This window comes from Alosa pseudoharengus, unplaced genomic scaffold (genome assembly GCF_046254945.1).
Source record: "Alosa pseudoharengus isolate Yale_2024_CS ecotype anadromous, Long Island Sound unplaced genomic scaffold, YU_APseudo_1.1 YU_APseudo_1.1_scf_4, whole genome shotgun sequence".
Taxonomy (NCBI): Eukaryota; Metazoa; Chordata; class Actinopteri; order Clupeiformes; family Clupeidae; genus Alosa; species Alosa pseudoharengus.
The window spans coordinates 34460249-34532337 of NW_027468774.1; the positions used below are offsets into that span (position 1 = coordinate 34460249).

The window sequence follows — 72089 nt, forward strand, 5'->3', positions numbered from 1 at the left end:
ACCTGTAAGTGCTCTCTGGAATCTGTTCAGCAGACCACCCAGCCAGCCAAGGGACGTCCTCATAACCAGCCTCCCCTGTAGAACATCTCAAGAGAGCATCCCTACCAGTGGGTCAGGGCACCACTCATAAATGTCAGGAAGGCAGAGGGCACACCCATGATGTAAGGTTCAGAGTTTTGCAGTCCAGTAGCGCAGTGTATCTTTTCACAAGTGCAAAGTTATGACTTTTTTACAGCTTTGTCAATACTGTCATTGGAAATGCACTTTTAATCCGCCACTAAGCTTGCATGTTAAATAAAAGGCTAGTGTTATAGTTTGTACATCTGCAAGGGTCCACTGGCACACATTTGCACAGAGTGGCACACATTTTGTCATCATTAGGTGAATGCCAGACTGCCTACGTCCATCTATCCAACAGTGGTGGACACCAAAAATAGTGTCGATGGTGTCAACAAATGTTCATTGGCACATCCACAAGCAAGTATAATCAAGGCCTAAGGACATCTGAAAACATATGCTTTCTTTTAACCTGTGCTGTGCTCCTTGGGAGTCCTGGGAATATCGTTTTCTGGGAAAAAAGAAATTAAAAGATTGGCTCAAAGATTTGACCGAAAATGACTCAAGTGGTCTAGTAGTGGATGAAAGGTTGCCTCTTTCAGTCCAGGTCTCTCAGCAAAGCTTTATTCAGACCGAACGCCATTGGTCAGGAAACTCTGGGCAAGTTTATTTGCTCTTGGCCTCATTTGACTGTGTGTTTGCCAAAGGGTCAAGAAGTGACTGGAAATGAATCAGCTGACCCTTCCCAGTGGAGACCGTAGGAAGTGACTAATCCAAGCGATGGATTTTTATGGTGATATAAACATCAGCCGAGCGCCCCCCCCACCCCACACCTCATTAGTTAGCACTGATACGTGTTTGTGTCGGTGAAGAGGATTTACTGGAAAAGGAGACCAATTATCTCCCTCCATCACTTTCATTCTGCGCAGCCCCAGTTTTAATCGTGTGTCATGTTATCCTATTAACTCCGTGAACCTTCGTGTCTGTGTCCCGCTCGTTCCTGGGAGGAGCCCCGACCTCAACCGAGGGGGTTCCTCCAAGAGTGTTTGCTGACTGCTGAGGGTCTGAGCTACTGAGGGGAGAAAAGCTTTGTCTCGTCGCCGTTGTTGGTGTCGTCGTCGTTATGGCTGATGGAGGAAACACTCGTGCTGTCTGAGCAGTCACACAGCTGTACACTGGCTACACTCTGGGCCCCACAGCTGACCGCTTGTCCACTTTCTCTTTCAGCCGCTCGTCTTCATGATTTCAGCAGCAGCACGACTCGGAGCAGGTGTTGGCTTCATGCAAGGCATACACCAGCTAAAGAGATCTATACAAGCACACTGACCTGAATACCTTAAGTCAGCTGAGACACGCTGGACATAGCAGAACCTTGCCTTCAACCTCTCTTCTTTTCTTCAGATTTCTCAAGCGTGCGTATTTCCCCCCAGTTCATTTCTACCAAACCCATAGCCCAGGCCCGGGGTGGGTAATCGGGAGAATCGGGAGAATTCCCGGTGGGCCGCTTCACTTTTAGGCCGGTCAAGGAAAAACATATACGTAGGCATTTGTCACGTTAGTCCATCATCTCTTAAAGTAGGCTACTCACGTTCAGCAATCTATGCCTGACACCACAGCCTCTGCATGGGTTGTAGCCTACCATGTGAGGGAGTTCTCCCCTCCCAAAAAGAGTTGGTTGGGTCCATTTGGCCCATCTTTTCCAAAAACTTTTCTCAGATAGGCCCACCGATAGCCGGGCTGGCCCTACCGTAGCGATAAGCGTCAGGGAGGATAGATGATATAAAGAGGCCAGAAGGGACTGAAAAGGCCAGGTAAAAAAAAGAAAGGAATGCATTGGGGGAGGATGTTGCCAAATGTTCCAAGCTTCCAGATTTTTTTAAGACAGACACTGGCAACTGGTAAGAGAGATAGCAATGATTAGCAACGTAGTTATTGGGTAATATTGGACATTAGCGTTGTCAACCTATTCGCAAGCAACTTATTAAATGAATTAACATATTAGTCTTTTTGTATCATCCAACATTGCGATGCATAGACTTTGCGAATATTATGCAAATATTTATAACAAAAACCAAGCTTGATCTGTGGCTATGCAGTAAAAATTGTAGCTTCTAAGCAGATCAGCCAGTCCCTAGTGATGATGAGCCCGAAATGAGCTATGAAGAGGGCAATTAGGATAGAGAGGATAAAATATGAATTAAAATGATTTAATGTAAGAAATATCTGTATATGACAGCAGTAATACATGATCAACATATATGCCTTGTTTGCTCAGAAGTGAGTAGGCTAAAGGAGTAGCCTACATCACCAAACACTGATAGCCTACCCACGCTGAAAAACATGTACATTAGTTCAAACATTAGTTCAATATGCCTCTGTGGAAGAGTGGAATAGGCTACATTTCAAATGCTTTATTTCTTTCTGTTTTTGTTAACTTATCAATCTATCCTTGTGGAATAGTGGAATATTTGTGGTTAACTTCTCAGTTTAAGTCAGTTATTATATAACCTTTACACATTTGTTGAACCATGGTAGCTAATAAAAACTACAGGATAGTAAGAACTGAACTTAATTTATCCAATTTTCACCACCATGGAAAAAGTGGGCTGGTCTTGGGCCTGAAACACCTGGGCTGAAAAGTGGCCCCACTTTGGCCCTGCCCATAGATAATGTCTACTCATGCTTACTGAGGATTCTATGTCTTTGCTTCAGATGGGCCAGCAGTTTACCTGGACGTCACAGCTGGTTTGCACTTCGCAGAGCTACAGGCCTCTGTAACAGAATAATGGGAGAGGGGCGGCCGTCTGGCCGGAGGGAGCAGAAGAGACGAAGAACGCCTTGGGAGTGTCGTGCACGAAGGCCCAAGCAATTATCACTGTTGATTCCATCGCTAAGTAACGCCGCACACACCTTGGCGGCGGATTCAAAGGCTTCCAACAAGGCCTGGAGTATCTCTCCATTTAAAGGCAATTTGACACAACACATGGTGGTGTCAGTTGTTTGTCGTGAAATAAATTACGCGGGTAATTCATGCAAAGTGTCCTGAGATTTCCCGTCGTCCCCCAGGAAGGATGAGGAGTGGGAGTAAGGAAGGCGTTCCAGGAGAGAGAGACAAGAAATCATCCTAATGATCCTCACTACTGAGTGTTGGACAAACCATGCTGTTATTATTTTGTCTCATTTTGAATGAGAGCCATCAGACACAGCTGTCTGGAAAGGCAGTCAATCACCCTTGTGTTAGACACGCCAGAGAGAAGACACAACTCATATGAGATCTTAAGTGAAGCAGTCAGTTAGTGTACAGTCTTGAATTGTGCACAATTAGAAAACTGGTTAGACAACAAGTTGGCCTCCTCAAACTTCCACAGAACACCATGGAATATAATCAAATGATTCCCATTTAACAAACCCAACACATTCATCTGGAAGTCTTGTGCTGATTTTAGCCAGAGACAATGATGAGGTGGTGGGACTTGCAAGAGAATAAGCACAAACAATTCCTATATTTGACCATGCAAGTGCATGTGTCGTTTATTTAGTTGCAGCAACTATTTCTCCTCTCAAGGATCCTGTTGTCTTGTGAATCCATGTTGCCGTCTGCTGTGTGTGTGTGTGTGTGTGTGTGTGTGTGTGTGTATGTGTAAGATCCCACTCACTCACTATGCGCTTTGATATGACACTGACCATGAACTAACGCGCTGACAGCGCTGCGTGAATGGGGACTGAAATGTACGGAGCCCAAGTTGAAACTGCAAAGCAACGGGAAAAAATTATCCTGAGGAACACAAAAAGGTATTGCGAGGGAACGCAAAACTATTGAGTGGGAACGCAAAACTATTGCGAGGGAACGCAATTTACTGTAAGGCTATCCCCTTGGAGAATATTGTGTTGTCTTTCCTCATGTGCTTCGGTAAGTCAAATGTGTAAACATGTTTCACAATTCCACACGTTAACTTTTGTGCAATTGGGAGCAGTAAAAGCGATGTGCCAAATTAGAGAGAAATTTGTTAACATCGGGACAAACACAGGTAGCATTTGGATAGGCTACTGAGTTACTTGACTGGAAGACCAGGTGGCTCTCAGACCATAAAGAAGAGCTGGAATGCTTCTCTATTAAAGGCATTTAAGGCTATCCCCTTGGAGAATATTGCGTTGTCTTGCGAAGTCAAATGTGTAAACATGTTTACACATTTCCTCCCTCCACCCTCCCATAAACTGTCTCACAAGGGTTTGAGTACCCGTTTGTTTTGTAAAACCACAATTTTAAAGGAAACCATACAAAGGCAATCACAGCCTGATTTTATATGATAATAGCAAAACATCCGACCCCACTGTTGTCTGTGTGTTTTCAGACAGCATCAGAGAGGCACATGTCCGCCATATCCATTCATTTATTTTACTAACGTAAAACAGATGCAACACCGGATGTACGTCATTCGACAGTCCGAAAGCCGGCTGTCGTAAAACTGTCAGATATAACACACACACCCCCCCCCCCCCTTTCCCCAGGGAAAGACCCAAACCACATCCCTGAGAAGTAGTTACAAACATTTAAAACTGTCCCACTGGAACAAGCAGGAATATAAACGCTGTAACGAAAACACCAGACTAAAGCGGCTGGAACGGTGCAACCTGTAAACATTGTAAAGCATGTGAAAACATATCTTACACTCTTATTACTGTCAAACATGAAACCATCACTCTTATTACTCCACATAGTCCCCGAGATAGCCCGGTCTGACCCGGGCGCGAGTCGGTCACCTGGCAGGGTCGTCAGGACTGGTGGGCCCTGCATTAGAGTTCTGTCTGTCCACCAGGTCCGCTGCGATAGGTGACGGCACCCTCCGGAGGCGGCGGGCATGCCAACTCGTACCGTCAGACAGGCGGAAAGTAGCAGGGCCCAGCTGCTCAGTCACTTGCATGGGTTCGGACCAGAATGACATGAGCTTATGGCCCCGGGTGGGTCTCCGGACCTGACCCAGTCCAGGGTGGTGAACGCCGGGGTTTTGACCCTGTGGGAACGGTCAAAGCGCTGCTTCATTCTGTGCTGCTGTGCTGTGACTCTGTCGCGCAGTTGGCCGGATGACTGCCGCTGCACGCCCTGTTGTGCGCTTGATGGAGGGCAAGCAGGGGCTCGAAGGCGATCCAACGGCAATGACAGCTCCCGTCCCAGCATGAAGCGCGCTGGAGAATTCTCTGTAGTGGAATGTTGAGTAGCTCGATAGTGCAGGAGGGTTCGCCGGAGTGCTGCTGAGAATTGGAAGCCTTCTGCCAGGTGAGCTCTGATACCATTTTTCAGTGTCTGGTTCAGGCGTTCCACCCCCCCCCCCCATTCGCCTGTGGGTTGTAGAAGGCAGTGCGTATGTGTCTGATACCCCGCTCACTGAGAAAAAGAGGTGAACTCAGTGGAAGTGAATTGAGGGCCGTTGTCTGTGGTCACTGCTGATGGCATGCCCCAGCGGGTGAACAGTGTCTCTAAAAAGTCAATAACCGTGTGTGTGGTGACTGGACCTACCTCGGGCCATAGTCGGAGTAGAGGTCGTAGGCCACGATGAGAAAGCGTTGGTGATGCGGGACACCATGGAGCTCACCACAAATGTCCATCTGTATATGCTCCCAGGGCCCAGCTGGCCACTGCAGTGGCTGGAGGGGCGGGGGCGGTGGAGGGCCCGTCTTGCCACTCACCAGGGGCCTCATTTATAAAGCATTCTTACGCACAGATTTGATCTTAGACCGTGCGTACGCTCAAATTCATGCCAACGCTCAGATTTATAAAAACCGTCTTTGACGTGGAAAAGTGCTTATCTCCACGTCAGGTTCAAACTTGACGTACGACCATTTCCTTGTGGTAATGCCGGGTCTAAGTGCGATGCATTTTCAAAATTCCAAAACCAACGATCTCATGTGTTTCTTTGCCATATGCATGATCAATATCAGAAGATTTTTAAAGACGTTTTTGGACGCATGCTTAATGTTTCATGGTTTGGCATAAAACTGCTAATGAGAACTATAGCCCACTTAAGAAAGTGAAAAATCGTATAGCTTACTTATTTCATAATATCTAAAAAAAAAACACACCAAGACCTACGATAGAATGATTGAAACATTCTTACAGGTGATTAAGTGTTCTCACCAATCTAATATTGATCATAAAATGTCCAATTGCCCTCGTTTAGGAGAGAAAAGTACATTTGTAAAAAGCAGTGGCGGACCGTGCGTTCAGTGGTTAGGCCTTCAATGATGACTATTTTTGGACAAAAATAATAATAGGGGGGCGTTACGGCAGAATTTTTTTTTTTACATTTCAGCGTTAAAATGTGTGCAAATTTCCAGCATTTCATGGTGGGGGAATAGTTTTCTCTCTCTTACGCGAGTCTGTAGCACTAGAACCTTCGTTACACAAACAATTAATGCTCCGATTGCTTATTGGTTAACAGACCACCCTCAGCAGCAAAGTAGGCTAGGCTATTTATTTACCACCCATATTCACAAGTACATTATAAACTGCTGCCTGCTGCTGCCAGTAAAGACGTCCATGTCATATTGAAAGTGGACACCAAGCCTACTCAAGTATGGGTTTGTGCAGACTACTTTGAAATATTTAGGCTATCGGTTGCATAAAGGACAATGTTTAAGCAATTGGACATTATTGAAAGAAAACGATCGCAAAGATGCAGAATGAATGAATGACCGGCGAACTAGGCTACTTTTTCAGCAAAAACATAGCCTATATATCCTAAAAGAAACGTTAAGCCTACATGACATATCATGCTTATAATTTAGTCCTTAGTTTTGTAGGCTAAATCAGCATATTAGCATATACGCTGGGTCATATTGGAAACGCAGTAGCCTGCTGTACCATAACGTACAGGATTATATAGGCCTAGAGGTCTTTCCTTCATAAGCTAGACCTACCCATTTTTGTTTCTACAAAGTAGGCCTAGCTTACTTACAAACATACGAAATGTTGATTATTCACATTACTGCAAGCAAAAGGAATGAAAGCGAACAGAGGACAATTGACATGGATGCATACGATCTCTTTCCAGAAAGCTTTGCTGGAAAAAACATAATTAGGTAAGCTATTCGAACTGACGCATATAGGCTAGTTAACATCAGATGGCATAGGCTAGGCCTATACAATGTTTTCAATATATAATTTTACATAAGTTACAGCTTTTAGGCCATTGATTTCATTAAAACATATGCTAATGATATTGATGAGGGGGTGTTTACAGGCGGAGACCTAAAACCATCCGGCTGCGCACAAGTTGACGTTCATTTGTGATTTATAATGGGCACATCTGGAAGGGTGGCGTATGCACGTTTTTTTGTGCGTACGTTCGTTTTCTCTGAATCACACGTACGATCATTTCAGAAATGATCTAAGATCAGATGAAGGATGGTTTCTACGCAACCCTTTTATAAATGAGGCCCCAGGCACGCCGTACAGTCCTTGACCTCGGCTTCGATGTCCCCGTCTATTCCTGGCCACCAGACCACCTCTCGGCACCACTGCTTCACCCTGACGACGACCAGGTGTCCTTCATGAGCCATGGCGAGCCCCGGGGCCTGTAAGGCAAGGGGTACAACTGTGCGGTGGCCCCGGGCCACACAGTGATCGTTCCAGCAGAAACGCTCATCCTTAAAGCGGTGAAAAGGAGTCAGGCTGGCAGGGAGGCTGGCATTGAAGTCTGTGGCTAAGGGAGAAGTGACTGGAGTGGGTGTAGAGCGTGACAGTAGGTCTGCCACAACGTTCTCTCGGCCTGGCGTATACTGCAGTGTAAAGTTATACTGGTGAAGTCTCTCATACCAGCGATGGATGCGCAGGGGCCTGTGTCCTGATCCGGATGTAGCAAGCAGAGCTGTGAGCGCTTTGTGGTCTGTACGGAGAGTGAATGAACGGCCATACAAGTATATGTGCCAGCGCACTAATGCGCACGCAGGCCAGGGCCTCTCTCTCCCCCACTGAGTACTTCTGCTCTGTTGAATTGAGGGCCCGTGAGGCAAACACCACAGGCCGCTCTATGCCGTCATGGAGCTGAGACAGCACAGCCCCAACTGCAAAGTTTGAGGCATCGCAGGTGAGAAGAGTTGGGCTGGACAGGTCAAAGTGAGCGAGCACAGGTGGTGAGATAAGTTGAGACTTCAGCTGTGTGATGGCGTCCGCACAGGCCGGGGTCCATGTCCATGGGGCGTCCTTCTAGAGTAGTAGACGGAGCGAGGCAGTAGTGGCAGAATACTGGAGTAGGAAGCAGGCAGTCGTAAAACTGTCAGACATAACAGCCACCCCATCACTCTGTCCAACTTGCTTCTCTACCTAATTCATCTATACTTTTTCACGCATCTGTCAATCAATCTGTGCATTCATCAGACAGACAGACAGACAGACAGAATCTTTGCTGTACTATATCTGTCCTGAGACTTCTATCTACAGCATCTGTATCTTCATTCAGTGCACTGCTACACTTCAACTGAATATAACTGAAAGTTACCTAAATCCCACAGTCTTCTGTTCTGGTAATCCACATCAGCGCTTTCTTATGCCTGCAGTGAGTGTATAGTGAGTGAAGTAACCTAAAGCACTGGTGGTGCTGCCTGTGTTGCGTCATATCCATAACTACTCTCCTGTGGGTGTGATGTTACTTAAGGTTAGGCCTACATAGTTTGGCACCTCCTGCCATGGATTAAGTGTCAAGGCTGGGCTGTTAACATGTCAAATCTTCATCAGAGGAATAATGAGCTGAGAGATAGCATCAATCTCGGGATCAGAAATCCTTCTCTCTGGCTTTTGGAACATGCTCCATTTCTGGAGCTGGGATTTTGTTTTCTCTGGAAGGCCCTGCCAGTTACAGTTTCTGTTTTGCTACAACAATTTAAGACATAACAAAATGCTATAGAGAGGCTCAGAGTCAGAAGCCAGCGGAGTGTCAACACAGCTAGGCGCAGGGTTGAAGCTGCTTTCTCTATTTGTTGATGTGTCGCAAGACAGAAGGTTAGAGTTTCACAGAAATACTGTATAATGTAATGGGATCACTGTGGTGCTGCTCACTTGGATATCACAGACGATAATAGAAGTCAATGACCACCAAGTACTAAATTAAAAAGGTTTTCGTAGAGAAGAGGACAGCAGAGGAATTCCGGGAAGAAAAAAAATGCAATCCTTTCATAATATTTTCTTTCCTGATAGATTTCCCACAGAGAGACTATTGCTGACTGATATCAGTTTCAACAGAGACCATAAATAATCACTACAGCTAGTTAGTTATGCTGGTTGAAGGACACACATAGCCTTACAGTACAAGGCCAACCGAAGATTACTGACTAATTAGATTACTACATGGTCAGCGTAATGAACTGCCACAGTCAAGGTGCTCTAGATTGTCTCAGATTCAGATTCAGATTTTATTTGTCACATACATACAATGCAGTGAAATGTTACAGTCGGTGCCATGCCAAGTAAAAAAAAACACAAAGTGACACAGAAACAACCCACCAAAAACAGTAACAGACAAGAAACAATACATTCAAAATGTCAGGGGGTTATTGTAGATCGGGGAAAAGTGGTGTACTCAAAAATAAAAGTGCTTAAACAGTGCTATTAAAATACCGGACGGCTTGGGGGAAGAAACTCTTATGAGTCTTTCAGTCCTTGCCGCCAATGTACAGTATCTGTTCCCAGAACGAAGTAGAGAGAACAGACCATGGTCTGGGTGGCTGGGGTCTTTAAGTATTTTTGTGGTCTTGTCCTTGCACCACTTGGTATAGATGTCCCCTAGGTTAGGGAGTTGCCCCCTTATGGTACATGAACGCACCACTCTCTGCAGAGCCTTACGGTCCTGCATGGTGGTGTTTCCATACCAAGCGGTGATGCACCCAGTCAGGATGCTCTCAATGGTGCTGAAGTAAAAGCTCTGCAGGACTGTTTTGGATGCTTTGAATTTCTTCAGCCTCCTTAGATGGTACAGTCTCTGCCTGGCCTTCCTTACCACTGTGTCCAGGTGGGTAGACCATGTCAGATCTTCGGTGATCTGGACACCCTCTCCACAGGGGTCCCGTTGATGGATAAGGGAGTGTAGTCCCGCGCCTGCTTCCTCCCAAAGTCCACCAGCATCCCTTTAGTCTTGCTGACGTTGAGGTGGAGATTGTTTCTCTGACACCACTGGGTCAGGTACCTCACTTCCTCCAGATAGGCCGTCTCATCGTTGTTGTGGATGAGGCCTACCACTACGGTGTCGTCAGCAAACTTAATGATGGTATTGGAGTCTGCGGTGGCTGCACAATCCTGCGTGTACCGGGAGTACAGCAGAGGGGGCAGAACACAACCCTGGGGGGCCCTGTGCTGTATGCTTAATTATGCCACATATGGAATGAACTGCATAGCCAAATATCACAGGAAAGCAGATAACGGCAGATAACAGCGTGGTGTACCATTTAATCGTTTCCCCCACCTTGTTTCCTGGCAGTACTGCAGGAGCATTGGAAGTGACACAGAAGCTGTATAAAGGTCATATAATTGGATTAGACTGCACCAAAAAAGAAAAAAAAAACAAAGTTAAAAGAAAACAGTATAAAGGCACTGGGGCTGAAAGTGAATAGAAGCAAGTGAGAAGAACTACTGCCAAGCAGAGAGTACACACACTTTCCAACTCATTGTCCTGATTCTGAGAAGTGTCCACTGCCGCGTTTCGAAATCGTTCTCACATGGATGCTGGCAAAGTCTTCACAACTCTCCCATGAAATAATACATCAAGCCATGACTCATGAAGACGGAGGAAACCTCACGGGCTTTACCCCACTCAGAGCAAAGTCAACAGACACATGACTGAGGGGTTTATATTAAACTAGCATTAGGTTTCACTGTGCTCAGGCAAAAGTTTCCCTTGTTATATGCATGCATTTCTATGTGTAAGACAATAGGTATTGTTAAGCCCATTGTTTCCTCTTAGAATTGTTGGAAGATGATACAGGTATTATTGAAATGCTGACTGTGGCCAATCATAACATACATGGATTGCCATCTTTCATGTGTTCATTTTCTATGATCAACAACACATTACACATTACATTTATATAGCTTTTCTGAACACTGGGGGGGAACACCTGTGTTGTCTGATGAGTAACATTGGAATTGGATCAATTACTATTCATTTCATATTGTGAAATCAGTAATATATCAGAACCACAGAGTTATTAGCCACCTCTTGACTTCCAACAGGCGATAGCTCACTGGCTGGTCCTCAGCAGCTCCTCCAGAGCAGCACTTCAGTCTAACAACTATCCACTTTGACAGTCTAACCCTATGCCAGACCAGACCACCTGGAAATGGCCGACATTCTAGCCCTTTCATGTCGCTTGCTGCTAGTAGCAGATGAGCACAAGCCACAAGGCACCCCACTCTTTTGGGTTTGTCTCTGATCAGTACAGCTCTGTGTGGCCTCAGTACATGGGGACTGAAATGTGTGCTGACTTGCGGTAGTAGATAAACTATGTGGACTGACACACAACATTAAGTCCAAACAAAATCAAATGGCACCTTAATTCCAGGCTTAAATGCTTTTGCCAGACTCCACAATCTCCCAGAAATGTTTGTTTAATTTTCTCTGTATTGTCTTTACTGTAAGCCTCGCTGTGGGTTTCATGCTGTAGTTTTGCACAATGTCTGCTTGTGTCTAGTGTGTGATTATTGGAGCAGCTGGCTGGCTAGTGGGACTGTAGTCATGACGACTTCATCATTCTGCTGCCAGCAGCTTGCGTCTCTGTGTTGGCCTTGAATGATGGCTCCAGAGATCGGTTCTGACAGTGTCTTGCTACAAACTCTTGCTGTATGTTGCGTGTAGGTTCAGTGCTGTGTGTGTGTGTGTGTGTTTGTCTGCATGCAAGACATGTAGAGCGGTGTTCAGAACTGAGAGACAAGGATACAAGGAAGTTTATTGTCACATGCATATAGTTACTAGAAGTAAGAAATGCAGTGAAATTATGTCTGGTGTCAGCCTATTTGTGCATTTATGGGGGGGGGGGGGGGTAAAAAGTGCAGTAGAAGAGGGGTTTAGTAGATTAAGTGGCAAGGGCTGCATAAGAAAGGTGGGGGAGGATTGGGATTGGGGGGGGGGCACCAACAAGGAGCACCCAAGAGCAACAGGGGCAAGGAAAAACTCCCTTAAGGAAGAAACCTTGGGCAGATCCACGGCTCAAGGGGCTAACCCAACTGCCAGGGGTCTTGGTGTGTGTGTTGGGGGGATGACAGGGGAGATGGGATAGTGTGCTGTGTATGTGGGGAGAGGGCAGTGTGCAATGTGTGTGTTGGAGAAGCTTCCTCATAAGACAATGTGCTGTGTATTGGGGGGGGCAGTGTGCTGTAAGTATGTTGGGGATGTGTGTTGGAGAAGCTTCCTGATGAAATAATGTGCTGTGTATGTAGGGGAGAGGGGGGGCAGTGTACTGCAAGTATGGTGAAGGGACTTACTATTGCAAGCAGAGTACTGTGTATTATGTATGTGAGTGATGACAGTGAAGATGTGTGTGTGGGCAAGAGGGGAGTGGAGCAGTGACTGTGTGTGTGTGTGTGTAGTGTGTGTGTGGGTAGGTGGGGGCAGTGTGCTGTAAGTATGTAGAGGATGTGTGTTGGAGAAGATCCTGAAGACAATGTGCTGTGTATGTAGGGGGGGGGGGGGGGCAGTGTGCAGCAAGTATGTAGAGGAGGCTTACTGTAGCAAGCTGTGTGCTGTATGTATGTGAGGTGATGACAGTGATGATGTAAGTGTGTGTGTGTTGGGGATGGGGGTGGGGGGGGGTCGAAGGCTAGGCAATCAAGGACATGGGTAGATAGATGGAGGAGAAATCAAAAATAATAAATAAAAAGTTCTATGGAGATGTGTGTGTGTGTGTGTGTGTGTGTTTTGATGTGTGATGAAAGAAGAAAATAAATAAAAGGTCTGTAGCATAGGGAGAGGGGTGTAAAAGTGCTAAAAGTCATGTAGGTGTGTGTGTGTAGGGGGGGGGGGGGGGCGTCATGAGTGCTGAGGAGTGAATGAGTGAAAAGTCAGTATAGTGTGAATTCAGAGTTGGGAAATGTTTGAGGAGTGAATGTGTGCAGTATAGTGTGAGTTCAGAGTTCGGATGGCCTGGGGATAAAAACTCTCTCAGTTCTGGCTTTGTGACTACATAGGCGTCTTCTTGATTTCAGCGGTAGAAATAATCCATTGTTAGGATGAGAAGAGTCCTTCAGAATCTTTTCTGCTCTTAGGAGTACTCTTCTGGAATAGATATCTTGTAGAGCAGGGAGTTGAGTTCTTATAGTACGTTCAGCTGAGCGCACTACTCTCTGCAGAGTACTACAATCTCTAACTGTGGAGTTCCCATACCAGGTGATGATGCTACCAGTTAGAACACTCTCAACCGCTGAAGTGTAGAAGGCCTTCATGATGGATACATTTTTAAGATTTAAGTTTGGATTCATTTTGACAACAAGACTGGTAAATATTTAAAGAGGAATTATTGCAGTTATTTTGGCCAAGTCTAGTTTGCTTTGGACAGGTAATTGAAACAGCATCATTCATTTTTATGCTTCATGACTGTTTTTCCTCCATTGTACAATTTCAACAACCCTATCTTCAAGACTCAAAAGTCTCACCTTACCTTAATTAGGCAGATGTGATATAATAACAATCATTATTTTTCACACCAGGTGCTGAAGACTTCTAAGGCCTGAAGTAAATGTTTGGGAATGATAGCATTGCCATTAATCTTGACTATTAGCTTTAGTGTATCCAAGGGCCACACACATTTTCCAAATTAGCTCTCGGATATCAGTCAGTCATATCAGAAGGTCTTTCGCAGTTTGACCACTCCTTGAGAGTGGAGGTATGAGGAACACTGATACATCAGAGTAGTACCAGGAAGTAGGAGACTGGCAGAAATGATTCAGTGATTTATGATCATGTTGAAGGTGGCTTAGGGGTTAACAGGTGACACTCAATCGATGAATCGAAGCATTACACATTTAATCAAGCTCTTAAAAGAGTAAATTAAGAGTCAGATGTTCTATGCCATTAGAGGAAATGCTATCAGATGGACTGGCCTAAAGCTTAGGAGGACCCTTCTCGTGCATATCCCAACATGAATGAGGCCCTATAACAGCTTCCTGTAGCCTGGCGAACTCAGGCCTGGCATAGCGTTGCCTAGACAGCTGTGGTGTGGAGCACGTTTCTTCCCTTAACGCCTCGCGTCTCGCTCCCTGCCCGCTCTCTCCCCGTCATGCTCAAGTGTTACTTTTACGAACCGCATAACAGGGTTTTATGGACTGCATACAGGGCGTGTCTCGCAGAACAAAGCGGCGTTTTATGCTTACCTTACGCTCTTTACTGGAACAGGGCAGTAGCAAAAGCCCTATCCCGGCAGTAACAGTTCATGTTTGTGATGTGGTGCTGTTTGTAAACAAAGTGGGAGGCATATTTGGCAGGCGTTTTTCACTAGAGGCAGCTAGTAATGAATGCAAGAGCTTTACAAAAAGTCAATAAGAAGTCTGTCCATTACATCTTAATTTATGCTCATTCCTATTCATGGAGAAAGCATTACACATTCATAATACAACCCCAGGAAATTAAAGTTTGGATGCTGTGTAAAATGTAAATAAAAACAGAATGTGATAATCTGCAAATCTTGTAAACCCATATTTAGTTGCAAATAGGACACAGACAACATGTTGTAAGATTATTGAACTAGCCCTATAAAATCGGTCAGAGTAATACAAATTATTAAATGGTGTTCTGATGTTAGCGCCAGGCTCTCACGTGGAGACAGGCAGAGTGATGCAAATTTGCCAAATGGTGTTAAATAAGGTTCCTACATTGGCGCCAGGCTCTTACCTGGAGATGGGAGAGCCAAATGGCAACTAGTCAATTATAGAACGGGCCACGGAGGAAAATCAGTGTGAAACCTCATGTCCGCCATGATTTAATTGACAGTCCACATTGTAATTCCCTTCCCGGTCTGAATGCAAAAGCCGGCCGCCATGATTCAATTAACAATCCACATTGTAACCTTCCCTTGTAATTCCAAAAGCCGGCTAGCTAATTTACACAAAGGGAGTTAAAGAAATTAGAACCAACCCTTTCTTTAGCAAAAGAGTGCGGCGCGGGACAACTTTTAAAAGCTCTTTGCGGGAGCGGGCGGGATGAGAGAGGTGCATTCGCGGGTGCGGGACAAACCGATGATTCACTGCACTCCCGCAAATTAAATATGTGCGTAAAATTAAATATGGAAATGATTAAAGTAGTGTTCATAACTATAGTTCAGCTGGATGTTCTGTTAGGCAGCATTAAAAAACGGGATTTAAGCATAACTGACGGATAGCAGGCCTATAGCCTAGCCTATATATTGTCGTTTATGTGGGTTCAATTTGTTCCTGCTGCTCATTGTCAAAACTCGAAATCGAAAGCATGACAGAAGAAGAGGGCACAAGACTAGGCCTACTTCAGCATTCAGAAGCAAGAAACTGACATCTGGAGTCTTTCTCAGGTGTGTGTGCTCCTTTCGTGACAGAAAGAAAAACTGAATAGGCTATCCCTCCTGCATGCGGGCTTTAGCGGGCGGGAGCGGGACATCATGTTACAGATGCGGGCAGGAGCGGGACTAAAAATGACACATTAATGCGGGAACGGGCGGGAGCGGGACAGAATATTGCAGAAGCGGGCTGATTTTTCAGTCCCGCGCAGACCTCTATCCCACAGTTTGAAATAGCATAATGCACAATTTCTCCAGCAGAGGGGGAAATCCTGCCAAGTTTCCCTTTAAAGGACTTATTTTACAACATTTTGGAGGCCATCCTCCGTTTTCTTACGATGTCAAATGCTGAAACTGACAAATTTGACAATTTCATGAAAAATATGCGCTCATTTTGAATTTGATTCCAGCAACACTTCACAACTAATTGGTAATTAGTAACAATATAAAAATGTTTTTTTTTAACACAGTATTGCAAAGACTTTTTGGATTTCATCATTTACAGTATAGCAGGGACTGAAAATAGAATGATTTTAATTTCGGTTCGTTCTGAGCAAAAACATTATTTTTTCATTCCTCTTCCAGTGTTCCAAGGCCTCTTCTCTAAATGGTAACCGATTAGAACATTATAGAAGAACGGTAACGTTCCTTTAAAAATTACATTATTATAAATTGATTTATGGCCGGTGGCACAATGCTATAAGCTTTTCAAAGAACATTAGATATCAAGACTAACTGTTAAAAATACTGTGCTTGAATTCAGGCAAGATCTGAAGATAGGCAAGTAGGCATATAATATTAGATCTTTAAAAATGTCTGATAGCCTAACTTCAGGCGCAGGAAATGTTCTTGCTTTACGCCCTGTAATAGCCTAACCTATGTGTGGTGACAGGCCTACAGATAGTGGTAACTGCATGACAGGCCTTTAGATATTTTCCAAGTTATTTCACACGTTTCAGTAATTTAGGGGCCGTCTACACGACGGCGTTTTTTTTTTTAAACCGGTGAGTTTTTGTTATCGGTTACGCCTTGCGTGTACACGACGCCGGCAGTTTAGGAGACTGTAACCGGTAGTTTTTGTAACCGGTTTCCGAAGTGGGAATTTTTGAAACAGCCAGCTTTCGCCGTGTAGCATGTAGACGCAAATTTTATGACGACATAGCCCCACCTCTCAACTCTGCCACAGCACTCGACCTGACACGCTGCTTGTCAAAACAAATCAAACCATTTGTTTATTGTTTTTTCTTTCCCCGTCATGATTTATGTGCACAATGTAGCAGCCTTTTGTGGCTAAGTTAGAAGCACACCGTTAGCTTAACTTAGTTAAACAGTGGTGCTCAGACCTAATGCAATGCGTAAGCATTTGAAATTTCACATAGCGGTCACATTCCTTGAAAAAGAACTTTATTAGTTTAACAGTTGAATTGAAAACCGAATTGTCTGTAGTAATAATAGGAGTAATTGTCTCCTTATTTCATGAGACTGCTTAACAAACTGGTTTCAACAATGTGTCCTTCTACGCGATTCACGCGAATTAAACGTGAAGCAAGCCCGGTGCCATCGATTGCTCTTGCATATCACTACAGCACTTTTAGCCACTTTCACCTTTGTGTGCATGCAAGTTTTTTTTTACCAGTACCGTTAAAGGTGTGAAAGCGGTAAGAGAAAATTCACCCGGTCTTAGGCTACACATTTGGAAAAGGCAGTTAGATAGTGTTGGATATTAAAATCTGTTTTTGGTATCCGGTTTTCATTTTCGGTCTTGTGAAATGTTTCTAAACCCTGATTTACAAATGTGCAGAAAACCTAGAGAAATCTTTGTAAACAAGGGACAGGACTGAATATCAAATTTCTTCAAAAGAATGATTATTCGATCTCCCAAAAAGCCAGATGTGTTTAACGTGGATGACATTCCTCTTTTGATCGAGTAGGGATTATGAAAACACTCAAGCAGGAGTGATAGCCCACAACTCTGGCAAGAACAGCAATGAGACATGCAAAAGGTAGCAGGCAGCAGTTATTCAAGAGCAAGACCGGCATATTTTATTGCCCAAGTGCGCGTCTGGAGAGACGAGTCATATCGGTCTGAAAGCTTCACACGGAGTAAACCTCAGACAAGAGTGAATGGATGGAATTGTGGAAGGGCCGGGGGGGGTTGGGGGTCAAAGTGCTCAGACTGACCGGGGGTGGGACTGTGATACCAGTAATACACCTCAGCAATGAGCCCCACCTTTTCTGGTCTCCCGGGAGAACCGTGGGCCAGGACCAGGGCCGTCTCTCTGATGCGTCTGCCAAAGCAGGGGGCCATTCTGCCCCGTGTCCACTAAAGAAGAGAGAGTTGGAGGGATGGAGGAGGGGGAGGGGACTCAGCGGGAGAGCAGACTACTCTGCCCGTAAAAAAAGAGGATGAAAAGAAAACAGATGGTGTGCCACGATGAGGAAATGGCTCTAAAACCTGCATGGGCTTTTCTTTCAGACGAAGACTAACAACCCCCCCCCCCCCCCCCCACACACACACACACAGCCTCTAAAAGGGTTCAACCCTCAGAAGAGGAGGTAGAGAGCTATCGGATCGCCCCCTATTACCACCAGTCCCATGTTTCCATTCTCTTACGTGTACTTACTCTTAAGTGTCATTTACTGTTCATTTCTATACAAACCAAGACGGCGGATTCCTAAAGAAACGTCGTTGTTTTAGAATTTGGAGGTGTTACGATACTCGGCCATATACATTGTAGACACAATCCACACCTTTCCCCTGTCAACACATTGTCAAAATGTCAGAAATACATACATACATAAACACACCTCTCAGATCAGAATGTATATGTGTGCACATACAGTACATGTGTTTGTGTGTGTGAGAGAGTGAGTCAGTAAGAGTGTGTGTGTGTGTGTGTGTGTGTGTGTGTGTGTATGTGCGCGCGTGCGTGTGTGTGTGTGTGTGTGTGTGAGAGAGTAGCCTGTGGAGACCTGAAGAGCTGCTCCCCTGCACTAATCCTACTGCACTTTGATGTGGGTTCAGAGTGCACGTTCCAGCAATTGGTCACCTCACCCCTCTCCACCCCCTCAGGCTACTGCCCTTTCCCCCCTCCAATTACCACGGCCTCTAATGATGCCGCTCAGCCTCCACCCACCAGACAGCCCGGCCACTGAAGAGGAACATATTGTGTTTTTTTTTTTTTTTTTTGGGGGGGGGGGGTGGCAGCTTGTTGTAATCTCTAGTAATTAGCCCTCGGCTTGTAAAACACGTCTGAGGAACAGAGGGGGAAGTGGACGAGGCATCTCCACTGACTCTGATGGTCTACACATCAGCACACCAGCCCCACCACCTCTCTAACTGGCAGAGATGACCCCTAGGGAGCTAAAGAGTGCAGTCAGTCACACAGCACTGGTTTGGGAAGGACATCAAGTTGAACTTTCACAGCAGGACATGTTCCTGTTCACCTGGATCTCCACGTTCATCATTAGTGTAAAAGTTCAATTTAAAGGTGGACCGCTATTCCACAGACGCATTTATCCAAAGCGACTCAGACCTGCAATGGCTCAGGAATTGAACCCGGGTTACCTGATGGACAGGTGTGGACTTGACCACTGCTCCACCGTGCCCGCAGTGTAACTGTACCAAAAATATGTGTTCTCCTCTGTCTTGAGATTAGACTGTACATCACTGTTACATTTGAGTAGATTATCAAAGGAAAAACACTATTATAGGTTAAGTTAATAGCACTGCATATGTTTCGAACAACAATAAAATGGTTGTTATATCAAAGAGGCGGCAATGGTTCTCTGTACTTCAGCCAGCCCACAGACAGCATTGAGGTTTCTGAAAAGTAGCATATAGAAATCCTGCCGGAAACCTGTGGCTTGTCTGGTACTGATTAAAGTGGCGGTCGGACAAATGACTCTTTAAGTGTGTGGGGTCTGTGTAAAGGAAGCCAGCGTCATTTGCTCATATTGCGTCCTTCCTCGCTCTGCCGGCCTCAGCTGTGGACGAGTGACAGCAGAGAACAACTCTGATCGCGCGTCTGATGGAAGTCACCCACGGCGTCTGATGGAAGTCACCCACGGCGCCTGATGGAAATCAACCTCAGCGTGTTTCCCCACTAACCAGCATCCTGAGTCTGGCACTTAGACCCACGCTGTCACTCAGGAATCTCAGAAGCACGTCAGTGGAGCTGAGGCCCTTTTCCCCGCACACAGGCTGGTCATCATTATTACACAATCCGAGGGTCAGATGACTCTGAGCCTCCTACAACCCACTGCAGCAGCAGAACTTCTATGCTCATCCACTCATCCACTTTGCCTCCACCAACCCAACCACCCTCAGGCTTGTTGATGTAGATGTTCCTTGACATCTTCCTTCTCATGCTATTCAGCATGTGATCTTTAGCTTGATGTGTGTTGCGGTTCAGTGATAAACACAGCACCTGAGGTAAAGACCGGGTCAGCTGCTGTTGCCTCTATCATCTCCACAGGGGTGTGGGCCGAGACTCTACTCTGATCAGACTGAACTTCCCATGTGTGCACGGGGTGTCCTCCGAGTGACACCGATGTGGGCGAGAACAGACCGCTGTACCAGGACGACCGCTCTGGGGAAGGGGGGGCGGTGACATGGAGGAGGAAAATAGACAAGACTCCTCTGCTGATGGCTTCACGTTCAAGCAGTTGGTTTGCAGAGCGCACCGTGCTGGCAATACCACCCACATCAAAGGTTCGATTCCTGCTGGGTGCACATGGCCAGAAGAGGAAGAGAGAAGGAAAAAAAACGGTATGAAAACACACAGTGTGTTGTACGCTGGTTTGGATGAAAGTTTCTGCAGACTAATGAATGTAAATCGAAAAGCTGCACACAGCCTTCTGGAATGTCTGTCTGGTCGTCGAGTCGGAGGGGGAAGTCTCGGAAGGCTCCGCGGAGTGTCTGTTCCAGCGGAAGCTGGCCGCGGTGCTCTGGGCCCGACGCAATGAGAAGTGCAGCATCAGGTGGTGCAGCTGTCTGCAACCCACGACTAAGAAAACAGATAGAAATCGCACAACAACAACACACAGCCTCCTGTTGGTGAGCCCATCAACTCGTTTTTGATTACTTTTTTCTTATCATGGCGCTCATCGAAATGCCAAAAGCTACTAGAATTCCAAAAAGCAATACATATTTAGTGGGTTATTTGTGAAAAATAGGGTAAACCCTCTCATGGAGGGCAGATAGAGCCACAGTTACACTGTAATGCCAAACTATGAAAAAAGAGGGAGAAAGCGCCAGCTCTCTGGAGCTCTCTCCAAGCAAACTTCAGCCAACCACTGATCAGCAAGCCAGGCCATTAAAATTAATGAACAGGGCTGTGTAAAGAATCATTGTTTACTTATATCTGTGTGGGGTTGCGATCAACCCCGGGGACTCGCTAAATGCATTCAGTAAACAGGCATGGAGAAGAAGGGAGTTACAACAGCACGGCACTCTTCTCACCCACCTTTCCAAGAATGTCCCATATTTCTTTCAGCTGACATAAGCAAAGTAGGAAGAGGCATTTCTTTTAGGAAGGGGTAGGAGTTATTAATAGCATTCCTGCATACTCACCCAAGCAAGCGGTGGGCTACTAGCCAGAACAGACAAAGTGGGTGACTGGCCAGAACTGTCAGCAGTCGGATACACCATAGACACTGGCCGTGTGAAAGATGGGGGTGGGGCACTCTGGCAGCGCACAACTTTAACCTTGGTGATGTTATTTATAAGGCGTTTGCTGTACTGTGATACACTTTTCCGGTTAACAAAGGAAGATATGACAGGACCACAGCAAAGTTCAGATGTTAAAGCCGACTGAAGACGCTTTTATCCGAAGTGACACTGACTTGCAACGGCGGGAACCTGGGTCGACCGACTGTCATTCAGTCAGTGACGTTACCGCTGGTCCATTACGCCCACATACCAACAAAGGAAGTCATACAAGCAGTGTATACAACGAGTGTATGCAAGTGTCAAATGAAAAGCTGTTTTTACCCTGTGTCATTCTGCCTAGTCACTGACTCAGATGCAGCTCACACACGTGGGCAGTTCCACCACCATCCCAGGAAGCAGATAAAGGTGTGAGGCAGACAGCAGCACATCCCAGTGCAGAGTGGTCATCAAGGGGGACATCCAAACAGCAACATCCATTACGACCAGCGTTATCTGAGGTTATCTTCTCCTAAACCTCTCTTCCCACTGCAGCCAAGTGTCCCACTGTGACCCTGACTGTGTCCATCTTAGGCTTGAAGATACAAATATCCTCCTGTGTCTAAAAAGGGGCCTTCTACATATCTGTGGGACCCTTCACATAAATGAGATTCTTTGATACTACTACTGTTTTCAGTAAGAAGAAAATTCACTTTTGATCTCCATATCTGTCTCTAGGCTAAAGTTTGAAGAGGGAAGTAACTGTGTAACAAAGAGTGATGCCTGCTTGAGTGCCCTATCTGATTCAACTTTGAACACACACACACACACACACAAAATTTCTGGGCAGAACATGAGGGCAGTTTCCCGTTAGTAAAAGAATCAGCTAAAGTACTTACCCACGGGGGGTGATTGAGATGATTTCCACTCTGACATATGGCACACAAACACACAAACAATAATGCATTAGTCAATAAGTCAGAAAATAAGACAAGTCTCCTTTGTACTCTTCCTCTGAATGTCACAAATATCAAACATTGCAGACTGGCACTGGATACCAGTTGCACAATCATAATGAAATAATTTTAATTCAATCATCTGTAGAATGCAACATTATAACTCAAAACTGGCGTTGCTTGACTAAGCTGAAAAAGCATAGAGATGCTCCGCACATATAACTCTGAAATATGCAAAGCAAGACAGTCTTTCTTTTCTAACATTATCAATAGAAGTTCAAATAATACTCTCATTCTATTTTCAACTGTTGATAAGTTAACAAATCCCCCCTCACAATTAGCACCTGAACTTCTCTCAACTAATAAATGCAATGAGTTTTCATCTTTTTTTAAAGGTAAAATTGACCAAATCAGACTCAACATATCTGCTCAATTAATAATTCAACAACCTGAACTTCCAGCAACAAACAGAGGGAAACTTAACTTGATGTCAGAGTTCAGCTTGATAGACTACGAAACACTTGAGAAAAATGGTACAAAATCTCAGCTCTTCCACATGTGTCTTAGACACTCTGCCTACCAATTTCTTCAAAACTGTTTTTCACCTCATGGCGGCGGATGTCCTTCAAATTGTAAATGTATCACTGCTGTCTGGCACTTTTCCTAAGTCACTGAAAACAGCTGTTGTAAAGCCACTTCTCAAGAAGAATAACCTGGATGCCTCCATGCTAAACAATTACAGGCCCATATCCAATCTACCTTATATTGGCAAAATTATTGAAAAAGTAGTCTTTAATGAATTAGCCACCTTCCTAACATCAAATGGGTATTTTGATTACTTTCAGTCTGGTTTTCGGGCAAATCACAGCACTGAAACAGCTCTCATTAAAGTTTCCAATGACATACGCCTCAACACAGATTCAGGTCAGTCCTAGTGCTACTGGACCTTAAGTGCAGTATTTGACACTGTTGATATTATAATAATATTGTGATAATATTATGATCATATTTTACTACACAGACTAGAACACTGGGTTGGATTTACAGGCATAGTTATCAGCTGGCTAAAATCATATCTACAAGAAAGGAGCTTCTTTGTTGCCATCGGAAACTGTACCTCAACACCAACGTCCTTGACCTGTGGTGTTCCCCAGGGGTCGATCTTGGGGCCACTATTATTTAACCTCTATATGCTCCCACTTGGACAAATCATCCAAAAGAATTTGATTTCATATCATAGCTATGCAGATGACACACAAATTTACTTAGCTCTGTCACCAAACGACTATGGTCCTCTTGAATCTATGTGTCAGTGTATAGAACAAATCAACACCTGGATGTCTCAAAATTTTCTTCAGCTGAACAAAGAAAAAACTAAAGTAATTATATTTGGTAAAAAGGAGGAAAGACTTAGGGTTGCCACTCTCCTTGACACAAAAGGGTTGAAGGCAAAGGATACTGTTAAAAATCTTGGTGTATTAATTGACAGTGATTTAAATTTCAACAGCCACATGAAAGCGATAACTAAATCAGCTTTTTACCATCTCAAAAATATTGCCAAACTCAGAGGGCTGATGTCAAAACATGACTTAGAAAAACTCATTCATGCATTTATCTCCAGCAGGGTTGATTACTGCAATTGACTGTTCACAGGCCTTCCAAAAAAGACTATTAAACAGCTTCAGGTGATAGAATCCTAGCTGCTGCATTTTGTAACAAAAACTAAAAGAACTGACCACATTACTCCAATTCTTAAGTCCTTGCACTAGTAAGTCACAGAATCGACTTTAAAGCACTATTGCTTGTTTATAAATCAGTAAATGGAGCAGGACCTAAATATCTGTCAGACATGCTTCAGCAGTACACACCTTCTCATCCTCTCAGGTCCCAGGTGAAAAACCTGTTAGTAAAACCTACTGTTAGAACTAAACATGGTGAAGCAGCTTTTAGCTGCTATGCGGCTCAGCTCTGGAACCAACTTTCGGATGACATTAAAAAGGCCCCAACTGTAGCCAGTTTTAAATCTAGACTTAAGACCAAACTGTTCTCAGATGCTTTTTGCTAACTGTGCCAAGTTACAAATTCTGAATCTGCCTTGATAATTATTCTACCTTGTCTTTTATTACTTTTTTACTACTTTTGCCTTTGTTTTTGCTTATTAATTATTCTTTATTTTTAAATTATTTTACCTTGTGTTTTATGTTTTCTTATTATTATGATCTTTACCTTTGCTTCTTTGACTATATTGCCCTTCTATGCTTTTATTTGTTATTATTGTTTGGTTTTGTTTATGTAAAGCACATTGAATGACCTCTGTGTATGAAATGCGCTATATAAATAAACTTGACTTGACTTGACGTGATTCTGTCCACAGACTGACCTTCACTAAGTTAGCTGGACCTGGGCCCACTGATCCGTCATGCGCTGCAAAAATTGGGAAGAAGTTTCAAATAAGCCAGGATGTCTTTTCAAGAGCTCTACGGTTGTTTTTGTCATTCAAAATTCTGTTTAGAGACTGACCATCACTAAGTTAGTTGGTTCTGGGTTCACAGGTCCGTCATGCGCTGCCAAATTTGGGATGAAGTTTCAAATAAGCCATGTCTTTTCAAGAGCTCTACTGTTCTTTTTGTCATTCAAAATTCTGTTTAGACTAACGAGAGGATTCTTCTGCCACATGGCTCAGCCTAACCAAGCAAAACAGAACTGAATGTAGTTGCGATCCAGTCACTACCTATTTGCAATGTCATTACCTTATGCCGTGACAAGCCATTTTAGAAAAAAACTCTTGACATTTCTCATCTCAAATTTGTAAGACGGCTTGCCACATCATTCATCTTTAGCTTACATCGAAAGACACTGTGGCAGGTTAGCATGTCAGTAATATTAGGCCTACATATTTATCCATTCAGTGGATTACAATGTGATCGGAGCCACATGTGTTGGGTCTCGTAGCCTACACGGCCACAGCGTGAGAGCATGGTTCTGAAAGCAAGATGGCTTACACAAGGCATGGACACTGCTGAGAACTGTCAAAAAGAGGATAGAGGCCAGCCAAAGAGGCTGATAACATATCCTGTGTGTGTGTGTGTGCTAGAGAGAGAGAGAGAGAGAGAGAGAGAGAGAGAGAATGAGAGATACATCCACTGCCACTGTGTTTTTTATTTCCTCACAAATCACCATCCTGCTCCTACAGTATTGCGTTCCCTGGAATGGCCGTGTGTTGTGTCCTGCAGTGGACATGATGATTTTCTTTTTCAGTCTGTATCGCTATGGTATACCGGTATGTGTTTTGGCCCAGTGTAAGGGAGCCTCGTCCCGGCCTGGTGTTGATATAGCGCAGCAGCAGCGCTCCTGCCTCTTGCCCCCTCATCCTACAGCGCTCACAAACTCTCCCAGCATGACAGAAACCCAACACCCCACTCGCTTTAGCACTGGAGCCTTGTGCAACTTCAGGAGAGCCTTTCCAGCAGGAGCGTGCTTTTGCCAAAGGATCACTGCCTCTGCCAGTCTCAGAGGTGTGTGCTTGGTCTGCCACTCCATAACAAACAAGGAGTTTTCTTGAAAGCTCGGAGTAATTTAAGAGGCGAGTAACCAGACTGACATTTAGGCAGAGCAGAATGTTGGCATCGGACACAAGTCCCATAAGACACTACTACAGCTTTTCCCATGCCAGCCCTCCGGTACAAATACAGGGTTGCTGCTATATGTTCACATGACTGAGCTGGGCTGTCGTTACGTTACAAAGGTTTAAGTTGCCCCTTACAATTGAAATACAATGCCCTTGAGAATGAATGTAGACTACATATATCACTCTAGCCACCCAGCTAATCGTGGTTTCTAACTGACACACTAACCTCTGTCATTACAATAACATGTTATTCATTCCAAAGCTGAGAAGTTAACTTTTGAGCTTTTGTCAGAGCCTATTAACATGCCAATTCAACCAACAGATGAGATAAGTCTAGTCAGTCAGACAGAGCAGGTAGAGAACAGACGGGAAATCTCGAAATCTGTTGCCAGGATGTGACTTGGTGTGCACCAAAGCACATCGAGTTAGGATTTAACTGGTTCTCCTTGTATCACATAATCAGTGGTCTTAGCACTATTACTTAGGGCATACAGCACATTGATCTGATTAAGCCATCAGCTTGATGCTATCATATAGATCTACAGTATAGATATAGTTGCCAAGAATAGTTCTGTTCTCATAACCAAAACCTATTCTAGGGGGTTCTAGGTGTTCTGAATGCCAGAGCTTTCACCCACCCCGGACAAGCTTTTTAAAGTGCTGCTGGGGGATTTCTGAAAGTATGGGGGCTGAGACTGCCTCATGCTGCTCAGCAGACCTCAATCTTTCATGATGAGTAGAGGCAACACAAACTTACACTTACTTGTAACTCATAATATAATGTGAGTTACTTACTTGTAACTCACATTATATGGAAAGGTAACCCCATCTACTGGATTAAAATAGGAACTACAAGACATGCACATTCTCCTTTTTGGTCTTTTGTGCCTGAAAAAGTAAGCCTAACAGTGGACGATGTCCTATACCTCTCCAGCGGAGGCCGTGCAGGGCAGTGTCCGAGGCCTGGCTGCATCTTCACCTGACCGATCACCTGAAGATGGAGCAGCCAAGAAAAGAGGTCAATGTGAAGTGAACAAGCCTTTAGTTCCACAGTAGAACAAATTACAGTTGCCCGACTCAACCGACAGACAGATAGCAAGGTTCAGACAGTGCTAGATTCAGCACGGTGGCAAAAGAGTCAAACGTAAAGGACATTTTAAATTGACCAGATCTTACAGTGTTAAGTGTTGGTCCCCTTTTCCCACTGAGTGAGTGTATGCTTGGCCACAGCTTGTGGATATATGTCCCTTTGACCAGTGCAGTACACTATGCCAGAGTGCAGATGCGTGTCCCTTCCGGCCTGACATTTGTCCTCAATGACACCGATTGTGCTGTTCCTGAGCCGTCTCTCTCTTGATGGCTTTTTTCCCCCTTCTTCACTCCCATTACTTACTTTAGGCTGAGAGGGCGCATTCAAACAGCACTTTCCATCCAAATCCCAGATTAGTAACTCTCGTTGAAAACTACGCAATGAGTCAAAGTCCACAAATGGGATTTTACACCTGAGTAAATATATGAATGAATAGAAAATGTGGAAACAATCTTCTGTATGTGGCCATTTAACCTCAAAAAGCATGGCCAAGACATAGCAACAAATGAATGAGCACCACTGTGGGCCAGTAGCCTAGGGTAGAATATCTGACCCCAAAGGCAATGACCTATCACGTGAGCCAAAGGGAAGAGAAACCATAGTGATTAAAAAGGACAGAGAGACACAACAATACGGAGTACAGCAGAATGAGTAGAATTGTCAAATTTAATGGTCAAACATGATAACCTGTGAGTTTCCATAGAAAGAGGGAATGTATCAAGTATGGATTATGAGAAGTGCAAATAACCTTTTTTTTAGTTATTTAACAATATAAAGTTTCATTTGGTAACAAAATAAGAGTGCCATTTGTAACATATTTTGATAATCATTTTATCAAATAATAATTAAAAAAGAAAAAAACAATTGGCCCATTCAAAGCTCAGAATATTTGTTTGCACTTTTGCCCAACTTTCACTGAGTAATAGGCCTATCCACAAACCCAATGGATAATGCTGTCAGCATTCATTTGGATATGTTTTGCTTTTCTTTAGAAACGTTTTTTAAACATCTATATTCTGATTGTGTCAAGCTGAAATCCAACCAGTTGAACGTTCTTTTTCATCAACTTAAGATGCAACCAAAGTCTCAGGATTGAAACAAGTGTTACTACAAGCACTTACTAGAAGACCTACCCTTACGCTACACTTAGCTCCATTTCTGTCTGTCACCTCATATCACTTTTCTTGCTTTAACCTGACAACACATAATCGAACATCTGCTAAATGCATGGGGAGAATCTCTTCACAACAGACATACAAGTTCTTACGGACCTGACTCCACATCTTTCATCTGTATCTTCATTTATTTGGCCGACGCTTTTATCCAAAGCGACTTACAGATGTCAATTAATTGCAGGGCCACACTCCCTGGAGCAACTTGGGGTTAAGTGCCTTGCTCAAAGGCATAACGGTGGCAGCTGGCTATCGAACTCAACTTCTCAGGCTTCTGCATGCTAACCCGGCTCCTTATCCACTACACTAACATCGCCATTGAATTTGTCGCAGCTCTTGTTATTGCCAGCCTAAGTCAGTAGTAACGGTTAATAGAAAGAAAGCCACGTTAAAGAGAGACTACATGATTACCAATACAATCAACAACACAACACTTCTTTTCAGTGAGCTAGTCCGACAACCACACCACATCCCAGTGAGCAGGTAACACAATGTTAGCATCAACACAATGTTAGCATCTCAACACTTTTAGTGTCCAATCACAGAAAGTGGTTAAGTATATTTAATTTAAAAATAAATAGAAAAAGGTTTCACACTATATATTATGGCATTTAGTTTTTTTGTTTTTTTGTCATCACACTTATCACCTACACACACACACACACACATAAACCAAACACACCCATTTCTTGAAATCATATGAAACCGCACCTATGTTCTTGAGTCATTACTTTCTCTATGAGCAAGCAGGCAGACACACACACACACACACACACACACACACCAGCAGTGAAGCACGACAACACAGTCCAGCGGCGCTGTATCCTGTATAGATGAGTGTCCAGAGAGAGGTGTGTGGTAGAAACCGCTCCTGAGCAACACTGATGGCCTACAGGAGGCAAAGGCTATGCGTCAAAAAACTGTGTTTAAAAAAAGGTCAAGTCTGGCCAGTGTTGTAGGTCACACTCAGGATACGTGGCAATCAACAGTGACACGCTTACACACAAAAGGCACTGAAAAAAGACTGAGGAGAGGCCAAGCTTTCTTTCTGAAGACCACTGGGTGGGTAGAGGCCATTTTGGCACACTACGGAGGTCTGTCCTCACGTTACTAGTGGCATAAAGTAGATTAGGTCAGAGCAGACTACAGATCTCAGAGGCAAACCATAGACATGTGCAAATCTAACTGTGCAATTCTAATAACTCATCTCCTCCTGTTCCTCCTCCTCCTCACTTCCTTCAGTGGTTCAGTATATATGTTGTGTACATTTCCCGAAGCCTTCAGGGCCCACTTTTTACCCGTCATTGGACCAAGGAATTTGGGGGACGGGACAAGCACCACCACCTTAACCTCCTAAAGTCCTGCGGGGGGTTCTATGGAACCTGTACTGTCTGACCTGGCTTGTCTGCCTCTGAGTTTTGGCACCTACAATAACACTTTCAACGACCCTGTAAAAAAGGCAATAGAACGGAATACATGAGCGCCTTCACAGCTGTGGACAGGAACACAGACATGGTCCCAGCCATCTGGGCAAACAACAGATGCTGTACATGTGTCCCACATCCCATCATGACTTATCAAATATGATGCACCAGTCTCACCTTAACAGTGAAAGATAAACCGTTGTGTTTATATGATGCATATAATGTATGTATGCATTGTTACTTAAATCAGTTATCATGAGTTTCGGTAATTTTTGAACAATCATCAGCACATACAGCTTCAACAACTAACTACAGGGCACAAGAGAGACCTATGGCCATATTTGTATTTGAGGCACAGATATGAGTGACACTCAAATCGCTTCATTCATGTCCACGCATGGACATGGACATCTCAACACCTTAAACCCAGTCTGTGGTGTCCTCTCTGGTCCAAGTAATGGCACCTTAACCTTCAGAAGCATTTCAAGTGCTTAGTGTGAGTAAGTAAGCTGTGAGCAGATCGTAAAATATTACGTGATTCAGCTTGCTTTGTCAGCTTCAGGAATTCAAGTGCTTTTCTCCAGTCATGGCTACATTGATTCTTTGACTCCAGACTCTCAAAACAATAGTCCTGTTTCATGAAAAAGGGTTCAGCACATAGGATCTTGTTCCTCGACATCAAACAAGGTGCACCTGTCCTTCCCACTCGGATGAGCTACTGCTTGGCTGGTCGGGGTCCGAGTCGAACTTTTGGGCGTCCGACTGGGAGTAACTGGGATGGCTCACGGAGGTTTCACTGTCCATGTTGTCAGCCTGCGGTGGAGGGGAAGGGGGCAGACCTAAGGGGTCTAGGCCCACCAGGTGGAGCTGAGTGGGTCTCGTGGCAGACACCTCACCACCTTCCACGCCAGAAAAGGCCTGATAGTGGCAGGATTCAGCACCACTGCCCTCCTCTGGCCAGATCTGGAACTGCGGTTCCGTCAGAGGAGAGTCTGGGGTCAAGGTGGGCATGGATGTGTGGAGGCCCGGGGGAGGCAACGTGGTGCCGGTGGAAGTGGAGGTGGATGAGGAGGGAGGCACCTGTGCGATGTTCTGGGGGTTCATATCATGGAACCAGGCCATGATGTTGCCAATAAGGTTGGCGTTGTCGGCAGGATCCAACCCAACGGAGCTGGGAGCCTCAGAGCCACTCACGGCGTTGTGGACGGGACGGTGGGAGAGGTTACGAGCTGCTTTGGGCTTCGGGTGGAAGTTGAGGGGATCCTCCAGAGGAGTTGGATGGGAAGGGTAAATGTTACGGGGGCCAGCGTGGCGAAGCGGATGCGGGATGGTCGTCATGGAGGTCAGTTTCATCAGGCTGTTCTCAAGCTCCAGGAGCTCAGAGCTGCTGTGGGCAGCACGTGGCGCTTCAGACACTGGGCCACGCCGCAACGAGTCCAGCCGGGAGGGGAGCGAGCTTCCAATAGCCCCCAGAGACACTTCATGAGACAGGACCTCTTGGACATCACCTCCACCTCCATCACCCATACACGGTCGGTTGGACTCCTGAAGTGACAGCTGGATGGCAAGCAGGATGTTGGGGTCATCATCTTCCAGAGAACCTTGTGGCTGGGAGAGAAAAAAGTGTCATCAATAGGTCTTTATTGCCACCATAAAACTATTTATCTATATTAAATCTATGCCACCATAAATCTATTTAATTCAATTCTAAATTTGGGTTTTGTGATGAATGCTAGCTCTTGCACAAAATATGGGATCAGACTACCTCATGTAAACACCTACATTATCTGACAAACTGTTAAAGAGATCACAGAATGAGCTACGGTGAGGTGTGCCAGCAGCAGGAGAGGTGGCAGCTTTCTGAGCTACAGGATGTTCCCTGGCCTGGTGGGAGACTCACCATAGGCAGACCTGGTCTTTGACCACCAGCCAACTCGTGTAGATCTGTGTGGGGAGGAGAGAAGGTGAGTGGAAGCAGCTAAGCGCATGTGACTGAATTTATCATATCCCTTCAGCATTTGATTCATTGATTCATACTGAATATAAACTGGGAATACACTGATCTAATACCTGCAGTTAGAGTTGATACTTATTACATGATGCCGACATGCATTTTTCCTCCGTAAGTTTCAAATTACAAGTAAGACCAATTAATGGTAACTCATACTTTAAATACATGTTTTACAGTTTGACCGTATCTCAGCTAAAACCTTCAGTGATTTTACACATTTTAAAAATTCAGTGATTTTTAAAAATAAAAGAGTACATTCATATAATGCACATGAATATACATGTGTTGGGATGATGGACTTTACAGTTTGAAGGTAGCTAGACACTCTGCTTCTCATCTTGCCAGTGTTAACACCTATGTGTGCCTTATGTTCATGAACCCAAAGCCATCACTAAAAAATACAAGTCAATATCAATCGGTTTTTCCCTTTTCCGCTTTCAAGCACAAACAATGACAAATGTACCAATTTTTGACCAACAGCACCAGTGGTTGATTCAACTGCTTTTTTTGTTTGTTTATTAGCCAGTTTGGGATTTTGATCAGGTTGATTTATACCTAGGGTCCCCTCGCTGGAGTCATCAGGTTCTGGGGTGTTGCTGCGCAGGCTGGACACTTCTCCTCGTCTACGCTGTCTGTGTCTGCGTCTGTACTGAAACTCTGCATACTCCTGCAAAAGGCAGACACAGTCCATTCTAAACACCATGTTCAGCCTAGATACCGCATACAATCATATCCAAATACACCAAATGCATCCAAAACTCTCTGTTGTCAAACCCCAAATATTTCAAGTCGTACTTTCCCTTATCTAAGAAACGCAAGATGTTTTACAGCAAGTGGCACCTGGAAAGGACATTGTCAATATCAATCATTTATTTTGCATTCCTGGATAATGACTGTTGGGGTACAGGGAAATGGCAATCACACTCTTTTACTGGTGTAATTAAAGCAAAGTCTTTCCACTTGGCCACTGCTCATTTCAAAAAACATCCAACTCAGTAAAGTACCAAGTTCACTTGCTCAAGCACAGCCAAACAACAAATCAATTCAATTTATCCTGTCAAAAATAAGAACCACATGTGAGTTGAGTGATACAAAAAAGAAACTTGAAAGTAAAGCAAATGTACTCACCTCTGGAGAACCAAAACCTAAATACTCCCAGTCCCAGGATCCTCCAGCAAAACTGAGGTGAGAATAGAAAAGTGTAATTACCGGTAATTCTAGATTTTATTTAAAATATTATTGCTAGAAAAACATCCTTACACATCAGACTCTTCAGTTTCTCAATAAGGGGTAACTCCCTTTATCTAAGTTCTTAGCTGTAATAAAACATAATAAATGTGTTTGCCTAAAAGCTACAACAATTTACTAAATGCATTTGCTAAATCACAATCTCTGTAAAAAAGAAAATATGTAATTTCACATTTCCGTTCCCAACCTAATCACACATTAAGAATTAAAATGACAAGTAGGGAGTTGCTGGGAATGGAAGCTGGGAGAGAAACATCTGTGAAGTTTACTGGCCAATAAACCGTGTGCGGAGTCTCAGTGTTACACACCCACCTCCGGCGTGGTGCGTCAGGCGAGTCATTGGGGGCCACACCCCTGGCCACGGACGCCAGGAACTCCTGTCGCTTCTGCTGCACCAGACAGGCAGCACGGATGATGCGTAGGCGCGGCGTGCGCAGGTACGGTCTGTTCACCTTCTGGGCCAGGTCCTCAGTCACCATCTCCAGGTCCGTCTGCAGAAATGCATGTGTTTACACAAACAAACAACCAAACAAACAAACAAACAGTAAAACACAGCTGAAGAGAAACATGTGCCACCAGTGCAGCTTTATGCATTTTCAGAAATACAGTACAGCTCTGGAAAAAATTAAGAGTCCACTGCACATCTGAGGTCATCCTACGGTTGCTGAGTGACATTCAAATGAATTGATGGTCATATTCAAATTTGCAGTGGTCTCTTCATTTTGAATATGACCGTCAACTCATTTGAAGGTCACTCAGCAACCGTAGGACGACATCAGAAAAATGTGCAGTGCTCTCTTTATTTTTTCCAGAGCTGTATTCATATTTTTCCTAACCATTGACAATCTTTTGAGTGTACTGCAAAATGGCAAGAAAGGAGGCCAAAAATAGCAAGGAGAAAGGAAAGGTGGAGGATACACAGAGAATGTTAAAAAAAAACTCGACCTTGCAGAAACATGACGCACAGAAAAAGAAAACTTTGTCTGGCAGTGAAAACAAAAAAAAAACAGGTGTAGAACATGTGAGAGACTACTGCAAGGCATCAGTGGGAGATCATGTGTATAGCAGCTGTTCACTGTGGAGTTATTCATAGAGGCAATGGCCAACAAAAACTAACACCGACACAAAACCTTAAAGCAGCCTTTGGCTACATTAAAATAGGGCCGAGTTGTGTCTTTTGGAAAATATAGGTGAAAGGCCATACTGTCTCATAGGTTTTACAGAATTCCTGAAGACCCAATCAAAACACATCACAACAAGCTAGTTACGCAACTGAATCTCTCCTTTCTACCTGATATTTCTAAAGTCTTCTCTCTGTTAAAGCAAGATTAAAGCTGCAGTTGGCAAGATATTTTTTGATCATATTCACTGAAACTGACACTATGCTCCGACAGAACAACATAAATCAGCCGGTTTTTAGAAAAAAACCCGCACTTCTACCTCCACCTAGAGCCTGTTATTTGTTTTGCAAAAATCCACAGCTCCCGGTTCTTCTGGTCCAATCAGAGCAGGGCTGTGTGAAATCTGACTGTCAATCACAATCTGGTGCAGTCTGGTGCGCACTGACAAGCACAAACTCAACGAGAGGGTGCTCGGTGGTAGTGGGGGAGGGGCTTGAGAGTTGTAAACATTCAAAATTTCGGCTAAGTGCCCTCAATCGGTCAGTCTTGCCAACTGCAGCTTTAAGCTTAATTTTCATACACAAATTCATCCTGATCGTACTCACCAAGCTATTCACTATTCACTGCTTTATGCCAGAAATCACTTTAACTTCTAGTCAAAGTCTGCTTTATTGTCAATTTCTTCACATGCCCAGACATACAAAGAGATCGAAATTACGTTTCTCACTATCCCACGGTGAAGACAAGACATATTTTACCAATTAAGTCCACAGACAAACATAACATTCAAGTAAACAAAAAAGTAAATAAGAAGGCACATACAATGAAGAAATAAGAGTAGCAAAATTGGGTTGAAATTGTGCAATTGTGCATAGACAGTCAATATAATAGTGCAAAGTCAGGCCAATAAATAGCTGAGGTAGTTCTGTTTGACCTAAGTAAGCAAGTGACATAGTGGTGCAAGTTATGTAAGAGCAGCAGAAATGTTGTGTTATCAGGACAACAGGACAACAACAACAAGTTGCAAAGTGTGCAAAGTGTACAAGTGGAGTAGTGCAAGTGGAGTAGTGCAAGGCAGCCATTGTGGGTCCAAAGTCCAGGATGTTATGTAGCTGAGGGTGGAGGGGGGAGAGAGTTCAGCATCCTAACAGCCTGGTGTATGAAGCTGTTGGTGAGTCTGGTGGTGCGGGAGCGCAGGCTTCTGTACCTCTTCCCAGACCTCTTTCTAACCTCTTTCTAACGACAGTATTCTGTTGCCAAATGTATAGAACACAGCAAAACACATCAACAAGCGACCTAACTAACTAGCCAACTGTGCAGATATTGGCATTTATTACATCAAAGACGAATGCCTCTTTTAGAATGTCGTACCTGCATGAGCTCAAATATCTCCTTCTTGGTGCTTTTGGGCTCCAGGAAGAAGCCGTAAGGGTACGAGCACTTGAGGATGCGGCGCGTCTTCAGGAGCTCCTGCACTGCATCCTCGATGAAGGTGGTGTCGGGGGCCTCTCCTTGACCTGCACGTCAGGGTGGACAGACAAACACGCAATCCAGTTTATTTTTTTTTTAATCTCAACACATAAATCTGTATGTGGGGTTTTTTCAACATCAGCAATGACTTTGTAGTCTTAGTTACTACTTACGTGCACTAAGGACTTTGCTAAGCTGCTCCATTTTGTCTTTGGCTGTTTTCAAGAGTCGCTGCTCTAGCTAAGAGAGGACAGAACCAACATTCAGCTTGCCATAAACACCTAAACACACTATGCAACTAGACAGTGACACTAAATACATAACAATAAGGTCAAATTAAAGCACCATCCTACCTGATAGCTGTGCTCATGGTTCTTGAAGCGGGTGTAGTAGTGCATAAAGCGGTCCAGTTCCTGATAACTTTGATGTTTCTTCTCTGCCTGAAATATTGAACCATCGAAGACATTACAACTTTACAATATGACTGTCACAGCTACACATTGTTCATCTCACTTGCATTTGGAAATAGACACTTTCACAGGAGTGAAAATCAGCAGCAGTCAGATTCAAACACATTGTTTTACCTCTTCAATGCTGAAATTACCTTTGTTCTAAGTCTTGTAACAGCACATGGCATGTCTACTGTTTGCCATGACCATAGCTGGGCAACTTGCCTCAAATGTGTACATTTGATGATGGCATTGACCACATGACAGTGAGTGACCACAGAGGAAAAGGAAGTCTTATACAATGTCTGTGTCTGTGTGCTGAGCATGGGGTATGCGCATGAGTGCCTACCTCTACAGTCATCTCCTTGGACTGCTCTTCTACCTGCTGGATGACCTCATAGCGTGTGCAACGGTAGTATCCTCCAGTAGAGGAGCTGTGCTTCTTCCACTCCTCCAGGCAGATCCAGCAGAAGTCATACTTACACTGCAGAGGCCAGTAAACAATGCATGTTATGTCCACACCATAAATTCATAACGAAGTCCAATATCTGGATTTTGCCGGCAGAGTGACGTCTCACCTTGGCACACTGCATGTGGTTGCAGCCCTCGTTCTTCTGAATGGGTGACTTGCAGTTGGCACAGGGCTTGGCGTTGCTGAGTAACCAGAGACAGTTGGCAGCATCCTCGTACGCTTCACTCACACCAGCCACTGGAGACCAGAGCGGGGAAGAGTAAACCACACTATGCAAAAGCACACTGACACCACATTCACACAGAGTAAACCACACTATGCAAAAGCACACTGACACCACATTCACACAGAGTAAACCACACTATGCAAAAGCACACTGACACCACATTCACACAGAGTAAACCACACTATGCAAAAGCACACTGACACCACATTCACACTGGGGAAGAGTAAACCACACTATGTACTTATCTTACACATTACTCTTCTTACACATTACTTTAGTCAGACCTGTGCATCCCTTTCTATGTTTTTCTATGTCTAAGTGTTTTGCCCAACCTCTCTTTTGCCATGTAAAGCACTTTGATTCCACTCCTGTTGTTTTTTAAATGTGCTATATAAATAAAAGTGACTTGACTTGACTATGCAAAAGCACACTGGCACCACATTCACACTGGGGAGGCCATTTATAACATTTGCACTGTGGAGGGTTGGTATGGTCAGTTTTCTTATAACCAGATCTCATTTTCGGCTTAAAGAGGTCAACAAGAGTGAAATTTGCGCATCCACAGTCAATTTGTTGCCAGACAATTTGTCTCCTCATGCAAACAAGTTTTTCAGCTCAGTGCGTGTCTCTCATGCAAGTCTCCCCTGCAATTTGTATGCATTTCCATATAATCAAAAACAGAAAGATGGAGACTAGTGACACTGGTGATTAGTGACATAATATTATCCATTTGAGAGAGTCTGGTTATCTAAATAATTGTGCCAAGTATTAAGTCATAAAATGCAGATTTTCTACAAAGTCTACATCTAGTAATAGTTTGGTCTTAACTAGCATGCGCATGCCAATGCTACTTTTCTCGAAACGCCCGCATATTACTGGCAGAAAAAAACTGAAAAGAAAAAAATCTTTCAAAGTTTTTCAAGACTTTAACACATTAGTAAACATGCTGCAGAACCTGACAGTGATACAGAGGGATGGGTACAACAAGAGTATATCACCTACCACAATGTACAGGTCAAACAGTGCTAACTGACTACAGCTTTATGGCATTGTAACTGTGTACAGTAGTCACGTGTGTGTGTGTGTGTGTGTGCATTCATGCAAAAAGACTGCTCACATTCTTCTGGCCTCATTTCTGAGACCTTCTGCAGCCACATTTTCCATGTCTGGCAATCGCAGGGCTCATGGGCCTGCCCCTGACACTCCCTGTGGACACACATGAGCCAAGCCATATGGCACACAGCAACACATTAGAGAGCCGTCAGTAAGTACTGCTTTTGTTTGTTGTAAACATACACGCTTTCACAATGCTTTCATTGTAATCCATAATTGACAGATTCACTACGGTTCCAACTGCAACTCGTATGAATGTCTGATACTTGCTTCAGTCAAACACAAATGGCAGAGGCTCAACATCATGTATAAAAGAAACATATGTTAAACTTTGGTGGGTGTTAACAGAGGAGACTAATGCAATAAGCCATGCCAAGAATACAACAGTAACATTAATTGTGCACACAAACATTCCAGAAACAAGTCCTTGATTCCACCTAAATGTAAAAACTGTAACAGCATAGTAGCAGTCCCATTGAGAAAAGGTCAGTACCATGTTCAACAACTTTCCCGAAACAGATATGCCTAGATTCCCAGGAACACTCGTTAACCATAGCTCAATGGTTCTAAATGTTATTGTGTGACCACTGAAAATACAGCATAATGAGCAAAAAACGACCAATGTGCATTAAGTATTGGTGTCAAATCAGTTGGCCAAAAAAGATATGTCATTACTTTTATCATTTACTTTAAGACAGTTGATACACCACTAAACTCTATGAGCTGCTAGCTCCATCCTAAAAACAGTAAAAGCCAGGGCTCGAATTACGTGGGAGCCAGAGGGAGCCGAGCTCCCATAGAGTGACGACTGGCTCCCATGAAAGCAACAAAGTCAAAAACCTGAGGGGGTCTCTCATATCTGAAGGTGTCTGGCATTGTAATTTAATCTTAAACAACCGCTCATTATCCATCCCTGTGCGATCTCTTACCATTAAAGACGTTAAATTAAAATATAGGCTACTACGGGACGTAGACCTACACTACGCTCTTGAACGCAGGATGACACTTCACCACCACACCACTAGACTATATGAGCAAACCGTATCGATTTGACAGCACTCGCAAATCTGAAGAAGTCACCCTGCTTTGATGTGAGTGTTTTGTCTATTTGCATAGGCGTTCATTGGGCTAGCCTACGTGGTTTGATACGTGCTGAAAAGTCCTGTTTTCTGTTGAACTTGCGCTTCACCTATTCTATGTTGATTGACAAAGCAATAAATTATGGCCCATAATGCAGCCTACAATGATTGTGTTGTCTGATGATCTAGCTATCCTCTGCCATTCAGAGCTCCGGAAAGTTCCCAGCTATTTTGAAACACCTGTTAGCAATCTCTGATGTCGGAATATTCAATGGCTACCCGACAATATCTCAGTGCAAACTCCAAAATTGTTCGTCTATTAATCTTCCACGGTTCAACACATTAGCCTAACATAGTTTGGCTGGCTTTATTCATTTCTGCCAGTTAGTGCTTTTTCCCCTGTGTATAAGTTACACTACATGCATTATTGTGTTTGACACTGAGGATAGCCTATCTGAGACGGTGGTCTGGTTTAAATGAGTTACGTTGTGAAATTGAGAATGCACAGACTAAATCGTTTAGTCTATTTCTTTGTATTGTGAAATTGAAATGAGATATGGACTATTATAATCAATAATATGTTGAAATTAATTAAAAGTAATCAATTTCTATGAAAAATCTATGTCTGTTGTGTGCGTGTGTCAAGGTAAAGCCTAGGCCTACCGTGCGCATATACTGTACTGCGCAAAAGCGCCACTTGCGCCTAGGCTATTTCATTGTATCGCCTTGTTAGGCTATGCGCGGGGTGTGCCAACTTTTTATGAGATAGAGACCCCCTTAAAGACAAAAAGATAATTCGAGCCCTGGTAAAAGCTGACCACTGCTCACAGCAGGGCAAGCTGATTGTGCCCAGTACTGACCAGCAGAAGAGATGCCCACGGCCACAGTCCACAGCAGGCGCCTGCAACAGGGGGTAGCTGAACGGATTTGAGTTGCTGGCACCAGGACCCTGGATGGAGAGACGCACTGCACGATCACAACCTGCCCACGGGCACCAGCGGATGGCAGGGTTATTCTCCACAAACGCCTAAGGAGGGAGGGCAAGGATGAGATGGAGAAACAGAGACACCGTATAGGAAAGAGAAAATAAATTGTATATGTGACAAGCAATGAGGAAGAAGATATTTAGAGAGGGAATACAGGAATAAACTAGAGGGCATTTAAAAAAAAAAGCAAATTGTGGTAGTTGGAGGACAAGTGAATAAATGTGTCTGCTCAGATGTAGTCACACAAGAAATCACACAAGAAAGATTATTAATATGATTAATCAACATAAGCTTGAAAAATACTACTACAGTACGCCATAGCCACATCATGCCATGCCACACCACGCCAAGCCACATCCTTTCCTTTACCACCCGCCCCCCTCCTCACACATGATCACGGGTGTTTCTGTTCAGTAGACTTGTTACAAAATAAATATGTCGTCACACAAGAAATCACGAGTCACAAGAATCAAGATTATTAATACAATTAATCGACATAAGCTTGAAAAATACATACTACGTGTTCAAAGCCATAGCCACGCCAAGCCACATCCGGTTAGCCGGCTTCCCGACATTTGCTCGCAAGTTGCTCAGTTGCTCAGTTAACTGTCTCTTCAGAGTCAGATTGAATTCAAGAAAGCACCCTTAGTATATCCCATTTTTTCCACTAACAGGTAAGCAGTACAAAAATCATAATTTTACAGAAGACAAAAATCATAATTTTACAGAAGACAAAGACAGAAGACAAAAATCATAATTGTACAGAAGACAAAGACGATACAACTTCTTAACTGTGATGGTATGGATGGTAACAAACTTACAGGATTTGGTATGCATTTTCAGGCAAAAAATGTCAGAAACCCCTTTCACGGAACAAGCGAGGCAAGAAAGAGAGACTTTGCAACGACACTATTTTGGCGGAGAATTCAAAACTGAACGCGAAGATGCTTGGTCTACAGCACTGAAATGTTCCTATCCGGACTGCGATTGTGAAGAGACATATATTCAAGATGAAAAGCAAATACATTTTTTCAGAAGGACTGACTTTTTCAGAAGGACTTTTTATTGTTAACATATACCACACTGGCACCATCATGGTTCAGGGCAAATACATTGATAATGTACTAGAGAATTTTAATGATTTAGAAAATAAGGTCAATGAGATACAAATGGAAAACGTAGCAATTAGGGACGCACAATAAGACATATAGACATAATTTATGGTTAATATTTGCCATTTACCCCTCTGAGATCACATTTATGAATATGTAATATTTATATGTGTGCGTTTGTGGGGGGGCACCTTACAGGGGTTAAATTAAATAAATTAATGTAAATAAAACACTGCCCAATTGTTATTTATTTTTATTCATTATATTTTGCAATGAATGTTTAGTTAACTTTACAGCATTAAAAAGTCTTAACTGTACCATGGTACGAAACATATTGCCAGAGAATGCAAAAGCGAGTCTAAACCATAGACGGCATAAAGTAGCTCTAAACATAAATTCCCACTTCTTATGAGAACCTAGCAGGTTTACAGTTTACATTCTGCATGTGCCTCACAGGAATACTGAATATGATTATCTTTTTTATTATTATTATTATTATTATTATTTTCATTATTTTTGCTGGATATAAGAAAAGTTAGGGAACGCTTCGCTTACATATTCACCGCTTCAAGAATGAGCTCAAGTCCATTCCCTCCATAAAACGATTCTAGCGAGGGCCCACTTAGGCTTTTTTGTTTTTTACTATTCTCTACATTGTATCGTCATACTACATTGTACGACCTTGAGGCCTGTGAGTTATTTATTTGATTAGAACGTCTAAGAGGCAGTGTAAAGAAAGAATTCTCTGATAGCCAAGGCACTCCTTAATTAAAATTTCCGTAATAAAGACATTTTAATTAAGGAGTGCCTCGGCTATCAGATAATCCTTTTTCTACACTGCCTCTAATTCCTACCACCTCTCATAAAACAGCTTCATCTTTAACCCTTTCCATAAACTGCAAATACTGACAGATATTCAGTCAGATTAATAATACTACAAGGGCTTCCACTTTGTCATAATAATAAAATCCCCCCCTACATTCTATACCTATGATGGAAGCGATCAAATTCTGTGACATGATGTAGGCTCCTACCAATGTCCTTGGTATAAGAAAATGAAATTTCATGACTTTTCAGAAATGTTCAATAAATTCATTTCATGATTTCTCCAGGTCTGGAAAAAGGATTTTTGATTTTCGGGTGACTGGGGGAACCCTGCTTGTCAGATGATTCTATTACTATGCTATAAAAGGTATGCATGACAGCAAAACATTTTTATAAATGCCATTTTGAAATACCTGGTGGCAAATTCAGGCTACAACACTTAAGAGTGTTTTATGATTTTGTTTACAAAAGAATATACAGTACCAGTAAGATGTTTGGACATACCTACTCATAGGCCTTTTTTTTTACTATTCTCTACATTGTATCACTGTCCTATAGTGTACCACCTTGAGGGTTATGAGTTACAGGGTTCCCACTCTTAGTCAAATGTAAAATTCAATGACTTTTCCCTGACTTTCCCTGACAAAAAAAATGAATTTCCATGAGTCATAATGAATGGTACAATATACTGACCAAAGATTTCAGAGCAGCTGCGTACTAGCTTTTCAAGTATATTTAACTTTTTTTTTAGAGCAGAAGAGGAATAAATGGACATTGGGCTAAACACAGTTGGGCTAACCATAACCACTTAAGCAAGCAGTAAAGCTAATGACCAGATATACACCAATTCTGCGTGGAAATATTTGTATTAGGCCTAATGTATTTTGGCAAGTGCTATAACACAATTCCCTGATATTCCATGACTTTGCCCCAAACATGATAAAATTCCCTGACCTTCCATATCTGGAATAGACTTCAGCAAAATTCCATGATATTCCAGAAATTCCATGACCCGTGGGAACCCTGGCAAAGAAATTTGATTTGCTAGGGGTGGATGGATTAACTGTGGATTTGCATAAGGTATAACACAATTAAAGTGGATGGAAGCAATTTATTCACAGTCACATTTGTTGCATTTCTTCTTGGGTGTTTCCCTAAACGCCCTGACAACCTTACATTTTGATCCCACGTAGTCAAACTGTAACCTGACTCTCGCCAGATGAATTTCGTTCCGCCTAGCTCCACCTAGCTCCACTCACATCCATCTGGGATCGGTTCCACTGAGAGTGATTTCAGCACGAGATTGTATGGTAGAGCCAATCAAGACGCAGGGCGGGAGTATCATAGATGCGACGTAGCGTAGAAGCGACTGTGAGACTGTTCTCAGCATCACGGGTTGGCTTCGATGTGAGTGGTTGAAGTAGCACGTCAATAGATGACGGACAAGTGGCTTATCTAATCTTATGCAAGGAGTTTTTAATAAGGCCCAGCCTTCTGAAGCACCACTCCAATGGATCGATCCTAGATGGATGAGTGAGATAGGCGGCACGAAATTCATCTGGCGAGAGTCAGGTTAGTCAAACTGTCCATGCAACCAAATATGATGCGATGCCAAAACGGATATAAAGCCCTGATGCCGCACCAAAACGGATATAAAGCCCTGATGCTGCACCAAAACGGATATAAAGCCCCGATGCTGCGCCAACATGGATATAAAGCCCTGATGCAACATCAAAACGGATATAAAGCTCTGATGCCACACCAAAACGGATATAAAGACGCCAAAACAGATCGAAAGCCCTGACAACTTAAGAACAAACAAATGATAGGCAGTGTTCTGTGGGTAAGAGTTTTACCGTACAACCTCTGAGAAAGATTTGATTGTGATTAGGAAACTTCACAAGAAATGTTGTACTGTCATGATGTATGATATACTATGTTTTCTACAGGCTGACTTTGTCACTTAATCACAGCACATATCATACATCATACATATTAATGGTTTGTTTTACAAAACACAAAATAAACAACATAGCACACACACAGGATTCAGACAGTTTCTTCTTCAAAACCTTTAAACCAGTTTTGCTGAGATGCACTGGCGAAGTGACAAAAAACTGAATTATTGTATGGAGAAGAAGAGCAACTCTAGTATAAGATCCTATTATGAAAACAACATAGCATTACACAGCACCCCCGTGGGGCTGTCTGACAGTCAATAGAAGGAGGCCTTGTGCTCTGACTACTTACACATGGCCCTGATCCCAGAGATCATATAAACCCCAGCAGGACAGGCAGCTGGATAATGGCCTCCCGCAGAGGGCCTGGGCAGCCCCCCTCCCAGCTTACACAGCACAAACTCTCAGCAAGTTCTAATTGAATATAAACTAACAGAGCTGTGCACTACACACAAACGTCAATGTGAAAATAGATTTAAAAGCAATTTTATTCAAAGAGAGATGACCCAGAGTTATTACACGTCACCTAATCCCCTAAGTGAAAGATCTGTGCCATTTTGTTAAATTAGCTACCTTCAGCAGTGCTGGGTTGCTAAGCATGAGAGTGACAGAGTACTGGGGAGGGTTACCTTGATGTCAAACTGCAGGTAGCGCTTGTCCATCTCCCTGGAGACCACACTCTCGATGACCTCCACGGGCACCAGCTGGAAGCATTCAAAGGCTGGGCAGAAGATATTGTGTGCCTCCCCCTCCTGAATCTTCAGGTTCAAAAATCTAAAAACACAGAGTACATCAAAATGATACTATATTTATATTTTATCAGAGCAATGGACAATGCTTAACAAAAGCTAGGCACCGGTAGTTATAATGGGGAGGTTTTTTTTTGTGGTGGTTTTTTTTGTGGTATTCATCTTGTGTCACTATCTTACGGGGTTAGTGTGGGGTACCTTGAGGCACGTGCCTACATAATATTCTCATTGGTAACATGGTATCGGTATCTGGCTGCATTAGACAAATGTGTGCTCAATGTACCAATCAAGTCCAACGGTGGACACTCACCCTTCCCAGCATCCTCGGCAGAACACATGAGCACATGGAATGTCCACTGGCTCCTCAAACACAGAGATGCCACACATACAAATACCACACTGTGTAAAAAGACAAGAAAGCGGAGAAACCAGTCATCCAGTATACATTAGGGGTGCTCATTGCACAAAGTGTAACAAAAATGTCACTTCTACTGCAACATTAGTTTAAACAACGTTAAATTGGTAAATGCATCTTGCTAAAAACAGAAAAGGTTCTAGGAGGAAAAAAGACAATCTTGTATGACTTGACACTTACTAGTAAAATGTTTAAATTATAGCCTATATTATTTGCATTTGTGAATTCATGGAAATTAACCAGATTGTGTGAGACTGTGTCATTTCATGTCGACAATAGACCCCAGTATCAAATCGCATTGCTGCACATTTTTTAAGTATAGAAAAAAATCAAATCGTTGGCTTATAGAATCATTACTGTATCAAATTGTTATGAAACTTGTGATTTGCACCCCAACAATATCTCAAGATGAAGATTAAATAATCTGTCTCTGCATTGAACCATTATTTCTGTGTGGACATCATCTTTGTCCAGTCCAAGCACTGCAGTGCTCCTCTCTCACAGAAACTGAAATGTCTTTGTCCACTTATATTAAGAACAGTGGAGTAGGACACAGCCTACTGTCCCCCGACAATGTTGGTGATGGCATCTGAAAGGGCTGATTGTGCTGGAAGTAACTGTGGCCTTTCATAGAGCCCTGGAGAAGGGACTGTCGACTGGACTAGGGTCATAATACCCCAGTTTGTGCTTCCTGGTGTTTCTAGTGACACACAACAGCTTACTGTGGTGGGGGTATGATCAGCGAAGTAGCCAATGAAGTGTCATTCAGTTCAGTGGCTCAACACTGACATTTAGGTCATACGTTATAATTGATTGGTGTGGACATTCCATGTTTGCTAGTCCCAACTGCATGTAGCCGACTGTGTAATAAGGCTTGTTTGTGTTGACCTGCTCAAAGTGAATGTACCAGATTTGCTGCATGGCTATTACCATGGTTATGGTGGAAATTAAGAGAATGTTGAAGTGAAGTTGGAGAGTCGGTCTCCCTCACCTGTACAACGCCATTGTCTCCAGGCGTCAGGCTGATCTCATCAGGAGAGGTGACGGTCGAGCGAGTGGTCCGCGGCGTCCGTGGCGATGGGAGCGTGTCCCAGTTGTTGTGACCGCTGGGGGGAGGGGTGGGCTTCTGCACGCCAGAGCGCTGACAGCACTCGTCTGCGTTGGACATCCAGGCTTCCAGAAGTTTCTCTCGGTCCCAGTCTGACCAAAGAAAATGTGACACTCAAACACTTGCGTGGAAAGACACAGATAACTCGCACCTGGCGCATTTACAGTTGCTTTTCCTAATCCCCAGATTAAATCATACCTCTCAAACCATTTTACCACATTCTTCAAACACAACATTAGTTAAACATAACTAATGAAAACCAAGACACTGCCAAAATGTGTTCTTTTCAGATCCCTTTTATAATTAAATATCCATATCCTACTTGATGGAACACATCATCATAACAATAGCGTGCAAGTTTCATTAATGTCTGAATTAATGCATTTCTCTCCGCATTCATTTAACGACCATTTTACCAAAGATAACATCGCCTACCAAAAGCCTGACAGACATGAGGTTAGGGTAGAAGGACACACAGGCTATGTCTCAAACCGCCTACTTGCACACTTCAAATACTTAGTTTAAGTACATAGTTCAGATATTGGGACAATACTACCTAGCAAAAAAAAGTGGGCACAACGCAAGTAAGCGCTCGGTGGTGCACACTAGCAGTGTACTGACGGAAGAATGCGGTTTGAGACACAGTCTCACACTCAGGGGGGTGTGTAGGGGTGGAGGGCAGCATACCGTGAGCTCGTAGCAGGGCCTCGGCTGTGAAGAGTGGAGCCTGGAGCATGTCGGCCGTCTCCACTATCAGCATGTCCTTCAGTCGCCTCAAGTCCTGAGGTCTCAGACCTTCATAGAGCTACAGACCACCAAGAGCCAAAAACAACATTAAGGCCACATAGCATTTAACTAGACACACACACACAATAACCTAACTACACTGTGAGATATACAGCATCCATGTCGTGGTACATGAGGTACTTTCTATCTACATGAGGTACATCTATTTCAGCCAAGTTATATGGAATTACAGATCTGTTCCCATGATCTTGTTTGTCTGAAATAGCTGCCCAGGGACATTACCAAGATGCTGAGTAGCAAGCTTTGCCTATAAGGACTTTGATAGAGCCTCTTTAAAAGACTGCACACTTTATTCCAGTGCACTTGCAAACAGTTTTGCTAATGGAAACAAACAATTTTATGTTAGGCGCTTCGGAGATAAATGTCCTGTTGTGCATGTCCTGTTGTGCAGGTAGGCAAAACAAGTAAACACATTATTTCGCTTTCTTGTCCCAGATACTAAGACAGGGATTGTAGGTAATATAAATCCTTGCCTTGCAATTCAATACGTCATCAGAAGAGAGTGCCCAACACCTAGATGCTAGCTCTACTGAAGGCTTGTTTGAGTTGTTTAGAGGGAAAGGTATTCTGTACCTCCCTCCGGTCCAGCGCAGCGTACTCGGCCTCAATGTCATCGGCGTGGGGATCACGAGAGAACACCATCTGAGACTCCAGGCTGAGGGCCAGCTCCTTGTGGTGCTGCTTCTCAGCACAGTCACACGGCGTCTCCTTGTTCTCATTCTCCGCAAACAGGTTGGCCTCTCTCCTCACCAGGATCTGGGAACACAAGGAGGGATCAAATGGAAAAAGAGGGTCATCGGGTTGAACCAAGTTTGAAATTAGAGCTTTGTTCCAACGTCTCTCATCACATCTTCAACCCCTCCACCCAATCCTCTTCACATCCCTCTCTCTTCTCCTCCAACCCATCTTCTTCATCTTCCTCTCTCTCTCTCACCTCCACACATGTCTTCATGCCTGAGGCCGCGGCGTAGTGTAACGGGCTGCTCTTCTTGTTGTCGGTGGCGTTGACGTCCGCGCTCTCGTACTGGCTGTGGTCCAGCTTGGCGCCGGTCCACTTGAGGATGATCTGGAGGCACTCGGCCCGGCAACGCTCGTCTTCGTAGGGCCGGGTGAGGCGGGGGTGCAGGGCTGCTTCGTCCAGCAGGATGCTGGGCCCCATGCACAGCAGGTGAAGCGCGGTCTCGTTGTGCACGTTGCGCTTGTTGGGGTTCCCGTCTTTGCTGAACAGGAAGGACCTGAGGTGGGAGGACACAGCGGGAACATGGAAGAGACTTCAAAAAGAGATCAAAGCAGTTCAGCTGGCCATTTGTTTGTCGTTCTTTTGTCATGGCAGTTTCTAAACCAAGAATACACACACACACACACACACACACACACACACACACACACACACACACACACAGACACACACACACACACACACACTTCAAGGAAAGGTCTATGGCTCAAAACAGGAATTAACAAACCAATAGGAATGTGAACATTTCAATCCCAATAACATAACAATCCCAAAAATTAAAACAATTGATTCTGTAAAGAAACGTCTAAAACATTAATATCCAAACTGTCCACATTCAGCAGTGTGTAAACAAATCTACAGTGGATGACTCAGTAAAAATTGATTACAGATTAAGCCAAGTCACATGGTGAAACCTCAGCCATCCCATGTTTTAGTCAGGCATTTCAGTCAGAACAGAGGAGGGCCTGTGCGCTCTGTGCGAATGGCAAAGCTTCACGTCTCCAAAAAAAGGATGCAGCGATATTCAGACAAGCTCTCCAAGCAAAGCTATCATCAAAACCAAACACAGATGATCAGCAACACCCAGTGGGAGGTTGCACGACCTCCTTGGTTGGTTGACACTTTGACAAAACAGAGAAGAAGAATCTATTCATTGTATTATTTACAAACACACAAGGGAGTAACCCAGGCAACTTTAGTCAGCAACTCAGCATACCTGAGCAGGCGCGTCATTGCATGTCGTGCGGCATAGTGCAGGGGTGTGTTGTGCTGGTACTGCTCTCCGTAGGAGGTGTTGGGGTCCAGGGCCTCCTTGAACTGTGGGTTGCTCTCATACAGCTGGTAGGCCAGCAGCTCGTCCCCGTTAATCAGGGCCTTACGGAACTTTGTAGCGGTGTTCCCCATGGTTGCAGGCCCCACCGAGCAGGCAGACCCTCCTTTCTGTAGAACCTCTCAGCCCCAAAGCATGCTTGGAAGTTTTAGCTGGACAAAGCTGCAGAATCAGAAACAGCAAACATAAGCCAGGGCGAAGAGAATGATGATATCCTCACAAGCATTCTTCGTTTGTTTACACATTCAGCTTCTTCTTTTCATCACCAAAACATAACTCTCAGATAAGCCTCCTGTCTGCAAAACAGTCCTCACTGCTAAGACACTATCACAGTTGTGTATATCCCTTGCCATCACCCTGACTAGGCCTGATGGGTTTAGTATGGTATGGCAATGCATGACATAACACTGTTCCCAATCCCCGCCTTCCTGCACGCAGATCCTCTCCCTGGCCAGTGATTCACACACCACACTAACCCACCCGGGCCCATCAGGCCATTGAGCTGCGCTTCCTCCACTAACACCAGGGGCTTCCGAAACTCTCTGCCAATTGCCTTCATCCCACTGAGTGGAGGTTCTGTTGGGATGCAGAGTCCTGCCATGCCCAAGCCACGCTCCCACGAGTACCATCTGTCTACACGAGTGCCAGGCTGCAAAGGAGCACTCAATATAAGTCCATGTTATAGAGCCACAGTGAAAAACAAAACAAAACGGAGGCATTGTTTCAAACATAAAGTAGAGTTTATGTACAATAAGTGCAGTAAACACACATTACACATAATAAAATTTGCTGGAGGCTCTTATTCTCACAGACATATATTGATGAGCTATAGCCCATCATTTTTTTCCCACAATGGTAGATTTGGTCACTGCAACTTGCTCTTACGGACAAGCTGTTGATAAATAATTCCTCTGCATTTCTGTATTTGATAAACAGACTGAATCCTAGGAATAGCTATAGTATAGTAGTGTTATGTATGGCCTACTCTACTCTAACTGATAAACAGACTGAATCCTAGGAATAGCTATAGTATAGTAGTGTTATGTATGGCCTACTCTACTCTAACTATTCAGTTGTCCTTGCAGAGTCACAGTTTGTACATGTTTATGGTTGTTGTTGATGTGACGTGCTGCTATAGTAATTATTCTGTTAAAAATATTATTCATCAATTATTAGTCTATTACTATTATTAACATTTTTATGTAAGCTGTATCTTTGAACTGCAAACTATGCATTTTGCACTGTTTTTTTTTAGGATGATATTTATTGTGATTGTTGTCACTTTGGACAAAAGTGTCTGGCAAGAACCATAACCATACTCTTGTTTAACTAAGCCTACATGTGTAACATCGGCCTACTGTACAGTTTTACAGTATTTTACATTTTGCTAACCATACAATCATAAATAATATCTCAGTGGACAAGTTGAAAGAGACCACAATTGATTATGAATCCTTACAAGGACTGCTTACATGTCTAACCACAGCAAGAAGACCCTCCACATGTAAGTTGTTTGCCCAGATATTTTGTTTTGTGTACAACATCCATTAAATTGTAAAGAAGTTAGAAACAAAACAGAACAGCAACAACAATAACAGGCTTAATGTTCTGATTTGAAGTCTCATTTATTTTCAGTGTTTCATTTGACCCACAATGACACTGAAAATCAAACAATCAATTGAAAGGCCGGAAGCACATGCAACGGTGAGAGAAAAATAATGGCAGGTAATGAGAATTAAGCTGGTGTGAAATCAAAGTCAGCTAGGTTGTTTTCCATTCCTCCATGTGACACAATCAAGACTGCTGCAGCTGTCATTTGTTTTGCTTTACAACAAGCACCCTGCAACACCCCACACAAACTGGTCGCTGAGATGCAGCACAAAAAAGATACATATTAAAAATGAGTTTTTCACTAACACAATGATGATGATTGATGGCTGTTTTGGGACTTTTCCACGTTTTCACGTTAAGCTCTTTATAGTGTCCCACACAGACTTTTGGTGGACTTCTTAATGGTTACAAGTGTTAAGTGTTAACTGGCGTGACTCAGCTGATGTGGCCTCTACTGTTGACAACATTTAAAATCAGCTCGCTTTTTACGAGTCTAATCGTAGAACAGATCACATCGCTCGGTTTCTTATGGGAGGGCCACGCAACACAACATTATTTTCTAAGCAGGCGAAACGTGTTATTATGTGATGTGTAACATCTGTTACAGTAGGTAATAAGTATCTCGATTTAATTTCAGTATCAAACCTAGCTAGTTAGCAAGCCAGGTTTAACACTGGCAACAAGTACAGTACTACCGTTACCGTAACGTCACTGATAAATCAGCTGACGAGTAATGTTATTGTTAACTTATGCCATTCAGATTCCCACAGCCACCATTAAACGCCATGACAAGAGTGTTTTATCACCAACAACAGGTTGAAAACTGACTGCACTCACTGTTTCTTTTTCTGACCAATTCTTCTGCTGTTAACTTGCCCTATACATTCGCAAAAATATGGTTGACAGAACCTAATTTAGCCATAACGTTAGACGTAGCTGCTACACAACACACAGGTTATAGCAACATATTTCTAACGGCTGGTTGAAAAAAGCTACATCCTATTTTATATTACCGTTACGTAGCCTATTTCATGAACAGTCAGTAGCGAAACAATGTTATACACGAACATGCAATGACAAAGATGTAGTGGAAGCTAATATAAAAACCTGTATCATAATAGACGTATCTAGCTTCTAACTACATTATCGTTACACGAAGCCTGCATACAGCACATGGCATTAGGATTCCAATAAATCACCAAAGTCCAGCCAAGGTCAGTTAGCTTATGGCTGTTTTACCTTTTAAATGTCTTGTAATTAGCATGTGAACTGGAGAGTAAAATAGCTCAATTATTTTAGAATGGCGGAAAAGCGTCTGTAAATACCAAAGTACGGTAAGTTAAGTCATATAATATTCAGCCTGTGTCATAACGTAAAACTAGCGTTATGTGAAACTCACCTTATTGTCGTAGCTACCGTTTCCCGAGAGTACAATTAGCTACCGGCGATGACTTTTTTCGAAAAGGGATCATTATTCCCCTTCATAACAAGTCTTCAGGCTAATTGTACTATTTGCAATATGCTGTGTTTTGATAGTGATCTATTGGCGTGTCTACTCCTGCTGTTTTGTTCCTGAGATTTTAGGGCAGTGTGATGCTTGACACACTACAAGAAGTAAAGAGACAGTATTTCCTGTTGCACGAAGACACATTTGTTTGGTAGTTAAAAGCAATACATGTAGCCATAATATATTTCCTTCACTGTATTGTTACAGTAAAGTCGTATGTATAAAACGGTACATAAACAAGTGTGTAGGCTACTGAACATAGTAAACTGTCAAAGAAAAGAGATATGTAATTGCCTATAAACCTTTACTTTGACATACGGAAATGCGTGGATAGGCTTATTTGATATCCATACTTTCTCTCGTTTGTTTATTTTTGTGGGTAGCATTCTACATTTCACAGTTGTGACAGAACACCCGTCTCCCACATGTCCAATCTTCATAATCATCAACCTAGGCTTCTCTTACCTCTGACCAAAAAAGTCTAGCGCAAGTGTAAAATGTTGGACAAGTAGTTTAAACTTAGTGCTGTGTATCCGCCACAAGAGTGCGCTATTGCACAGATCTTTACATTTTCTGGTGACAGGCCCCAAATCATATTCGACATACAAGACAACACATTGAGCTGTGTTGTCATCCAGTGTTGCTGAGTGGTGTTCAGGAACTTTCTCAATTATACTGAGCAACAACAATGTATCTGGAGAACTTTAATCGTTAATGGGCACTACATCTTATCTTGATCATTAGTTCCTTTCTCTGGCTCTTATTTATTTGGCCCTTCCTAACTCATTTAGTCTGTTCTGTTTATGACATCGGGTCAGTTCAGAGCCTTGGGGCTTGGACAACTTGGACAAGAGTCAAATTGCAGTTGTGTGGATTCGGATAGACTATGCAGTGGCAGTTTTTTCTATGGCTGTTTACTACACAAAACTAGACAAAAATATAGCCGCAAGCGGCAATGAGGGAGCCAAGCAATTAAGCATGAGTTGTCATGGAATTCATGGTCGTTACATAAGACATTGTGACAGTTTCTATCCACAAGCCATCAGGATACTGAATTATGGCGTCCCTAGTCAGTGCTGGATCAACAGATCATAGACACCTGAGCACAAATGTTTCTCCAAACTCATTATTTCATTGTATCTGTCCTCTGCTTTCCATTCCTCCAAACTTCAAGTTATTTTATTATATCTGTCCTCTGCTTTCAAAGTTTTTTCATTGTATCTGTTCTCTGCTTTCCATTTCTCCAAACTTCAAGTTATTTCATTGTATCTGTCCTCTGCTTTCCATTTCTCAAAACTCATTCTTTCATTGTATCTGTCTTCTGCTTTCCATTTCTCCAAACTTCAAGTTCTTTCATTGTATCTGTCCTCTGCTTTACATTTATCCAAACTTCAAGTTTTTTCATTGTATCTGTCCTCTGCTCTCCATTTCTCCAAACTTCAAGTTCTTTCATTGTATCTGTCCTCTGCTTTCAAAGTTCTTTCATTGTATCTGTCCTCTGCTTTCCATTTCTCCAAACTTCAAGTTATTTCATTGTATCTGTCCTCTGCTTTCAAAGTTCTTTCATTGTATCTGTTCTCTGCTTTCCATTTCTCCAAACTTCTAGTTATTTCATTGTATCTGTCCTCTGCTTTCCATTTCTCAAAACTCATTCTTTCATTGTATATGTCCTCTGCTCTCCATTTCTCCAAACTTCAAATTCTTTCATTGTATCTGTCCTCTGCTTTCAAAGTTCTTTCATTGTATCTGTCCTCTGCTTTCCATTTCTCCAAACTTCAAGTTCTTTCATTGTATCTGTCTTCTGCTTTCAAAGTTCTTTCATTGTATCTGTCCTCTGCTTTCCGTTTCTCCAAACTTCAAGTTATTTCATTGTATCTGTCCTCTGCTTTCAAAGTTCTTTCATTGTATCTGTTCTCTGCTTTCCATTTCTCCAAACTTCTAGTTATTTCATTGTATCTGTTCTCTGCTTTCCATTTCTCAAAACTCATTCTTTCATTGTATCTGTCCTCTGCTTTCCATTTCTCCAAACGTCAAGTTCTTTCATTGTATCTGTCCTCTGCTTTCCATTTCTCCAAACGTCAAGTTCTTTCATTGTATATGTCCTCTGCTCTCCATTTCTCCAAACTTCAAGTTCTTTCATTGTATCTGTCCTCTGCTTTCAAAGTTCTTTCATTGTATCTGTCCTCTGCTTTCCATTTCTCAAAACTCATTCTTTCATTGTATCTGTCCTCTGCTTTCCATTTCTCCAAACGTCAAGTTCTTTCATTGTATATGTCCTCTGCTCTCCATTTCTCCAAACTTCAAGTTCTTTCATTGTATCTGTCCTCTGCTTTCAAAGTTCTTTCATTGTATCTGTCCTCTGCTTTCCATTTCTCCAAACTTCAAGTTCTTTCATTGTATCTGTCCTCTGCTTTCCATTTCTCCAAACTTCAAGTTATTTCATTGTATCTGTCCTCAAAACCCTGTAACTGTAGCACCCCCCTAGTGGTCGAAAGTTGGTACATTTATTGTGTGTCCTCAAAATAGGGTCCCAAGTCCATATACTAAATTTGGTTTCTATACGTGAAAGTATTGCTGAAATATGACCCTACTTCCTGTGATTATAGTGTCACAAGTGGTCAAAGCACAACAAATTGATTGTGTGTCCTTGGGATGTGCTCCTAAGTCCACATACCAAGTTTGGTTTTGATAGGTGAAAGTGTTGTTAATTATAACACCCCTAGTGTTCAAACGTCACCAAATGTATTGTAGGTCCTCAGGATGTGTTCACGAGTCCACGTACCAAGTTTGGTGTTCATACGAGAAAGTCTTGCTAATTATAGCGCCCCTAGTGGTCAAAGTTCACCAAACGTATTGTGCGTCCTCACCGTGGGGTCCCAAGTACATATACCAAGTTTGGTTTTGATACATGAAAGTGTTGCTGAGATATGAGCTTACTTCCTGTATCTCTAGCGCCCCCCTAGTGGTTGAAGGTCACCAAATGTATCGTGTGTCCTCAGGATTGGGTCACAAGTCCATACACCAAGTTTGGTTTCTATATATGAAATTGTTGCTGAAATATGAGCCGACTTCCTGTGATTATAGCGCCCCCCTAGTGGTCAAAAGACACCAAATTTATTGTGCATCTTCAGGATGGGGTCCCAAGTCCAAGTACCAAGTTTGGTTTTCACACATGAAACTTTTGCTGAGATAGGAGCCTACTTTCTGTGATTATAGCGCCCCCATAGTGGTCAAGAGTCATCAAATTCATTGAGCCTCCTCCTAATTGGGTCCTAAGCCCATGTACTGAGTTTGGTTTTGATACTTGAAAGCCTTGCCGAAATCTGAGTTCACTTCCTGTTTGGCGGCTTCCCCGCCAAATTCGACTAGTTGTCACGGGTGACCTGTTTAGAATATGGGTCCAAAAAGCAATGCGTTTGTGAGTTATGGTCCGAAGATCGTCTGTGCCAAGTTTCGTGAAAATCGGATGAACTTTGTGACCTGTGAAAACTTTTTAGTGTTTTTGATGAAATCCAATATGGCGGTAGGATTAATTATGCTGACGTCACAAATTGCCATCTGTCAGCTTAAGGACCTCCCAAAGAATTAATAGACATCACGAATATGTTTTAATTCCAAACACATCACCCATTACAGGCCAAAACGTAATTTTGCTTTTTACAGCGCCACCTATTGGTCAAAAGTCATGTAATTTATTGTGCCTCCTCCTAATTGGGTCCTGAGCCCAAGTACTGAGTTTGGTTTTGATACGTGAAAGCCTTTCCGAGATCTGAGTTCACTTCCTGCCGCCAAATTCAATTGGTTGTGACAGGTGACCTGTTTTGCATATGGGTCCAAAAAGCAATGCGTTTGTGAGTTATGGTCCGAAGAACATCTGAGCCAAGTTTCGTGAAAATCGGATGAACTGTGTGACCTGTGAAAAAAGTGTTTTTGATGAAATCCAATATGGCGGAAGATCCATCATGGCGGAAATTGACGCCATGCAGTGTTTTGAACTCGGTTTAGTCCAAGGATTCCAACGATACCTCATTTTTCAAAATCTGGCCAACGGGCCAGAAGTTACATGCGTGAACGCATGTCCAACTTTGGCCTGTTGGTGGCGCTAGAGCGCTTGAGGTGTCAACATGAAACTTGGTGAAATTAATCATGGGACTGTCCCCAATCCGTGTGCCAAATTTCACAACTTTTTACTGTACGGTTCTATTGGCTGCCATAGACTCTCATTGCGGAAGAAAGTTGCATAATAATAGGAATAGGTAGAATCACTAATGGTGCCTCGCAGCTTCGCTGCTTGGCCCCCAATAAGAACACATAGAATCACTATGGGTTGCCTCGCAGCTTCGCTGCTTGGCCCCCAATAAAACTAGCATAGTTATTAATAGTGCCAAATAATATGGTCATTAGAGCCAACTAGCATAATTATGCCAAATAGCATAATTTAGATAACCCTGCTGATACCATTTCCTTCCCAAAGTTAACATGCTTGTTACCTGATGCATAAGTGTGTGGCCACAAGTAAGCCAAGTTAACATTGTGCGATATTGTTTCCTGGCAATGTTTATTGCAGCTCTCCTTTAATCTGATTTTGAGCAGCGATGCATTCATTGTTGGGGCCCCTCGCTTGCTAAGGACTTTCAGACATCAAAGACATAAAACATAAAGGTTTCCCTCCAATGGTGCAAGTTCATACCACCAATCAGCTATTTCTTTTTAAAGCTTGTTATATATGTACATGTCTTATTTACTATGAATTATGTACTTTTTCATTTATGCCTGATAGAATGTACGGAATGTAGTCTACTTGCACTTATTTTTGTAATTGTATCATAATTGTATTTATTAGCCTGAATGTGTATCATTACAAAGATTCAAAACTTTTAAATTCCAACACTAGACTGCCTCAACAAAGTTTGAATCACTTGAAAAGACTACATTAACAAAGCATGCTTGTCAGTAACTTCAGTCTGTTCCAGTGTGTCTGCCAAACTAGGGATAATCCAAAGGCATTAGTTTTTTTTCCCTTAAATACAGAAATCCATACTGAATGGGAGTCTGCTGAGGATTTAAACATCACATGGAGGCCAGCATGGTGTGAGGTGGTTTGAGTTCCTATTGGACAACAGCCAGTACACCACAGCAGGTGGCTCTTATGTCAGTGATAAAATAATTTTATCATAAAAATAGTCTGGAAACTAGATTCTACACCCAAACTCATTTAACTCATGTTATCTGATCACTGGTGGTCATATAGATGATTTGGTGGTTTCATACTAAAACAAACACACTTGTGCCTGGATATGTGTACCTTTTTATTTTCATGTCAGTGGTGCTAACACATGTCTGAGTAATTAAGGGAGCACAGGGATTTTAATATTGAAGGCTGATTTATTTCATGAGAGTTATTGTAATGCTAACAAATGCCTCAACAAAATTATCATTACTGCTATTTCCATTCACGTTTTGAGGATTTCACCAATGTCTTGATTCTTTTATTAAATATTATAAATATGACAGAATCAGGACAAAACTACCTCAGGGGTAAGTTTTAAAATGTAAATTGAGATTGTGTGCCATTGTATTTGAATGATTACTCAACACATTTTCAGTAGAGCACATGAGTTAAAATGCGGTGCCTTTGTCTCATCCTAGAAAATTTGTAGTGGCATGACTTTAAAAGTAGACTATTTTGTTTGTACTTGATGTAAGGTCACTGCAAGCACTTAAGCACTGTGTTTTTATCTCAATGAGTTTATGACAGGTTCTAGTGTTCATCATTTGTTCCATAGACAGTTTTATGAACCTAGAGAACTTTGATTTGCAATGTCTTAGATTAGATATGATTAGATATGATGCAGTGACTTTGATAACTGTGAAAATACTTTTGCGTAATTAAGAAACAAACAGAAAAAACACCCTTTTTTTCCTCTTTCCTTTTTATTATTAATGTTTGAGTTTCACAAAGGGACACATAGGTTGAAATCCTTTGATATATAAGTAAATGCTGGGTCTTGATTGCTGGAATCAACAGGGTAACAGCCAAGGACGCCTGGGATCATGCCTCCCGTTCGTAGATCCGCACAGCCACCACATCATTCATTATACATTTCTGGGGGGTGAGACACAGCACAAGTTGAAATGATCATGCATGTGATCACTTAGATTGTATAGAAACAGTCTTGACAAACAATGATGGATGAAAATTCAGATAGACTAGTCACTTTAAGGTTTGTTTCAAAACGTTGACAAAAGCAACAGGAGCCATTAATTCTGGGTCAAGAAAAAAGGCAAGCACAGCTTTCATGGGATTAGTTTGGCTAAATTCTTTTGTTTCACTTTTTGAGATATGCAAGGATTGACCTGCATTTTCAACAAAGCTGAGCACAGTACATTAACTGCTCTTGTAGTTTCACTATACGTTGTATTAATCATTACACACTCAACATATGATAAGACAAATCCCAGGATTGTTCAGAAAGGTTCAATGGCTTACCGCAACCAGTTTTCCATCCTGCAAGTCTCTTTCAATTGTGGTTTCCTTGCCATCCCACATCTGTTTTTGCAGGAGTTTACCATTTTCCAAGGTAATCAGAGTCTAAGACAGAGAGCATATTTTGTATTGTGGCTATGAGGTTACACAGCATTTTAATAAGTTATATCAAAGATTATATCATGTAAGCACTCACCCTAGTTTTTCTGTCATCTACAGTCGTTTCATCAAATTCTTCATTCAATTTAAATTTTATTTCTGTGGTCTTGAATGTGCTTACACCTTTAACGGAGACGACTCCCTGGTCACCCACACTGATTACTAGACTGGGCTTGGTCATGTTTCCCATTTGGCGAGTAGCAAAGCTCATTCCTGTATTGACAGGAAAAGATGACTTTATAATCTTTTACATGTAAAGTATCATTTCAGTTTTCAGATAAATCTACTGCAACCAAGGCAGTGTATGTAATAAATGCACTGAGCTCATGGCATTGTGAGAACAGTGTGCAATTAGTTCCAACCAAGAAACATAGGTCATTGATTAACTTACCTACTGCCTTCATGTATTCATCAAAGTTCTCGCTGCTTTTCAATGCCCATGTTCCAACAAACTGTTCCATTGTGCTATAGGCCCTTATGTATGTGTATTAATAAAGCTGTCAAAGTTCTCAGATGTACACTGAACACTGAACTCCTTGCTTAAATTTAAAGAGAGCCCCGACACACGTGTCAATTTTTGCAAACCAATCAGTTCAATCAAGCGCCGTATCAAATGATTTCATAGGCTCAAAGCATGAGGAGATTATGGGTGGTTCCACATGAAATCCACCAGGGATTGTGCACTGAGAAAATTCTGATGCAGTGGGTTAACGTACAGGAAAGACTTCTGATAAAGAACAAAGAACACATTGTTTTTCAAAGACAGTTTCATGATTAGCCTCCTTAAATTTGTACATACATGTCTAGCCTAAAAGATGTGTAATTGATATATCTTTTGACTGCCTCATTAAATGGGAGTCTATGAGATGTCTAGTGCTATTAGAAAAAAATGCATAATTGTGTAGACCAATAACTGGGAAAAGAAACTTCTAACCTTTTAATGTAGGTAACCAACACTGGGGGCATATAAAAGAAACCACTAGATGGCATTGCATTGTACATAATCAACATCTCAGAATTTCTGAAGACAATCTTATTTTCATTTTTCACTATGTCTGCACATTATTTTGTCAAAACTAAACAACCCAAATCAAAACACATGCAAAATGTGCATGTTGTCTCCCCAAATTAATCATTATTAACTGCATTATTTATGTGGCCAGCTTTATTTGTGTGGTTTTGCATGCAATAACAGTATTCAAGACATCAGGGGCGGACTGGCAATCTGGACGTTCAGTATGGCCTATGTTTTTCATTGAGTCAAGCAGTGAAATGTGGTAGGCCTATAATGCATGGGAAAATGTTGATGTGAGTCAGACAGAAGACAGGCCAGGCTTTAGTATCTGTCTCAAACTATGTTAACCCTTTCATGCGCAATGTCCACATCTGTGGACAGTATACTTTAACTCTGATTTCTATTTGTTTGTCATGTTCATACTCAAATCCACTTGAGGGCAGTTTTAATATATCCATTGCAATATATTAACATACAGTACACACACACACACACACACACACATACAGTACACACACACACACACACACACACACACACACAGTACACGCACACACACACACACACACACACACAAATCTGTTTAAAAATATGTTACATGCTAAAAAAGTAATATGCTGTTCATAACATTACAGACATGATTGTAAAATCAATCAGTTTTGAAACTTAAAACATTTTTCAAAATTTTTGAGATGTTTGTAAACATTATCTTCTAAATGACATGGTAAAAAAATATTTTTTTCTGCAGTTAATAACATAACCAACATGATATGATTGTAAAATCTACTTTTTTAACATGGACAAATATTTTTATTTATCATTTTATATGCTATACGTTACAAAATATGTTCAAAAAATTATCAAATACTGTTATAAATAACTCTTTTTAAAATGTTAACTGTTTGTAATGTTGCATAACATCTTCAGAATATCCTTCTGTGCCATTAATATCATTACTGTTATGATGTACTTGAAGAAACTGTTGTTTTTTTGCATTAAAGTCACATAATGGTCCATATTTTCTGTCATTACTGTTTATTCTTTTTTACCCCATTGTTGCGCACTATGGAGGACCACAGGTGTCACTTAAATGCCAAATGAAGTTGGTTAATTTGCCAATATATTTAAAAAGATAATTTACAAAAAGTATTTTGTAAATCAATTATTAAATTATCAATAAATGCTCTAATTTTAAAAAGGGATTTGCAAATATAGTTGCAAAATCTTTTTGCTTTTCCATATACCAAATCCATTTATATTTTGTTATGTGGATAACTTTCAGTGGACTAAACAAATAAAAGGTATGTGTTACCTCAAAGCTAGCTGGTTCGTTGAATGGCGAAGCATAGGCTAGGTAGGGTGGGTGGATAAATAGATAGATAGATAGATAGACTTTATTGATCCCCAGGGGAAATTCAAGAAATCCAAGTTTGTAGGCTACTTACAGCAGTGAAGCTTACTTCGTGTTAACATTGTTAACGTAAACGTTTCTTCAGTTACGATCAGGACTTCTTATGTTGCATTCAGGGATGGATTACTGCACGGGCCTACCGGGCCCAGGCCCAAGGGGTCAGGGGGCCCTGAAGCCCAAGCCTTTGCATGGAATCATTGCCTCAATATCAACAAATCAGGATGGAGGCTATGAATCTGATTGAATTAAGTATTGGCCATCCCCAAAATGCACCAGAATACAGGAAATCACATCAAACAAATTAAAAAAAATTCTGGGGGAGGACCCCCAAACCCCCCCTCCCACATTTACGACAGTTCCCGAAAGTTCATAATCCGCCCATGGTTGCATTAATTTGCATTTGCTAAACCTAGCCTAATATGCATGAGAACCCTTGAGGGAGCTGCAGCTGATGGCATCAGCACGGTCATAATAACACAGCAGGGCACACTACTAGCCAAGTGATGAATAAAATCCCCATCCCCAGAAAGTCTCAAGCTTGCGCTGATGCATGATCACTCAAATTGCTATATTCTGACACGATGAGCACAACCATTCCCAGGTGCTATCTGTCAATCTCATGAGCTCTTCGTTGCTGTAGCCTATTCACTGCACGGTAAATTAGCCTACAACGATGACAAAATGCTGTTCATGTTTATGAGTTCATACACTTAGTTATTTATTGAAGGACTTAGCCTACACGTCTTATATTTTCTCGTGATCACGTTACTGTGTAGGTATAGCTGTTACGATTAGGCTATACTTAACATGCCCACCATGAGTTAGGCTGGAGAGATGCTAGAAAACTTTTGAACTTTTTTTTTATTCTCCTGCGAGCCTACTCACTGGGTAATTCGCTCATTAGCTCAGATCAGTGAAGAACTAGCAGGCTAGCCTAGGCTTACAGAAAACGTTGGGGAGAAAACTGTGCTCAGAAATTGTCTTCTAGGTTCGCTTCCGTAGGCTAGCCCACTTCGGATTTCAACCAGTTTTATGCCTCCACCGAATCGCTAGTCATCGGCCAGTGAAAGTACAGCATTACGTAAAATATCCATAAATGGAGTGCTCCTTTATAGCAAAACTCCTGTATAAACCTATGGTATAAACCCAAAGATATTTTATCAACCGTTTCCTTTGAGTTCAGAAGGTGCTCGTGACAGAGCTGGATTCTAAAAGCTTTTCATGGTTCAGAGCAAAGATTCTAGTTCAGAGCTTGGTTCGTTACAATGTTTCATTAAAGCATGTGGACAGTAAAATAACCTCTATATAAAATCATATTTTTAAAAATTCAAAATGCTTTTCAGTTTTAGGCTTATATAGAGTAATAAAATCAATATAAAAAAAAATCTAGAGATTTTTTTTTTCATAATGCGTGCATGAAAGAGTTAAGATGGTGTGTTTAGCAACCAGAATTTGAAACCCCCGAATCTCCGTCTATGAAAGTCTAACCTGATGATTTTAAAATGAGTATCTTTACAAAGAACATGGTCTGTGCTAGTAGTACAAGCTCACTTATGTCCACTATTAATACAAATTATAAAATTTTACCCTACTCACATTCAATTATTCTGTATTAAGAATAGAATTGAGTATAGTTTCAATGAGTTATGTAATTGAAAACTGCACATGACTGTGTTGGGTAATAATAGCAATGGTTGGAGGAGTTCCTGAAACCTATGGGTGGATCTTGCATGGTGTAGCCTACTGGCTGGTAAATTGTTTGCAGGAGGAGCTCTATTATTTGACTGTGCAGTGAACTAGTTCCTCTACTTAACCTGAAGAGGGAGCCCTCAGACCTCAATAAGTCCATTATATGACCGATTCAATTGAGATACAAGGGCCAGGCTGAAAAGCGTTACACATTTTACTGAAATGTATCGTTTCACAAACCCACACTGCTTTTATATGGAACATTCTACCAAAACATATCTGTCCTGGAATTGTTACAATAAATAAAACTATAATCCTATAATCCCAAGAAGTCTTAAACTGACTGATTGATTTATGAAGTTGTTCTGTAAAGGAATGTGTCGTTCGTTCGGTTAACAGATGTTTTTTTCTTTACTAAAATAAAAAATCCTGAAAAAAAAGACTCTCCTACGGCCGAATTACAGCAGCGGCGATATCCTTTGACGTCCCCACTACCACTCGTGTTATAATGCTTAATCAAGACACTCGAAGCGCTTCAGTGAAGGGGGAACCTCACTAACCACCACCAATGTGCAGCACCCACCTGGGTGATGCACGACAGCCATTATGCATCAGAACACTCACCAAACACCAACCTGAGGTGGTGGGTGGGCGAGTGAGTGAGTGAATGAGCCAATTATACTGGGGAGTGATTAGGGGTCCAGACTGAATGAGCCAGTCACACAGAAATATCTCTATAATGTGAAACAAAAACATGTCCACTAAAAAAATGCAACTAAAATCCTGCGAACAATTCAAATAGTTTTGATGCTAGCATGTTTACAGGCAGTGAAATAACTGATAAAATGACTGATTTCCCCTGTTGCCGTTATTTTTATTTATTGGCTGCACAATGTAATGCTGTATACTTCAAAAAGTAGCCTATTTAAAAAAAAAAGATAAATGACTTTCTGGATTTGTTACAACAATATGAGTACCTGCACAGTAAAATTCCAAGAGTTAAAATGACAGAGTAGACTGTTATTGACTCTAATAGAGTTACATTTACTACAGTTGGAGTAAAATGTACTCTAGCATATTAGTTAAAAAACAGAGTTAAAATCACAAGAGTTAATCATCCACCCCATTTTCTCATTTGGACGCCATTTTAGAAATTTCTTGGGAGATGTTTGCCTAATTATTATTTGGATATTATTAATAAAAAATAGTGTTTTTCTTCTGGTTAATTCCAAAGTCATTCGGTAGCTTTAAGATTTTTTTCTGGACTAGGCTACTAAAAAATTACTTGCAAGTTTGTAGGCTAGCATGTGCTACAGTAAAATAGGCAAATACTGCTAAGCTATCACCCATAAACCAGGCTATAAACGGAGTCTCTGTTATCAAGCCATAGCTGTTCACAAAGAATAGTCAAAGCGAACAAACATTATAATAATAATTATTATTATTATTGTATGTTTGTTACATGCAATTGTGTAAGGGCTCAGACAAATTACTAACTGGCGAAACGTGCCCTCTGGCATCTCACGTCAGAGACGAACGTTAGTAGCTTATCACCCACTTCCTTCCATTTGAGACTGCAGCGACGCGACGGAGCCTGATTAGAAGAATGAATCTCTCTGTTGCAGTTGAAGGTGAGTAGATGTTCATCTAAAATACACTTACTAGAGATTTATTTCACATGTTCCGTAGTATGCCGCGAAAATGATAAACGATAAGTGGTGACGCGAAAGAGGAGTGTAACTGAACGTAAATGTATGGTCAAGATATCGTTCTGAAATGTGTTGACCTTCAGGAGCTAACGTTAACGTTAAGTTAACTGCTAACGAAGGTTGAAAGTTAACATGAACGTTAACGTTACCTCTGTGTAACATGAGGTACATGTCAATTCGTGCTCCTGTATTGTACAATGCTATACGTTTTTTTATCATGTTAATATTTACTCAACCAAATATGATACCAGTATAATCGTCTTTAATGGTTAACATTGACTTGGTTAGCCTATCAGCCAACGTAGCTCTCATTGGCAGCTTAGCATAATGCAAATCAGATATCAAATAAAGGCTATGGTTAGCTTAATGAGGTAACAGTTACTGTTGTTAGCTACTTAACATTAACAGTCATTAATAGGGCAAATTAGCTTAAAGGTCATGCTCTACTAAAAAGCTTGTTTCACGTAAAGCAGGCATCCATAAGCATGAATTTGGCCTTCACAAGTTGGTTATTTCAAAACTAGCTGCATTAATTTACTATCAAGGACATGTGTTGATTGCTGAATGTGCATCATTGATAGCATAGAAGACACGTGTTCAGTGCAAAGTGCCAACAGGTGCACGTGCCACATTTACTAGTTTAGTCAGTGTCACTGAGATAGTTGTTACCTGGTTTGTTTTAAGAAAGTGTTTTAAAAGTAGTGTTGATTTTGTCTGAATGTTTGATTTTATGTTTTTTCAGGATGTTGGTGAAAGTTAAATACCAGGCAGACCAGATACATTAAAATGGTGGAAACTGATGCCACTCTAGAGGATTTCTTTAACCAAGGTACTGATTTATTCAATTGTTGCATTGTTTAAGTCTATTGTCAGGTTTTTTTTGTAATGTTCTGTTAATTTTTATTTTAGTGTTCATGAAATTTGATATTGAAGCCAAACACCAAGCTGGGCTAAAATGTATGATGAGTTTGGTACAGAAGATTGACAACTATGTGTCTGAAGATGTGGTGAAGGATCCAAATTGTGGTGTATTAAAGCTGAAGCCTGCAGAAGATGATGGTGAGTTGTATTATGGAATGTAGTTAAAACTTGGTACAAGTTTTGTGAATATATCAACAGCGGTTGCAACACATTGTTTTGATGGAATGCCACTCTGTGGGGTTTGTGGATGTTGATTATGTCCGTCTATGAGCCTTTTTAGTGTTTAAAAATCTCAGTCATCAAAGACTACATGACATACAGCCGTCACAGGTACTGGACATGACTATATTACTGATTTATTCTGTCCTCTGCTTTGTAGTAGATGCATTATGTGATTCAGATGACACCACTGCCTTGTCTCCAAATAAGCCCAAGGGAGATGATGGGGTAGAGCAAGTAAGTGGCATTTTTTCCCTAGTTAAATATTGGTAAAATCTTTATGCTGCCTATTAACACAAAGGTAACCTAAACTGAAACCCACACTGAGGTATTTTTTTTTTCTTCAAAAAAATTCCACACACTCAGATCTGTGCAAAATGATCTTTTTATTCTAGATTTCGGTCATAGACCCTCTTCAGGAATCCTGAAAAAGGCCTATGACCAAAAGCTATATAAAAAGATAATTTTGCACAGATGCGAGTGTGTGGATTTGTCATGCTGTGCTTGACTTTTGACTTTAAATCCCAGTATCTCAACCACCAGATGAACAGTATTTTTTGTTTCTTTTAAATGATTGAACTTGAAATGAAACCATTTCATAAGTATTTCTGCATACAAATTGTAATGAATCTGTTTAAGATCAAATACATTGTTTACAGTGCACTGAATTTCACATTGATCTCCATTTCTCAAGGTCACCGAGAACTGTCGGTACAGGGAAAAAACAAAAAACAAAAAAACAATCGGATTCACTTAGCTCGAGATGCTGCAGCCAGGAAGCTACTGCGCTACACTCTAGCCCCAATGTTCATGACCCCAGAGTGTAGCGCTGTAGCTGCACAGTCGCTTTAGCTGCTGGCTGTAGCAACTCGAGCTATGTAAAACCGATTGTTTTCGTTTTACATACTCGGTGATCCAAGAAATGGAGATCTATTTGGAAAATCGCTGGATTTCCCCTTAATGCTGTAACTCACCCTACTTTATACTGTTTTATAGGAACATTTCTATGATCCAGCCAGCGGATCAGGGTACCTGGCCTGACGCATTAAAACAATTCAGAGGAAAGCCTCAGGAACCACAAAGTCCAGCACACAATGAATATAATGGAGGACCAGCTTCTGAAGATGTGCCCGAGCCAGTCCTGAATGAAGAACAGCTGAGAGAGGCGGTATCTCTAATGAAGCATTCTTCTGATGAAGAAGTTGTGCGGCTGAAGGTGAACGTTTGATTATCGTCAGAAAAAATGGTCCATGACCCTCAATCACCTCATATGCTTGCAACATTCTCTCGATTTGTGGATGTAATGGATCAGATTGAGCAAGACTGTTACTGTTTGGTGAGATTTCAGCGAAGCTTCTTGAGAGGTGGTCAACTATGTTCAAAGAGAAGACTATTAAACAGAGTAAAGGTCTTTCTTCCTCCAGCATCGAACTGCAAAAAAGGATCCAGGTAGCAGAATCACCACATGGGCTGTGTCCCGGTAGAACACTCAGGTTAAAGTATGGTGAGACTGGGTGTTTCAGGGACATTTTCTGGCTTTTAGAAAACATTTGGAAAGGTTACATGAGTATAGCGTTAATAATGTTCATGTTTTGGAAAATAACTGTAGTGAACACACAAGTAATGATTTGGCGGTAGATTTTGATACAGTGGTTCCTGTTATGCATTCTGCTGTACATGAGATACAGGTTGAGGAAACTATTCAGTTTTTTGAGTGATAAGCAAAGTGTTGAGGAAATGAATCATACTTTAAGTCATCTTAAATCTCTTCTAGGCCCCATCCATTGGATCATGCCTTAGGTATGAGCTACACCAGGCGCGTAACTGAAGCGATCTGTTCGCGACGCGTAAAATTCATTTTAAATGAATGGTCTATTTTTTTCAAACGTACGCGCCGCTATCACATCTGGTGTAGCTACCTCCATTGATTATAGTGGCAGCTAATTGTTGCAGCAGACGCTATGCGAACGTAAAGCTTCAGTTACACGCCTGGTGTAGCTTCACTGTTAGAATGTGTGGACTTAAACATGTCGGTGATGCTAGAATGTTTCAGTACAGACTGTAGAGTGAGTAAAATTGGTATGTAAGCTAATGTATCACTAACAACAACTTGATATTATGTTCTAGTGGCTTTGTTCCATTTGATGCCAAATGTGTTGTACTGTACATGCATTTACAAAAGGAAAAAAAAAAAAAAACTTTTTATATTGTATATTGATACATTAACATAATATTTTGTAATAAATATTTTTTCAATAATTTGTCTATGTCCTTCAGATTTTGTAGAACTTGATAAAGGGTAAATAAAGACAAGCAAAATGGTGACTCTAGCAAGAGTAGCTGGGAATAAACTCTGAATAGAGATAAACTAAGATTACCCCATTAAGAGTTAAGATGACTCTGGAAAGAGTTGTTGGCTTATAGAGTAGATTTTTCTTTACTCCCTGTGGAGTTTATCTTGGTGATTTTCCAACTCTCTATAGAGTAAATTTAACTCTGAAAAATGTGCTCTAGGAGAAGAGTCAAATTTACTCTCTGTGGGGTGGGACCAATGGGTCTCTATGACAGAGTCAGAATCGACTCTATTAGAGTCGAAAACAACTCTGTCAATTTTACTGTGTGGCAGTTATTATGTGCTTCCCATTGACTATTTGTAAAATTGCGTATATTTTTGGGGGATTACACAACTATGTTAAATTTGATCAGGGACATACGTAATAGGAAAATGTTATTTGTGTCACAGAAATTCTTGTTAGCATGTTTTGTCTGTGACAGGGCATAAAATGGTATTTTATTCAATTATAAAATCATCCTGAGATGGCACCATAGATGTTTCTCATAGTTAAACATGTCCTCCATGACTCAAATTTAAGATACAAGAATATTTTCCTCCCAAGATTTTTAGAAGTGAAAATGTATGTTTCTGGTAGAATGTCCCAAGAGCTGCTGCTATAGCTGACTACATTGAGTGCACTGTTCTTTGAGTACCAACACGTACCAGGGTGAGCAATGACAAACCCTAGTTCACTACTAAATGGCTGGAAAGAGAATACACATTCAGGAGCTGTGACAGACAGATTTTAGTGTAAAATACAGTTTTGATAGAGAGGTGAGAGGTGTTAAATGGCTCTACCCGAAGAAAACTGCAACAGCAGTCCTCAGCTAACGACTCCCCTATATATTTCTATTTGGAAAAGCTTCAAACAGATCACCAACTACCTACACCCCCCCCCCCCCAGTTCCACCAATGACCTGTCTCTGGCCTGAATAACAAAGGATGAAGTCTTGTCGGAAGACAAAGGAGTCCTGACACCATGACTCCGGCTCACTGTCTATCTTCCCCGCCACAGCAGGGGATTTGGGTCGTCCTTCCACTCACCCCAAAGACCCCTCCTCCCTGATCACAACATTGACTCTCACCGTCTTGGAGGGTAAAAGGCTATTCAAGACACTGATAAAGCCCACTGAGCAACAAATACTAACTATAAGCATTCATTGTGTTTGTTGTTGTGATGCTTTGTGATCAGGGTTCCAGATACAAACAATTTTATTTAGTTGTGTGAAAATTAATATGATCTTGTATTCCAAATACGCTCTTATCATGGCATATCTTGGGAATGAATACGCTTTTGCATTCAGTTTGTGAAAACCAGTCTCTGAATACACTCCATTCCTGGCTGCTTAAGCTCTGATCATATAGAGGAAAATATTCAAAGACAGGCCTGAGAAGCATTAAGACACACCAACAAAAGTTGTAGCCTACAATTTTTTTTAAAAAAAAGCTTTAGGGGTTGTTACAGGAATCATAAGGCGAAGCTTCGTTATTCCAGAGGCAAAGGCAACTTTTGCATGTTATGCAAAATCATGCTTGACATTTGAGTGTATCAAAATAGAGAACATCCGATGAAGAGAACAATCAGGCATTTGTACATAATATATAGAATCATTGTAACACATAAATAAAAATAACACATTTTGTAAATAAATCTTGGTTAGCTGAAGAGTTCCCATCCGGATAGCACCTGTTCTCAAGCACTTAGTTGCACACAATGTAGGCTACTACCCCAAATCAAATACAAAGATAATGATTTCTGTATCCCCACATGAGATCAGAGAGGAATTTCAGAGAAGGCCAGCGAGAGAGTGAGATCCTCAAACACACAGAAACATAATTTCCCACTTCATTGTGCCTAAATTAACCCTGCAAAGTGTAACATACACAAACAAAATCTTTAGTGAACACAATTTAGACAATAGAAGTTGATACAAATTTCCATTGTTAAATTAGGCTGCTTTGAGGGGTCAATAGGGTCACATTAGGCTGCTTTGAGGGGTCTACTTGGTCAATAGGGTCACATGCTGGTTTTCTCTACTCCTGTGGTCCAGTGTGGATATGGGCTAGGCCAGGGGTCGGCAACCTTTTTTGCCTGGAGAGCCACTTTTACCTTTTTTTTTTTAATCTCATGAGAGCCACATAAAGACGGTTACAAAAAAAAGTTTGGATATTTAACGTACAGTTACTTTCATTCAACAGAGGATTTTTAAATACATTTTCTACTCGTTTTAAAAGTAGGCCTAATGTGCAAGTAACTTGAAATGACAGAAGTAGGCCTTAGGCTTCCCATGTACTGCATGTAGGCTAAACACCACCCCCTATTTTTCCAGTGTCCTTTGGTATGCAAAGTAACATCATAGTTAACAACATAACACTCAATTTTCGTTGAAATGTCATTGGCGAAATTGAACATAGGCATACCAGATATTAGATTTGGTGATGGCCTTGGAGTCTAGCTGGCTCATATTCAGTGAGGTGAAGTTTCATGCAAGAATTAAGGCCGTCACCATTTAAGGGCAACTCCACTCAAAACTGTCATCCATAACGGCAACTAAATACCATGGCATTGTGTTGGCGTTGGATGTAAGTTTTGTGCGAAATTGCTATCTGGGAATGAATGGTACAGAATACCGACCAACGATTTCAGAGCAGCGCATAGCGTTCAAGAAGCTTACTTTTTTTTCGAGCGGGAGCTAATAACCATACATAGGCCTACACCAGTTCTCTGTGGAAATATTTGTATTGGACCTAATGTATTTGACAAGCAAATGTTGAACTGCTACAACAAAATTCCCTGATATCCCATGACTTTCCCCCCAACAACTGATAAAATACCCTGACTTCCCATGTCTGGAATAGACATTCTGAAACTACATGATATTCCAGAAATGCCATGACCTGTGGGAACCCCATGGTAGCCTGGGAATATAGGGCCTACCCATACAAATTTAGGTCAAATTTGGGATTTGCTCTGCAGTTGAGAAGGGTCTGGTGTCAACGAGGCTAATACAATAGACCTCTGAAGCCTACAAAAAGCACCAAAGCGGTCATTTTAGCCCATTTAAGGAGATCTCAGATCCGGGTGTTAATTTAAGCCAACTAGACTGTAAAAAATGCCTATGGCAAGCTCTGGAGTAGCAGAAAGTTCGCCGTCTTACCTTAGCCTACCGAAGATCACAATATACTGCCCACTCGAAGGCAGAGGACAAAAGGTGTGTAGAGCAAAACGTCTGCATTGTAGAGTTCTTCGTCCCCGAGAGTTAACAGGTGCGATTATTTAGAATGCCCATGTTATTTTCCCCATACACTCTAAAAAATACTGGGTTATTTTCTCAACCCAAACGTTGGGTTGAGGCTGTCAGGGCATTTTGTGGGGTTGTTTTTACTCATGTTGGGTTATTTTCTGTAACCCAGCTTGTTGGGTTGATAGTTTAGGACAGCGCCCCTCCTCTCTCCCACCTGACGTGGAGTACACTACCCAGCACCTGGGTGACTTTAAAGTGGAAATGAAGCAGTCAAATAAAACAGATGTCTATAGAACTAGTTAAATATTTAAATATACCTTAAATACAAATTAAGTCAGAAATATGACCCGTTATTCAGAATAAAGCACAAACAAGTTGCATTCATTTCAGCTGTGCGCCGCCATCTTTGTTTTCAGAAAATGATGACATCACAAGAATGGTTGGTACAACATTCTATGCTGTTTACATAGCGGCTGTCATAGGCTCAGTTAGCTTAATGCCTCAACAAAATGGATATGGACGAATGGGATAGACCCACCAATGAGGACAGGCATCCAATTGCCTATGCTTTTGAGCCAGTAAGAGCAGTGGGAGTTTTAGTGCCCCCAGAGCCTGACTATGGAGGAGAAATAGATGATCGAGAGAGAGAGGTGTATCTGAGGGCACAGAACAAAATCGGTGGTGCTTATGTGGGGGTTGTGTCCCTATGTTCACTGACATTGCACACATGGAGAGTGTCTGCTGCCAGGAAATGAACCTGGGACATCTCATCCAAAATAACAGATATATAACGTCCAATCCTGCGTGCCAAATGCTGTCATTAAAGCGAGACGTTGAAGGTTGCAATGCGGTCGCTGAAGGACATCCGAGCTGAAACACTGGAACGCCCAATAAACAGCAGTTAACCAACTAACACACTCTTGATAGGTTGTGCAGAGGGGGTAGGCTAGGGGACTACACTGATCACCTGAGACTACACTAATTTTTACACCCATACTCAGTTTACTAGCATAGCATAACATAACAAGCACATACTGTAACTAGCATAGCATGAACCCTAAAATCTATGGTTGCTACAAGCG

General features: G+C 42.1%; 2 protein-coding genes across 2 annotated transcripts; both read right to left on the bottom strand.

Annotated features, from left to right (window-relative positions):
• Nucleotides 1-27537: 27537 nt before the first annotated feature.
• ankib1b (ankyrin repeat and IBR domain containing 1b) lies at nt 27538-51879 on the bottom strand. The gene is made up of 20 exons (XM_076265986.1): nt 51710-51879; nt 48586-48861; nt 47565-47865; nt 47204-47386; nt 46511-46628; nt 45707-45915; nt 44611-44699; nt 44181-44325; nt 39531-39697; nt 37596-37684; nt 36359-36489; nt 36130-36264; nt 35685-35771; nt 35505-35571; nt 35233-35378; nt 33053-33231; nt 32621-32672; nt 32048-32159; nt 31382-31425; nt 27538-31089 (listed from the first exon to the last, which is right to left on the bottom strand). Exons 2-20 carry the CDS (start codon nt 48771-48773, stop codon nt 30160-30162), a joined length of 3372 nt encoding a protein of 1123 aa, XP_076122101.1. The 5' UTR covers nt 48774-48861; nt 51710-51879; the 3' UTR covers nt 27538-30159.
• A 5910-nt stretch (nt 51880-57789) lies between these two features.
• Nucleotides 57790-58924, bottom strand: LOC143103222 (fatty acid-binding protein, adipocyte-like). The gene is made up of 4 exons (XM_076267040.1): nt 58855-58924; nt 58501-58676; nt 58308-58409; nt 57790-57923 (listed from the first exon to the last, which is right to left on the bottom strand). Exons 1-4 carry the CDS (start codon nt 58922-58924, stop codon nt 57870-57872), a joined length of 402 nt encoding a protein of 133 aa, XP_076123155.1. The 3' UTR covers nt 57790-57869.
• Between the last annotated feature and the right edge of the window lie 13165 nt (nt 58925-72089).

Bases quoted from the DNA above. Each gene is read 5' to 3' on its own strand.
- ankib1b (XM_076265986.1), bottom strand. From the start codon at position 48,773: ATGGGGAACACCGCTACAAAGTTCCGTAAGGCCCTGATTAACGGGGAC. The intron at 37,685-39,530 runs GTCAGTACTGGG...GTGTGTCCACAG, and splicing joins CGTGGGCATCTCTTCTGCTG to GGAGTGTCAGGGGCAGGCCC. The intron at 35,379-35,504 runs GTAAGTAGTAAC...CCTGACGTGCAG, and splicing joins TAGCAAAGTCCTTAGTGCAC to GTCAAGGAGAGGCCCCCGAC.
- LOC143103222 (XM_076267040.1), bottom strand. From the start codon at position 58,924: ATGGAACAGTTTGTTGGAACATGGGCATTGAAAAGCAGCGAGAACTTT. The intron at 58,410-58,500 runs GTGAGTGCTTAC...TCTCTGTCTTAG, and splicing joins TAGATGACAGAAAAACTAGG to ACTCTGATTACCTTGGAAAA. The intron at 57,924-58,307 runs GTAAGCCATTGA...CTCACCCCCCAG, and splicing joins AGGATGGAAAACTGGTTGCG to AAATGTATAATGAATGATGT.